Source organism: Protopterus annectens, chromosome 1.part0 (genome assembly GCF_019279795.1).
Source record: "Protopterus annectens isolate FY-2018-M chromosome 1.part0, PAN1.0, whole genome shotgun sequence".
NCBI classification, from domain to species: Eukaryota; Metazoa; Chordata; order Ceratodontiformes; family Protopteridae; genus Protopterus; species Protopterus annectens.
In genome coordinates, this window is record NC_056725.1 from 34,157,782 (window position 1) to 34,229,870 (window position 72,089).

General features: G+C 41.7%; 1 protein-coding gene across 2 annotated transcripts; it reads left to right on the top strand.

Moving 5' to 3' along the window:
• Nucleotides 1–24,187: 24,187 nt before the first annotated feature.
• Nucleotides 24,188–49,027, top strand: MYCL (MYCL proto-oncogene, bHLH transcription factor). 2 transcript variants are annotated; one of them, XM_044080914.1, is made up of 3 exons: nt 24,188–24,392; nt 24,808–25,352; nt 44,413–49,027. In XM_044080914.1, exons 2-3 carry the CDS (start codon nt 24,863–24,865, stop codon nt 45,033–45,035), a joined length of 1,113 nt encoding a protein of 370 aa, XP_043936849.1. In that variant the 5' UTR covers nt 24,188–24,392; nt 24,808–24,862; the 3' UTR covers nt 45,036–49,027. The 2 variants fall into 2 exon arrangements, with proteins under 2 accessions (XP_043936849.1, XP_043936931.1); XM_044080996.1 differs by having other exon boundaries at nt 24,188–24,388.
• The last annotated feature ends 23,062 nt before the right edge of the window (nt 49,028–72,089 follow it).

Genomic DNA, 72,089 nt, shown 5'->3' on the forward strand with positions numbered 1-72,089 from the left:
TTATAGTCACAGGCACAAAAGTTCCTGGACTTTATTAACACAAATACGCTTGACCAGATAGTGTGCCCATCCACCTGAGGTTCAAATATAGTAGACCTGGTACTCACCAGTATGGAACAGAGCTTCATCCCCACCCCCACCCCCACAGTATCACATCCAGACTGGGGAGGTTGAATCATAAAGCTGTTGCCTTTTAAAAAAATCAACTCTGTAACCCCAGCAAAACTTGAAAAGGTTGTGAACTCTTCCAAAGCAAACTACACCCTATTAAGTAATAGTTTATCAAAATTCATCTCCCAACTCTCCCACCCTTGAGTTCACATCAACCTATATGAAATTGTTCACAGAGTCTCTGTACAATCACGTAAAATGGCTATATAGAGGCTGCTGTATCTACTAGAAGTAAGCACAGGACAAACTCTAAAAACAATCTACACTGGTGAAATTCTAACCTTAATAAGGTATATAACAAAAGGAAAAAAGTAATGACTAAAACAAGGGAAAGCAACTCCCTCAATGATAGGATCTCTCTAATAAAACTAAACAGGAAACTAAGAGGACTAATTAAGTCTAACAAAGCCAGTTATGAGGTCAAGCTAGCCTTACAGACTAAAGACAACCACAAGACCTTCTACAGCTATGTCCGAAACCACAAAGGCAGCAAACAACAGTGTGTTGAGCTGGCAGTCAGTGATGCCACCTTCACAGAGCAGAGCAACATAGCAAATTTGCTGGCTGAAATATTCAGCTCAAACTTCACCCCCACCCCCCTTCTCCAGCCTTGCTCCATGAAATACATGCTAGCATAACTCCCCCAACTATTAACAGGGAACACATCCTGGCAGTGCTTGCTAAGGCCAAAAACACAGACACAGTGGGCCCAGACAATAACTTGAGATGCCTCCTAAATTGGTGGAAAGATGACTTATCAGAACCTTTGAGTCACTTTTCAACTATAGCCTCAAAACAGGCTTTATACCATGAAAACAGAGGACTATAATGGTTATCCCACTACACAAGGATGGAATATCAACCAACCCTGGAAACTACAAACCTATTAGTTGGACTAATCTAATATGCAAAACCATGGAACGAATTATCATGGAAATGTTCAACAAAAATATAGGTAACTTTCAGACACTGGACTCAACACAGTTTGGCTTTGTCAGAAGAAGATCATGCTTACTAAGTCTGGTGGATTTCTTTGAGTAGATCACCACGGCAATGGATGAGGAGAAAACTGTGCATATCATCTGCCTGTACCTGTCTTAGGCATTCAATGCAATACACCACTTGGGTATAGTTGACAAACTCACTGAACTGGGTATAAACCCCTACATAACTTGCTGGATTGCCATCTGGCTCACAAACAGGACACGGGAAGTGAGAATTAGTGATACCACTTCCACTAAGAGACCAGTCACCAGTGGGGTATCTCAGGGCCGTGCTGAGACCGCTCTAATTTGGCATATACCTCTCAAAGGTAAAAGCTAATATCAATGGCCTTGGGCTGACCATGTTCACAGATGACTGCAAATTAGGAGCTATCATTGATTCCCCCCATGACACAAACATTTTACAAGAGGATATAATACAGATAAATGGCTATTGTCCAAGTCATCGACTAAAACTCAACGCTAAAAAATACATTATAGTACCTTTTGAAAAAACTGCCATCCAGGCTAATTATAGCATTGATAAGACAACCCTAACAGGTGACCCAGTAGTCAAGGAATTTGGGAACATATGTAGACAGTAATCTGACCTTTGAACAACATGTGGCCCAGGAAGTAGGAAAATCATTTTTTTATAACTAAGGGCATGGCATTAAGGTCCAAGGAAGTCACAGTGCCACATTATTTGGCTCTTATCAGACCCATCATTGAATATAATTCCACCTTTGGCATGTACATAACCAGACATATGCAACAGTTGGAATACTCACAAAGGTCCCTCACCAGAGAATCCAGGATATAAACACATTGTCCTATATGGATTGCCTTAAATTCCTATCTCTATACTCTGTCTCTTACAGGTTACTGAGAGGCATACAAGGCATCCTCAAATCCAGCATTTATAGGTTCATAGGTAGGTACTAGGCTATCTTCCCGAAGGCATTTATAAGCCTAGCCAGAATGTGTTGGCTTTCGCCGCCCCCTTAGATTAGTTCCCTGTGCCTCTGTCCAGCAGAGCCACTGAAGTGATCCTGGGGTAAACTTTCTGTTTCCCATCCACTCATCAAGGTTTCTCTTCAAGAGTGTTAGCAAGGAGCTCTGCCTAATGTAGATTGGAATCTTGTTCCAAAGCATGGTAAGTCTCTGGGACAGGAATCTATCACTCCAGCATGTCCTATTTATTATTGTGGTGAGGTTTAGATCCCTAGAGCATGTGGCTCGAGGGGATATGGTTTTCTTTAGGTGGAGCATGTCCATCAATTCTGGGTTGGACATGACCTTGTATGTCAGGCAGAGATCACCTCTGAGTAGGCGATCTGCAGCATTTATATCACATTATCGAAATTTTACTACATCGAATCACTAAAGGTCGGCCTCTAGTGATCAATGTAGTAAAACATCGAATAACATTAAAAAAAAAAAAAAAACAAAAATACAAACTAACTAGTGTAGGCAGGGGGGGGGCATGCCCCTCTGCACCCCCCACACCTCCCCTACTTAAATATTCCAACTCCGTGACCATACTACATTGAAGTAAATGGAAATCTCCCCCTACGGAGATTTCCATTTACCTGCACAATGTTCTGCACTTTCTATGTTGTGCTGCCGACAATATCAGCTTCGATATTGTCGGCTTTCGACATTGTGAAATAGACCCGATATGCAACCAATTACAGCTGGAGTTTCTTCAGTCGAGCTGCATAGGGCATCTGTTTGAGGCCAGTGATCCTCTTGGTGAGGTACTTCTGTGGTATTTCCAGCAGTTGCAGGTGTCTTGTAAGGTAAATCCCAAATGGGACGTTGTACTCTATAATGGGTCTGATGAGTGATGAGTAGAGGGGCACAATGACCTCTTTTCATCTAGATGCGAACCCTTTTGTGTTAGGTGGGCCACACAGAAGGATTTTCTAACCATTTTGGCAATGTGATTATCAAAGGCGAGATTACTGTTTACTTGGGTCCCCAGATCACTTATTATGTCTTCCGCATTTAGGTGACTACCACCTATGTGGTAGTTTGTGGGTACTTTGTTTTTTCCAGAGGGGATGACTATGCACTTTTTGGCATTTAGCTTGAGGCCATGATTTTGACACCAGGTATCCGTCTCAATGAGACCCTTTTGGAAGATGTCTGTGTCAGATGAAGAGTCAAGTATAGCCCCTAGTTTGCAGTCATCGGTGAACTTGGTCAGCCATAGTCCTCCTGTGCTTGCCTGTACCTCTGAGAAGTATATGCCAAACAGGAGGGGTCCTAGGACTGAACCCTGGGGAATGCCACTTGTAACCGGTTTAGAGTTGAACCTAGCTCCCACAACTCTCACCATGTGGGTTTTGTCTGTGAGCCAGTTGGCAACCCATCTTGTGATGTAGGGGTTTATGTTCAGGCTGGCGAGCTTGTCTATAATACCAGAATGGGGAATGATATCGAAGGCCTTTGTGAGGTCTAAGTAGGCTGTGTGTACCACCTTTCCCCTCATCTATAGCCTTGGTAACTGTCTCAAAGAAGTCCACCAGGTTTAGGAGGCATGATCTGCTCTTAACTAAGCCGAACTGGGTAAGGTCCAGTGTTTGGAGGTTCCCAATTTCTCTGTTAATGAGTTCCATGATGATGCACTCCATAGCCTTGCAGACCAAGCTAGTCAGGCTTATAGGGCGATAGTTCCTGGGGTCTGTTGTGGCTCCACCTTTGTGGAGTGGAATAACCGTTGCTGTGCAGCACTCTATGGGTACGTAGCCTGTGGGGAGGCTGAGTTTGAACAATGTGTTTAGGTGAGGGGTTAGTTCGTCTTTGAGCTTGTGTAGGACGCAGCCTGGGACACCGTCCGGTCCCATTGATGCTGTGTTTCTGGCTTTGGAGAGGGTTGTTTTAACCTGAGTGCCTGTGATTTCAGGGGCTCTACATTCTTCTGGTATGGTTATGGGCCCTTTTGGGGGTGAGAGGGGGGTGACGTTTGCACTGAACCTGTCAGCCAGGATGTTAGCGATAGCAGTCGGTTCAGTGTATTTTGTACCATTCTGCACTACCTCTGGGCAGATCTGAACATCGCCACTTAGATTCTTAACATAGCTAAAGAATACCTTGTGATTATCTTTGGAGTGCTTGGCAATTTTTCTTTCGAAGCTAGCCTTGGATGATTTTATGAGAGATCATAGTTTCTTGCTGATACTGATCAGGGATGTCTTCCCTTCTTGGGATTTTACTCTTTTCTGTACTAGTTTCCTCCTTCTATTGTATAGCTTGTTTATGGCAGGGGTCCACCAGACTGGTTTCCTTTTCTTGGAGGAGTGAGTCTTGGTTTTGCTTGGGATAGCATGATCCATGCATTCTGGTAGGTGCCCGTAGAATGCATTAGTAAAGGATTTTGCAGCTTGGACAGCATTATCCTTTAGCATGGGGGCTTTGAAACTTTCCACCTCGGTCTTAAGTAATGTAAAGTTTGCTTTTGAAAAGTTTTTCATGGTGGTTTCCCTGACTAGGAGTGGGGGCGGAATGTGGATATCCAGAGTGATTTGTTTATGGTCAGATCTAACCAGTGAGGGGTTGACCTCCAGTGTGGAACACTGGTCGCCCATGCTGGTGATCACCAGGTCCAATATGTTGTCACCTCTGGTGGGAGTGTTGACCAGTTTATCCAGGGCATTTGAGTTTATAAATTCTAGGAAATGTTGGGCAAGGGAGTTAGTACTTGAGTAGTTCTCCCAGTTATTGTTTGGGTAATTTAAATCACCCAATATTAGGGCGTTTGGTAGGACCTTTATGTTTCCCAGTGTTTCTAGAAATGCAGAATGGGGGTCTTGGGACATGGTGGGTGATCTGAAGTAAGCTACAATTTGAATTGCAGTTTTGCCCATTACTAGTTGCATGTGGATGATCTCTGATGCATTGTGCTGTGCCACTAACTTGGAGGTGTGGGTATCCTTGATGAATATGGATACGCCCCCGCCTTTTGTATTTCGGTCCGGGTTCTGTGGCCGAAATGTATGGTATGGGTTGTAGCCTGGTAGTGCTGGGGTGGTCTCAGGAGCCTTCTGTTACTGCACATATATTGATTTTCTCCATACTGAGGAGTGGCTCGAGTGCATTCATTTTGAGGTTTAGACTTCTGGCATTGAGTAGCATTACCCTCAGTTTTTTGTTATTTGTGCTATTTACAGCAGTGGGTTTGTCTTTTGAGCCTTGCCTAAAAAAGGCACTATGGGGGTGGCAAGAGCCTTGGCCAGTATTCGAAAGCCTAAGGGTGACAGGTGCAAGCCATCTCTAGCGAAGCAACGTGGCTTGTCAAGCATGTCATCCCAGGAGGACAGACACTGAATCCCCTAGCTTTTCCACAACCACAAAATGGACAGCATTAGAACCAGTAGATCCAAGGATTTAAATTTTGCTTGTGACATAAATAAGACATGTTGGTGAGACAGATATGTATCTCAGAGGAACCCCATGCTCTGAAACAGCCTCTGCTTCCATGTGAAGCAGAGTCCATTCTTAACCCTATTTAAGTGTAACCTTGACCAATGAATGGGAAATTGGAAATTTACCTCGGGTCTGGTCCCCATGTTCCTGATAGACAAAGGCAGACAGTAATGCCCAAACTAACACACCCTCCACATAACTTCTAGAAACTTCCTAACTAACATACCCCCTCCTAATAAACACCCATGAGACATAGGGACACAATTGGGTTGGATTGCACGGCTAGGCTTATAAAGGCCCTGGTGGTCATTAGCCTAGTATATAACTATGACCCTATGAACTATGAACTTATGTACCATATTAATAAACTTGCCACACATGCATTTTATCAGACCAGCTACAGCATAAGCTTACAAAGTATGTGATAGTTTGATGTGCGCTGCAGGATTAACGATGGATACTCTTAACTATAAATTATACTGTGCACAAATGTTTGTACTGAAAGTACTGCAATGGACGATACTCTCACACAGCACACCTACTAAACTGTCAAAAAGCATTGAGAGTCATCCTACAGACACCATACTTCAGTGTCGATCTCACCACCTTTCTATTCAGAAATGCTGAAACCTGGTCTGCAGTCAGAACCTGTCCATCTGATCATCTTAAATCAGATAGCTGCAGCAAATGCAGCATAGCATAGCCCCCTTTCTGTTTTGACCCTGCAAACTATTCTATTTTTTACTTATCTGATAACTTTATTACTCTTTGCTACCTACTGTGCCCATAACTAGACATATCCTAACAAAGTTTGTATGCTGATTCTGCACAGCTCACTGATAGCAACACAGCTACTCATACTGTTATAAATCATTTAAGTCTTCTCTGGAAAATGAATGCATTATACTGTTCCTGATGGCAACAAGCACTATCAGTTTTTAAACGCAGAGATTTCAGTTCAGGAAAGAACTAACAGTATACCTAAAATATGCATGTAAGTGTGCCTACTTCATAGACAAAATATAATCTACACCTCCCAGTTGTACTCCTCCATCTTGTTCCTGTATTCACATATAAGCCACAACTGCTAAAGATTTTTATTACATAACAGAGAGACCTTCCTCTATCGTAAATATGTTGATTTTAAGTTATAATTTGCTTCCTTACATTAATAGTTGTACACTAACACTTTCTGCTGTAGTCAGTTAAGTGGTTTTAGACTGTTGGACAACAGAAAATTGTAGCTAATGCAGAAATTGTATAACCAAGCTTTGTGTACTTGTGTAATCTTTGAAATATTGTATTTGCATCTTTTGCTTGTACCTTTGTACCTTTTGCACACGGGTTATGGCTGAAAAAGAACCCAAGGACCCAGCCACCCACCAGTCAGCAAAAAAACACACTAATTATTTTGCTACCAGTCAGTAGCTGTCTTTGAGAAAGTAGATTTGCACTATTTTTCTGTTTGACCAACCAGATTAACAATGTAGGGGATTGTGATTAGCTGGCCAGTCACAGCATTTATTTTTATTAAAATGACATAATAAGCATATGTAAGCTTAAGAATGAAGCTTAAGAGGGAGCAAAAACACTAACTATTATAGGATTAACCATCAAATTGTAATATTTCCAGTATATACTATACAGAAAGAATGAATAACTTTCTCTTACATCATCAGAAGATTTAAGGAGATCCAATGAGAAACTGTTACAATGTGATTTAACCATGTATTTTTCCATCCATCAGCGGTATTACTTCATATAAGATCCAAGTTAAGTATGAGTTATATTAAAAGACAGTCAAAGTAGTTTTCATTTGGTTTCAGCACTGACTCATCGGTCCCCTGTACTTTTCTCTTCATATAAGGGCTTTAAACATTTTCGTCTAGCATTCTATGCTGCTAGACTATGTTGCAATTTTTTCAAGTGCTGCTAAGTGTTTTTTTTTTTATTTTTTTAATATTATCATGCACATTTTTAACTACCATCATGCACATTGAGAAAAAAAAACCTTAACAACCTTGGGAGGCCTTAATATGGATTGATTAGGTCTCCATGAATTACATTGGAATAAAATTATGTATCAATATAACTTAAAATAAGCGACTCGAATAACAGTTAAGCATCACCCTGTTGTACATTTTAATTGCTAACATAATAAACACATTTTTATTTGTTAAAGTTTTTCCTGAGGTACTCCGTGATCACTCCTAATTCTTCCTACCTGCTCTTTTAAAACCTGATAAATTACATCCACTTTTAAAACCAACATGATACCTATCTGTGCCAGTGGAATCAGTCCTCTTACCTAAATTAATAGCTATAAACTGCAGCCCTATATATTCTGAGCAAAGCCCAGTCTCAGCCTTATCCTGTTTGTACAATGTAAGTTGATTTAATGCAATACACCTCTCAACTGTTTGTGTAAGAAATCTGGGCAGAGCCAAACATAATGAGGGGGGGGGGGGTGACAAAGGCCTAAAAATAAGGACAGATCTAAAACATTGTTCCTATAAACAGAGAGTTGCTAGAATAACATGTCTTGCAATAACATGCATTTTTTTGAAGGATATTCAATCTGAAACTCAAATGTATGCCATTGTTACTGACTTCAATTCTCAATGATTTGCAAGAAAACCACAGATTTTATGAGGAAGAGACCAAAATTATGAGTTAAAAATCTGGACATTCTATGAAAATATGGACAGTTAACAGGTATAAAAATATCCTGTTAAAGTTTATAAGGTTTAACACCAGTACCAACATCTGGACAACCCTAGCAATTACAGAACAACTCAAGTAATAGCAAAGTGTGGTAAAATATTATCTTGTGATATGAATTATGTTTTTAGATGTGGATTTTCTGATAATGTAGTTGCTTATTATAGGTTTTTTTACATAATGTATTGGTTATTTGGAGTGAGTCTACTGACATGCTGCAGGATTTTTTTTTAAGTATTTAAATAACATTGTGGAATTTTTAAATTAAAACTTACAATGAATTTTGAGTATAATAGGATCAATTTTTTATTTTAATTTATCTAATGATGTAGTTAATGGAAGAGCTGTGTCTAATATTTTTAGGAAGGAGACATGGTGTAACTGTTATTTGCATTTTGAAAGTGCCCATCCCCTTTGGCAAAAATGTAATCTTGTTAAAGGTCAATCTGTCCATATTTCTGGAATGGTTTCTGATGATGATGAATTGTTGACGGAGGTTAAGAAGTTGAGGGGAATGTTTCTGGATAGGGCTTATCCAGTGTAGCTAGTTGATGAAGTTATAGGTCAAGTGTTTAAAAAAAGGCAAGGCTGATTTAAACCCATTTTAAATAGAGGTTTAGGTACAGTGGGAGGAATAGATAAAGAGAGGAAAAAAGAGGTTATCATTTAAGTTTGGCTATGGTTTGACCCTATAATGGTATGAATTCACAGTTGCAGGATATTATTAGTAAGAATTAGAATGCAGTGTTTGGTTGTACTGGTTTGTTAAATATGTTTTGTGATCAAAAAAGGTTTATATGTAAAAGAGGAAGAAATTTGAAAAATGTATTTGAAATGAAGAATGTTGTAGTTAGTGGAGAGGCAATGATGTCTAGGTGTGGAACATTTGCACAATACCATTATATTTATGAACGTACTAACATCACAGTTGCTTCTTATCCTAGAGGGTTGATGGGTAATGGTAAGTTTAACTGTGATACCGAGGGGGTGGTTTACTTAGCCCAAACCCAGACATGTGATGCATTTTACACAGGAAAAACTGAAAGGGCTTTAAAACAAAGGATTTATAAGCATGTGTATGCCATGAAGAAAAAAGACATTAGAAATGCTCTGTATAAGCATAATGTTTATTGCATAGGTTTTACAAGCATTTTATTTTTTCTGCAGGAAAGGATCCCACAGGATTTTAGAGATGGGGACTAGGAATCATTCCTGGAAAAAAGGGAGCTTTTATGGCAATTTAGGTTGAATGTCACTCACTTTCCTGTTATTAATGATAAAGTTTTAGTCAACAGCATTTTACAACTGAGAACACAGAAGTTGTGATTATAATAATGTAACTTGGTAGGCTATTTTATAATTATTTTATAACCATTACTTAACTGAGCCATATGCAGTACTGGTCTTAAGCCCTTTTAGTGATCAATTTTATTCAATGTTATTCAACAGAAGTTAAAAAGTTTTTGGGGTAGGGGTTTTCTGTATATATTACATGTATTTATATTATTATTATGTTATATGTGTGTTGATTCTTATTGAATATTGGCTAAAAATGAGTTGTATGCTTTTAATTTGTTTAAAAAAAACTTTACACACACTAGGTGATTAGATAATTTTTTCATTGATACGTTATATGAGTATATTTAAATGGAATAATGCGGAGGTGTTGGTATTCTGAAGAAGTTCTGTAACAAAATAAACAAAAGCACTAAACTAATTTAAAACAGTTATTTTATAGGTTCATAGCTTGGTACTAGACTATTGGCCCTAGGGCCTATACAAGCCTAGCCATAACAATTTCCTGGCTATTTCTTCCCAGAATATTTACTTCCTTTGCCCCCTCTCTAGCAGGGTGACTGACGTAATCCCCGGGGTGAATTTCCTATCTCCCATCCAGTCGTCAAGGTTCCATTTGAAGTGGGCCAAAGAGGCGCTCAGCTTCACATGTATGGGCAGTCTATTCCAGAGTATGGGGAGTCTCTGGGTCAGGAACCTATCCTTCCAGCATGTTTTGTTTATTGTGATTACCAGGTTTAGATCCCTGGAGTGTGTGGCTCTGAAGGATTGGGATTTCTTTAAGTGTAGCATGTCCAACAGCTCTGGGTTTGACATGGCCTTGTATGTTAAGCAGAGATCACCTCTGAGTAGGTGATATGCGACAGAGTATTGCTGGAGTTTTTTTAGATGGTCAGCACAGGGCATCTGCTTTAGGCTTGTGATTTTTTTAGTGAGGTATTTCTGTGGCCTTTCCAGTTGTTGCAGATGTCTTGTGAGATACATACCAAACAGGGCATTGTACTCTATAATGGGTCTAATGAGGTATGAGTACAGTGGGACAATGACCTCTTTTTTTCTGGATGAAAAGTCCTTAGTGATGAGGTGTGCCACATAGAAGGATTTCCTGACTGTTGTAGCAATGTGGTTATCGAATGCTAGACCACTGTCCACCTGTGTCCCTAAGCCCTTATCACACTTTCGGTGTTTAGTGTACTGCCACTTATGTGGTAATTCATGGGTACATGTTTTTTTCCAATGGGGATAACTATACATTTTCTGGCATTGAGCTTGAGCACATGGCTCTGGCACCAAGCATCTGTTTCTGTAAGGTCCTTTTGTAGAATATCCACATAATTTTGGGATTCAGTTATGGCTCTCAGTTTGCAGTCATCTGCAAAATTTGTTAGCCAGAGTCCCTTAGTGCTGGCCTGTACTTCAGAGAAGTAGATGCCAAAAAAGAGCAGTCCCAAGACTGAACCCTGAGGTACTCCACTTGTCACTTGTCTGGAGCTGGATTTTGAGTCAGCTACTTTTACAGTGTGGGTTCTGTCAGTAAGCCAGTTGGCAACCCATCGAGTGATGTGGGGATTAATGCCCAGCTTAGTAAGTTTATCTATGATTCCAGAGTGGGGGATGGTGTTGAAGGCCTTGGCGAGGTCCAGATAGGCTGTGTGGACCACCTTGCCCTCATCCATGGCTCTGGAGACTGATTCGAAGAAGTCAATCAGGTTGAGGAGACAAGATTGGCCCTTTATAAAACCAAACTGGGTGGGGTCCAGTGTTTGAAGGTTGCCAATGTCTTTGTTTATAAGTTCCATGATAATACATTCCATGGCTTTGCAGATCAGGCTCATCAGACTGATGGAACAATGGACTGATGGACTGTGGAGTGGGATAACTGCAGCTGTGTGCCACTCATTGGGCATGAAGCCTGAGGTGAGGCTGTGATTAAACATGACACTTAGGTCAGGTGCCAGTTCATTTTGTAGTTCATGTAGTACACAGCCCAAGATGTCGTTTAGTCCCATGGATGCTGTATTCTTAGCTTTGGAGAGTGCATTTTTTACCTGTGTGGCCGGGATAACTGGAATTTGGCAATCTTTTGGTATTGAGATGGGCCCTTTAGGGAGTGAGAGGGGAGTGAAGTTTGCACTGAATCGATCTGCCAGGATATTGGCAATATCCTTGGGATCAGTATATTTAATGCCATGCTGTTGTAGCTCAGAGCAGATTTGAGCATTGCCATTCAGATTCTTGACATAACTATAGAATGCCTTGGGTTGTCCTTGGAATCTTTGGCAATTTTATTTTCATAACTAGCTTTGTAGGATTTTATGAGGGATCTCATCTTCTTACTGAGGCTGGTAAGGGAGTATTTTGCATCCTGGGATTTTTCCTCTTTTCTGCAACAGTTTCTTCCTTCTGTTGTATAGTTTTTTTTATGACAGGACCACCAGATTGGCTTCTTTTTTTTGGAGAGCTTCTTGGTTCTATTTGGAATTGCACGATTCATGCACGAGTGGATGTGCTCATACAGTGGCTTAGTGTAGGATTCAGTAGTCGAACTTTCAGTTCCCATCTGCATGGGTGTCATGAAGTTTGTCACCTCTGACTTGAGTAGCATGAAGTTAGCTTTGGAGAAGTTTGTTATAGAGGTTTCCCAACTGAGAGGTGGGATGTGGGCGTCAAGGATGATTAGCTTATGGTCAGACCTGACCAAAAAGGGGGTGACCACTGGTGTGGAGCATCGATCTCCCATGTTGGTAATGACCAGGTCTAGGATATTTGAGCCCCTGGTGGGACTATGGATTAGTTGATCCAGGGCATTGGAATTTGTGAATTCCAAGAACCGTTGGGCCAAGGTGTTGGTACCCGAGTAGTTGTCCCAGTTAATGGCAGGGTAGTTGAAATCACCCAGTATTGGGGTGTTTGGTTGTATCTTAATATTTTCCAGTATGTTTAGAAAGGTAAAGTGAGAATCTTGGGCCATGGTTGGGGATCTGAGCAAGCTACAATTTGGATTGCAGTCTTACTTAGTGTTAGTTGCACCTGTAGAATTTCAGATGCATTGTGTTGGGCAACTAGCCTGGAGGTGTGAATATCCTTGGTGAATATGGACACTCCTCCGCCTTTAGTGTTTCGGTCCTGGTTCGTTGGCCGAAAAGTGGGGTAAGAGTTGTAGCCTGGTATTGCAGGGGTGCTCTCTGGTGCCTTGAACCAGGTCTCAGTTACTGCACAGATATCAATGTTCTCCATTTTTAGGAGTGCCTCGAGAGAGTGCATTTTGAGATTTAGACTTCTAGCATTGAGCAGCATTACCTTCAGATTTTGCATGCTTATATCTGTTATGCTGGTGGTTTTGTCCTTTGAGCATTGCCTAAAAAAGATACTATAGGGGTGGCAAGAGCCTTAGCCAGTAACCTGAATCCCAGGGGCAAAAGGTGAAGACCATCTCTAAACACTACGAAAAGCAACACGAACTCAAGAACCCAAAAATGCTGAATCCACGGACTCCAAAAATATTTTAGCCACTCAGTCCAAGGCAATTGAAAAGCGCGTTTATTCAAACCAAAGCAGCAAGTAAAAATCCACTTTAAGCAGCAAGTAAAAATCCACTTTTCATTCTGTAGACGACAGAACTTCTTCAGACTCACATTAACATGCAACAAACATGAAGACCATCTCTGGCAAAGCATTGTGGTTTGTCGATCATGTCGTCCCAGGCAGACAGATACTGGATACCCTTTGAATGACACCAGAAACCTAGCCAATTGTTGAAGTCAGTCATTTTATTCTTATACTGTGGTATCATTCTGGGTGAAGGCAGGATGCTACTCAGGGCTAGGGTCATACCTGCCTGGGCCACATGATCTGAGAGCTCTTCCATGTCTCTTTTCATGTAATCCAAGGAGGTATGTCTCAAGTCATTCACTCCAACATGGACAATGACAAAGTCATATTTGTACTTGTTGTGGAGTGACTTGAGTGCATGCGTGATGTGGCAGATCCTGGCACCTGACAGGCAGCTGACTGTAATTTTCTCCTTGTTCAGCCTGGTGAGTGGGACATCAGTGTGCCTGACTATAGAGTCACCTATGACTAAAGTTTTGAGTACGTTGTCTTGCCTTAGGGGCTGTTGTTGGGTGGCACACTGGTGTTGTGAGTTATGTGAAACTTTGGTTGTGATCGGTGCTTTGCGTTTCAGCTTTGGAGGTCCTTGTCACTTGGGCAGGTTCATGTTAAGGGCCTCTGCATAAGTGGGTTTAGTGTTAATATGTGTGGATGTTGGTGGCATGAGTTTTGAAGGGCTATGTGTTGCTTGAGGTGTAGTACAGGTGTTAACCTTCTCCTCTTGACTGTCTAGCACAATCTTGGGTGGAGAGAGCTTTGCTTCCAATTTGGCTATGTAAGAGCATTTCTCGCAGATTATATATTTTTATTTCCTATCATGACCTAGCAGCATTTTGGGGTCTTTAATTTAGTATGGCAATGTGTTTCCACACACTGCCAAGATAAATAAACTAGAAGAAAATCTCATTTAATACTACCTCACTCTTCCTACAGGCAAGCTACTATTGCTGGTAAATGTAGATTTTGAAAATATACACATCTAATCTAGGTCAGCCAAATATATTCTGTAAATCTACACAAGGTCTTCCACTACTAAGCACCTAGTCACAATCACCTGAAAATTAATTAAAGACCTAATAACAACACACCCAACATAGATTTCAAATTCTAGCACAAAAATCTGGACAAAGCTAAAAATAATGGGGGGACAAAGCCCCAAAAATAGGGACAAATTTTAAATATTGCTCTTATAAAATTAGAAAGTTGCTAGGATAAACTGATTGTGTTACCATGTATTTTCTGAAGGATATGAAAGTCTGAAACTGAAATGCCTGTCATTATTTAGTGAATTCAATCCTCAATGATTTGCCACAAAAATCCAGAAAATTACAAATTTTAAGAGGAACAGACCAGAAATATGAGGCAAAAATGTGGACATTCTGTGAAAATCTGGACAGATGAGAGGTATGCCACCCAATCTTAACTTCATTCTTTCAGCTGCTAAAACTCCACGTGAAACACTTATACAAAAATCCCCCTTTCATTTTAAATCAATTAACCAAAAATGTATACAATATCTACTAAGGGAAAAAATAACCATAAATGTATACAATATCTACAGAGGGAGAAAATAACCATAACTGTACCAAAATCTGTGAATGACGCCGCATTTTTTGGTATAAAGCTTAAGGCCATGGTTTTGACAACAGTCATTGGTCTCAGTGAGGCCTTTCTGTAGGATGTCTACATCACTTGGGGAGTTAATAATGGCTACCAGCTTGCAATCGTCAGCGAACTTGGTCAGCCAGAGTCTCTCTGTGTTGGCCTGGACTTCTGAGAAGTAGATGCCAAACAGGAGGGCCCAGGACCGATCCCTGTGGGACTCCATTCGTGACTGGTCGGCAGTCTGACTTGGAGTCTGCTACTTTCACACTGTGGGTTCTATTTGTGAGCCAGTTTGCAACCCACCAAGTGATATAAGGGATGATGCCTAGTTTAGTGAGTCTATCAATAATTCCTGAGTGGGGAATGGTATCAAAGGCCTTGGTCAGATCCAGGTAGGCTGTATGAACTGCCTTGCTCTCATCCACAGCTCTGGTGACTGACTCTGGTGACTGACTCAAAGAAGTCAACCAGGTTGAATAGGCATGATCTACCCTTCAGAAAACCAAATTATGTGGGATCCAGAGTTTGGAGATTCCCTATATCCTTGTTAATTAGGTCCATGATATTAATAATATTATTTTAAAACTGTGTACATATACTGGTCTACCTGTACTTATTGCAATTGATTGTTGATTATTAAATGCACTGAACTTTTCTCAATAATCACCAGGCAAGTATTTAAAAATAAGCAAATAAAAGCATCACACAAAATGTACAAAACAGAAATAAATGTAAATATGTCATGGTGCAAAATAAGGTCATCATCATCATCCCCTTTTTCCCATTTACATGGGGTCGGGGTATCGTATTAACTGTCGCCAACTCTCTCGATTCAGTGCCACTCTCCTGCCTTCTTCAACACTCATGCCTGATTGTCGCAGATCTTCTTTCACACAATCCATCCACCTCTTTGCTGGATGCCCTCATTTCCTCTTACCTTCTTCCTATCTGTCGGAAATCTCCCTCACCAGAATGTCTTCTGCTTTTCTACACATGTGCCCATACCATTGTAATCTGTTTTCTTTGATCTTTTCTGCAATTGGAGCTACTTTGGCTTCTGCTCTTATGTCCTCATTTCTTCGCCTGTCCCGCAGTGTGCATCCTACCACCTTTCTCAGGCACTTCATTTCCATCACCTCTAGCTTCTTCAACTGTTCTGCCTTTACTGCCCCTGTTTCTGTACCATACAGTAGTACTGGTCGCACCACTGTCTTGTACACCTTACTTTTCAGCTTCTTTGGCATTCTTCTGTCATATACTACACCTGATACTCTATGCCAGTTGGCTGCAGCCCCTCTGATTCTAGCTTTGACCCCTTCTCCTCAACCACCCCTCCCAGATACTTGAAGCTGTTTACCTGTTCCACTATCTTCCCATCTATCTCTATTCTCAGCTTCTTCTGATTTCCCCAATCTGCTGCCATTACCACTGTCTTATCTGTGTTTAGTTTCATCCCATGTGCCTTCAGATTTGCATTCCATTCTCCTATCCTTTGCTGAAGTTCTGGATCAGAGTCTGCCTGTACTGCCACATCATCTGCATACCACACTCACTACAATTCCAGTCTCACACAGACCTACCACGACAGCAAACCAAACACATAAACACTCAAAAACATACTCGGAGGGTCTAAATAAAAATCTGCCTAAGCAGCAGAGACCTCCAAAGCATACACCCAAGCAACCGCTACCCCAAAACAAAACACATGCAACACATCGCTCACAAAGCCAGTGTGCTGAACAGTCACAGCCCTTAAGGCTAAACAACACACCTGATACACTTGTAATAGGTGACTATCGTCAGGCACACTGATGTCCCACTCACTAGGCTGAACAAGGAGAAGGTCACGGTGAGCTGCCTGTCGGGCGCTAGGATCCGCCACATAACACAAGCGCTCAGGTCACTCCAAGGCAAGTACAAATATGACTCAGTCATTGTCCATGCTGGTGTGAATGACCTGAGACGTACCTCCCTGGACTACATGAAAAGAGACATATTGGAGCTCTCTGAGCATGTAGCCCAGGCTGGTATGACCCTGACCTTGAGTAGCATCTTACCCTCACCAAGAATGATGCCACAATATGAAGACAAGATGACCAATTTCAACAATTGGCTTAAGTATTGGTGTCATTCAAAGGGGATCCAATGCCTGTCAGCCTGGGATGACATGCTTGACAAGCCACGATGCTTCGCTACAGACGGCTTGCACCTGTCACCCCTGGGCTTTCAGATATTGGCAAAGGCTCTTGCTACCCCCATAGTGCCTTTTTTAGGCAAGGCTCAAAAGACAAACCCACCTCCATAGGTATACAAGGGATAAGAAACTAAGAGTAATGCTACTCAACGCCAGAAGTCTAAACCTCAAGATGCACTCGAAACTCTCCTTAGCATGGAGAACATCGATATCTGTGCAGTAACAGAAACCTGGTTCAAGGCTCCCAAGAGCACCCCAGCACCACCAGGTTATACCTCATACCATGCTTTTCGGACCCAAAACTTGAACAGAACCACAAAAGGAGGGGGAGTATCAATATTCTTCAAAGATACCCACACCTCCAGGTTGGTGGCACAGCATGAAGCATCAGAGACTATCCATGTGCAACTAACAGTGGGTAAAACTGCCTTCCAGTTTATAGCCTGCTACAGACCACCCACCCAAACCCAGGAACCCCACTCGGCCTTCCTGAGAACACTGGAAAATATAAATGTCTCTCCAAACACCATTATATTGGGCAACTTTAACTAGCCAAACATAGACTGGGAGCATTACTCTAGCTCCAACACCCTAGCCCAAAGTTTCCTAGAATTTATAAACTCAAATGCTATGGAACAACTTGTTACCACTCCCACAAGAGGGGAAAACATACTGGACCTGATCATCACCAACATGGGGACTCTATGCTCCAGACCAGAAGTGTATCCCTCACTGGTAAGATCAGACCATAAACTAATCTCACTGGATATTCCCATCCCGACTCTACCCCCTGCCCTGAAAACCACAATGAAAAACTTCTCTAAAGCAAATTTCACACTCCTCAAAACCAAGGTGGAATCCTTCAAAGCCCCCAGGCCTGTGGAAAATACGGCCCAGACCGCAGAATCCTTTATAAATGCATTCTATGAACACCTTCAGGAATGCATGGATCATGCGATCCCAAATAAAACCAAGACCCAATCCTCCAAAGGCAGACGTCCTGTCTGGTGGACCCCAGCCATAAGCAAACTATACAATAGAAGGAGAAAGATACTAAATGATAGAGCAAAATCCCAAAAAGGGAAGGCATCACTGATCAGTATTAGCAAAAAACTACGGGCACTCATAAAATTGTCTAAGGCCAGCTTCGAGAGAAAAATTGCACAGGACACTAAGGATAATCACAAGGCTTTCTTTAGTTATGTTAGGAACCTGGGTGGTAATTCCCAGATATGCTCAGAATTAGTCCAAAATTACAAAAAATACACCGAACCCACAGACATTGCCAACATCCTAGCTGACAGGTTCAGCGCAAACTCCCCCCCACAAAAGGGCAAATATCTATCCCAGCAGAGTGCTGTCCCCCTGACATCTCAGATGCTCAGGTAAGAGCTGCCCTCTCCAAAGCAAAAAACACAGCATCAATGGGACCAGACGGTATCCCGGGCTGCGTCCTACATGAACTCCAAGAAGAGCTAAACCCAAACATAAAACTACTGTTCAGTCTCAGCGTTACTACAGGATATGTACCCAAAGAGTGGCGTACAGCAACAGTGGTCCCTCTCCACAAAGGTGGTGCCTCAACGGATCCTGGAAACTATTGCCCCATAAGCCTGACTAGCTTGGTCTGCAAAGCTATGGAAAGGATTATTATGGACCTCATAAATAAAGATATTGGGGACCTACAGACACTGGATCCTACCCAGTTCGGCTTTGTTAAGGGCAGATCCTGCCTCTTAAACCTGATTGATTTCTTTGAAACAGTCACCAAGGCCATTGACGAGGGGAAGGTGGTCCACACAGCCTACCTGGACCTCACAAAAGCCTTTGATACAATACCCCACTCGGGCATTATAGATAAGCTCACCAGCTTAAATATAAACCCCTATGTCACTAGATGGGTTGCAAACTGGCTCAAGGACGGAACCCACATGGTTAGAATTGCTGGAGCCATGTCAGACTCCAAACCAGTTACAAGTGGAGTCCCACAAGGCTCAGTCCTGGGACCTCTCTTGTTCGGTATATATTTCTCGGTGGTACAGGCCAACACGGAAGGACTGTGGCTGACCAAGTTCACAGATGACTGCAAACTGGGCGCCATAATCGACTCTCCAGCTGACACCAGCATCCTCCAAAAGGGCCTCATAGAAACAGACAACTGGTGCCAGAGCCATGGCCTCAAGCTAAACGCCAAAAAGTGTATAGTCATCCCCTTTGGCAAAAACAAAGTGCCCACAACTAACCACATAGGTGGTAATCCATTAAGTACAGAAGACATAATTAGGGACTTGGGGACCCGAGTTGATAGCAATCTCTCATTTGACAACCACGTGGCCAAAGTGGTTAGAAAAACATTTTATATAGCCCACCTAATCATGAAGGGATTCACATCTAGATCAGGGGAGGTCATGGTGCCTCTTTACTCATCCCTCATCAGGCCCATAATTGAGTACAATGCCCCTTTTGGGATGTACCTTACCAGACACCTGCAGCAACTGGAAAGACCCCAAAAGTACCTCACCAAGAGGATCAAAGGGCTCAAACAGATGCCATATGCTGCCCAGTTAAAGAAACTCCAGCTCTACTCAGTGGCATATCGCCTGCTCAGAGGCAATCTGTGCCTGATGTATAAAGCCATGTCCAACCCGGAATTAATGGACATGCTGCACCTCAGAAAATCCAAATCCCATCGAGCTCACGCTCGAGAGACTTGAACCTCAGCACTGAAATAAATAGGACATGCTGGAGGGACAGATTCATAACTCAGAGGCTCCCTTCACTCTGGAATAAAATCCCAGTCCAGGTTAGGCAGACTCCCTCATTGACTCTCTTCAAGAGGAATCTTGATGAGTGGATGGGAGATCATAGGTTTACCCCGGGTATCACTTCTGTGTTACTGTTAGACAGAGGCACAGTATACTAACCTCGAAAAAGGGCATAGCAAAATTAATTTAAAATGGGTGGCGAAAACCAAACACACTCTGGCTAGGCTTATAAATGCCCTGAGGCAGATAGCCTAGTATGAACCTATGAACCTATACAGCAGTTTTGTTGCTCTGACCCCTCCAACCTGTTTGCTGATGTAGTCCATTACCAGTATGAACAGCAGTGGGCTCAGAGCTGAACCCTGGTGTACACCCACTCCCACTGGGAACCCCTCAGTGAGGCCAAACACTGTTCGTACTTGAGTCACTGGGTCCTTGTACATAGCCAGTACTAACTCTACCAATGTTTCTGGGACTTCAAACCACTGCAGTACTGCCCAGATCAACTTTCTTGGGACCTTGTCATATGCTTTCTCCAAGTCTAGGAAAGCCCAGTTTGGCTCTCTCCTCTTCTCTAGTTTCTTCTCAAGTATCTGTCTCAATGCAAATATCGGGTCAATTGTGCTGCATCCTGATCTGAATCTGAACTGTTCATCTCCCATCTTACATTCTACTATTCTGCGTATCCGTTTATCAATCACCCGCATCCATGATTGCAAAGTCATCCCCAGTGAAACAGTCGGTTCACAGCATAAACCAGTAGTTGCCACAATCAGCTGCAAGCAGTGGTCAGAGAAGGCTCTAAGGTCAACAAAGACCAGACTGAAGACCTGGAAGTTGACTGGAGAGAAAGTACAGCAGTTCAAGGAATTACTCAGGGTTCTAGCACCCCAAGAAGAGGAGGAAATAGGTGGAGTTGAAGAAGAGTGGCAGCGCCTAAAAACAGCATGTGTTAGGACTACAGAAAAGATATGTGGCCGAACCAGGTATGGAAATAGGTACATAAGGAAAGCTGGTGGTGGAATGCAGAAGTACAGGAAGTAATCAAAAGAAAGAAGGAGTGCAGGAAGAAGTGGGAGATTGAAAAGACTGACCAAGCTAGGAAGGACTACTGGTTGGCTAACAAAGAAACTAAGAAAGAAGTTGCAATAGCAAAGAATAGGGCATCAGAGGCACTCTATCAGCTTCTGGAAAGTGACTCAGTAAGGGGCACAAAGAAACTATACCAGGTTGCAAGGCAAAGACAGAAAGATAAAGAAGATAGTCAGACACCCTTCATAAGGGATTCCAGCAACAACCTGCTTACCAGCCCACAGGACATCAAAGGCAGATGGAAGGAGTATTTCCAGCAGCTTCTGAATGAAGAAAACCCCACAGAAGCGGTACTGCCCCAGAGACAGCCTACAATGAGAGTAGAAGAGGAGCCCAGCTTAGAAGAAGTAAGAGCAGCACTAAGGAAAATGAAGTCAGGGAAAGCAGCAGGCTCAGATGAGGTCACAGCAGATATGATAAAGATGCTGGGTGAGCTAGGGGAGAAATGGCTCCTGAGGGTACTAATTGCAGTGTGGAGAGAAAGGTGTATTCCAGATGACTGGAGAATAAGCATACTTGTGCCAGTGTACAAGAACAAAGGGGACATCCACAACTGTGGACAGTACAGAGGCATCAAACTCCTACCACATTGCATGGTGCAAAATAAGGTGAGTATCAGCATCCCAAACTCTTTAACTTAATACAACACACAGATGACTCTGCCATTATCTGTACAGCCAAGGTGTTTTCTCAGTTTCAAATGACAACACAACAACCCCTGCAGAACACTGAAGAAATATCTCTCTGAACCCCATTGTCTTCTAAAGTCAAAAAAACTAAACTAATTGTATTTGCCAAAGACATTCAATAATATATGTTCCACCTAGACCGTTACATTCTCTACAAAACTGTCTCCTATATAATATAAGTAAATCACTCACTGGTGATTCACTATAAACAGTCTCTGAAACTAATCTATGGAATTGGGTACCTAATGATATTAGATAAGAAACCAATACTCAATAACTTATATCACTTAAAAAACTACTTAGTATGCAATAATAATCACTTCTGTAAACAGCACAATACATATCATACAGTTACTACTTTTAGCTCTAGTTCACTATAAAATCAGGAATACACTCAAAATGATTTTATACAAGCCTCTGATTTCTTTTCGATATAACCTCTCTCTTTTACTTTTCAGATTTAAATTATTTTGCTTTAACCTTGATCTGCCTGATTTCTAACTTTCACTTCCTTTTTCTCAACTGCCTACTACTCTCTTCCTTCTGCCCAAGCTACACTACTCAGTTGTATTATATTTTATTTATTTACTTGACGTGTTTACTAGGAAAGTCTGAATGCGATGTGCCCATTTTCAGCACAAGCCTGGGGTGAAAAGCTCCAGAAACACCTTGGTAAAGTTACAATTTTACATTGAAATTCAGATACTATCACTACAGCCAGCAAGTAAAAAATAAATTTGGCATAAACGAAAAGTAAGTAAAATGATATTTACAAAACCTATATTAACTCTAGCACAACTATTTTCAATAGAATGCAGCTCTAGTTACATGAAGGGGAAAGAGTAGGGAATGGAAAAGAAGGCAGCAGTTAGCAGGTATGGTTTACAGATGGAAGGACAGAAAAAGGGATAAGGTATGAGGGCTCATAGGATGGGTCATGAGAGATTACTACTGTGTTTCTGCTAGGAGGGTTGAACAGAGAACTAAAGTGGCATAGGGCACTGGCAGGTCCAGTTGTTGGACAGAACTTCTTTCAGGTGAGATTTGAAGGAAGAGTAATGGAGTATAACTCTGATAGATTCAGGAATATTAGTTCGGTTACATTATTTAATTTGCTTCAAAGGCAGTTCTGATGTTATCTGCACGTATACATAATAATAATATTATCATTTGTTCTTGATATTACGTGTATATTGCATTCTTTGGAGATTTTCACTCAGCTAGCCTACTGGTATTAACACATGGCATATACAATTAATCAATTCTGTCTTAAATTTGCGTTTGTCTGGTGATGTCCTACAAACTATATTACTGAAGATCTCCTTCTGTAAAATATCTACTCCGTTCCAAGACTCTCGTGTTAAATATGGGTATCCCCTTCCTCATCATGCTGCAATTCCTGAAAACTTGCACCTAGTGTGATTGCTGCTTCCAAAATGAGCATTTCGGTGAAGTAAAAGGCTCCAACATCAAGACTTAATGAGACAGACTACAGAACGGAAAAAGCCTCAGCCACCTTGTTGTTGGGAATTGTTTAACCTCCACCCCCGCTTATTACTTACTATCATAACTGTTGTGTATTTGTTTCGGGCATGCACTGTGTTTAAGTATGTGTGAGTATACAGTTAATAACACCAACCAGGAAGTTTCTGAACCAGGAGATAGAGCTCTAGTCCAAACGGTGTTTATTTGGGTATATGTGAGGACCCACTAAATAAAAATCGTGCTGGGAGTCACTGCATTCATCTCATAACTAAGCATGACAGCAAGCAATAGTCCGAACTTGCACCAAAATTACCAAGATTTTTAGGGATACACTGTTGTAAACAACTGGCGTTCGATCAATACTTTAAATTGTACACGATATTGCGCGCTTCTAGCTACCAGTGCCTAACAAAATGCATACACAATTAAAAACGGCAAGATTTAAAGTCACTGAAAGTGCAATTGCTTTTTCCGATGTCTTCTAATAACCCGGTTCTTATTACTACATTGTTTACATCAGTTTTATATTCAGGTAAAGTCTCGGGTGCTTTGCTTATATTCCTCGTTATAAAGACGCAGAGCCGTCCTTGCATTCTAATCTTTAACGGCCACTGCAGCTCTGCAGTAGTTAAATCACTCCACCTATGCAGTTCTAGCTACACAGCCCTGCCTGGCATGCAAATCAAATGCCGGCCTCGGCGTAATTCTTTTTTTTTTCACTACATTTTATAGTCACTTATAACAAGTGTATCCACAAATTTAAGTGTTTCACTGTTTTGCCAGGTTGTAAATTAAATTGTGTGCACAAAAGAAAGAACAAAATGCATTATGAAATGAAGATGTTGGAGTCACATGTAAGTCTACTGATCAAGACTGCAGTTATTGATCCCCTAGCAAATAATACATAAAGAGTTGTAGGCGGTTTCAATTAGACAGTATTTACAACACCAGCACCAGTTTAGTCTAGTTCACAGTTAGACAAGGATCCAGTGAATGCTCCCGTGCGGCACAGCAAGAGCAACTCTGTATTGTAAGCAGAGAGACCTAGGGCGAGCGCCGCTTCCAGTGCTCTCCCGCCTCTCGCTATACTCACTAGTCCCGCCCACAATAGGTGGGTTTCCAGGCAAGCTGTAAAAAAGCCGTTTGGGAGGTGGTTAGGCTCAGTCTACCCGTTGGAGGTGTTCCGAGGCTGTTGTTATAGTTGGACATGGGCATCAATTTTATCTAGGTTACAACAAAGGCGTCAGCAAATCTGTAGTTAGGGAGGGGGTTGTAAGATCGTGGACTACTACGGGACTGCAAGAGTCAGCGGGTTGCTTTCCCAACTGCTTGTACGGAGCCGCTGTAGGTAATGGGTGCAGATAGTGTTTTTAATTGTTGACATTTTAAGATGCAGGTTTGCCGCCTTTATCACAAGTGGAGTATGTTTTTGGCGCTTAAGTGGTCTTAGTGATACTGAAATTTTGTGATCCTAAAATAGTTGTAGTGTTATTGAAAGTGCATAATCCTGGTTTGGAGGCTCAGGATGTATCAACTGTCATCCCTCTTTATTCATCTGCCCTATCCTATTGGTGTTATATATAGCCGGTTTGTCTACTCTTATTTCTTTGTTGGCCGTCACTGATCACTAGGTGGCCTCACTTGCCTGTGTCGTGCTGCAACATTATTATATAGAAACTATTAGTTTTTCTGTTCTACAGTTGTGCTGCAGTTTTCTGTGCAGTATTTAACACTAATACTCGCTTGTTTTATTTTTATTATAGGCTCGCGCTTTGCTAGAAATCAGCAGGATTTTACCTCCTGCACATTCTCTACGACATGGCTTGCGACCCCTATGATCACCATTACTTCTTTGACCATGACAAAGAGGAGGACTTCTATCGTTCGATAGCTCCTAGTGAGGATATCTGGAAAAAATTTGAACTGGTGACCACACCACCTGCATCACCTATGTGGATTCGCAGTGACAGGTTGGATTTTATGCCAGATTTCCTAGAACCAGATGAGGGTGATCCTTGCAAATTGGACACTACGGAGTTGTTTAGCAACTGGAGCCCTATTATTTTGCGGGACTGTATGTGGAGTTCTGGTTCGTCTACTGTCGTTTGTAATGAGCGACTGGAGAAGATGGTGTCCCCAAATTGTGGAGTACAAAGAGTTAACCCTCACAGACCGACTTTGACTACAGACTCTGGTATGGGGTGCCACTCCGCTGTAGAGTGCGTGGACCCCGGGGCTGTATTTCCATACCCAGTAGCGGACAACAAAATTGCAGCCTCTTCTGGGTCTGAAAGCCAAAGTGATTCTGGTAAGTTCAGCTGAAACCGTATTGCTGCAGTTAAGGCATGCCTCACAAAGTTAGGTTTCCTACTACTAATAACCCCATTCAAGGAATGCAAGGTTTGGGTACGTTTTTTTTAGTAGTAGCAGTGGGAAGAGCGTTGGAGTAAGAAGTCACATTAAGAATTCAAACAAGGCTGACTGGAAGGACTTGCTTCAGTTTTGACCATCTGTCTTTCAGTTGACTAATCTGCATATCTGCAGACACTACAGGGTGTGGTCTGAATGGGTTGGTTAACAGTATTTTTTCTATTTATTGGTGAAAACGTGTATCTTATTGTGCAAACTGGATTTTAGTTCTGTATGCGACATTTGCTCTTTACCTGGAAATGAACTGCTTGACTACAGCTCTTTTCATTTTAAAGAATTTGCATTTCCTGCATGAAATACATAGACAACATTGAGAAAATAAATCCAGGGAACTGCATATGGTACTTGAACTTCTTGTAATTTAAAATGCAGTTTTTATACTGGTGGGATAATCTTTCTCTCCTTTCTCTTTGAGCACTGTGTTGTGTCTCTTTCAGTGGGCAGGTGAGCATTATGGATTTTGTGTTCTTTTTCACAGATCTTTTAATGCTTTCCTTGGGACATGCCTGGCCAATGTTAGTTCCCGGGATACAGCTGCCCTGCCTGGCACCAGTGAATTTCCTTTGTTCTGTTTGCCAAGAAGTTACACCATCAGGTGGATGAGAGAAGTTCTTAAATGCCTTGCCATATGTCCTTAAAGTGATAGTTCCTCAATAGAACTTACTTGAGGAGTTGTGTACAAACGTCAGCAGGGTTTGTGAGAAAGTGTTCCTGTACCATGCCACTGAAATGTCTTTAGTGTTACCAGTTTGTTTATTTGTTCTTAAAATGGACTGATTTTAACAGAGGCAATCTAAAAAAAAAATTGTTTGGAGGATGCATCACTGATCATCCATCCAAAAGTAAATGATGAAGCTATGTTAACCATCTCCCCCCACTTCCAGTTACCGTGCAGTAAAACTGATGCAGCATTTAAGGGGATGATGAACCAACTCTCCTCTGCTTGATCAACTTTGATGTATTCAACCGAAAGAGTGATTGGTCAGGTTTCCCAGTGGGAACACTGCATAGGAATGCACGGTCTATCCCCCTTTTGCCACCACTATGTGCTAGACTATCTTTCTGATAAAGTAACCAAAGTCCACATGTATTGCAGGGTTTATATTGAAGCACAGGATGGAGGGTTCATATTTAAAACTAAACAGTACTGTGGAAAGTTGTTTGATTTCACTTTGAGTCTAGAGTTTATCAGTTTTCCTGTTGCAGACTTTCTGGCATCTTAAGGATACATTACAAAGGATAAGTGACATTCACCCTATTAGAACAAAAAAGCTATTTCAATTCTTTTTTGACACCTGCATCAGTGTTCCACTAGTTTGATGTACATTAAAAGAACAAAAGAAAGTAGTACCAGCATTCAAAAGGTTTAACCACTCCCTTATAGTGGCTTGTGTTATTGGTAATTTGCTCATCCTACACAATGACTAGCTAATGAACACCAGAGCCTTTATAAGCATAGCCGGGCATTCCAACCCAGTCATGTCCCTGTACATCATTATGGGCATTTAAGAGGATGATATGTTCGGACGTTTAAGTTTCTGTGGGGGTATGTTTGTTTGGGCAGTACTATCTTGTACTGCAGTCATGGATGTTTGGAACTTTGGCTTCAATAAGAGAAGGGTGCTATTAGTTCTGCATTTGCACGTGTGAGAACAAAGCAGTGTGTGAGACAATGAATAAAAGATAAATGCCATAGACCGGCCCCTTCATGGTTAGTGTAGCTAGCGTTTGTTGCAGCATTTGAAGCGGTGTTCATTCAGCCAATAGGCATATAGAGGGTGGGAGGTAGGGCTGGGAGTGGCCTGCTTTCAAGACAAGAAATTTGAGTACTTGCATTGCTTTCAGTAAAACAGGTGATCCTGGTTTTAGTATTATACCCACTAGCAGGTGCACCCGTTGAGCACATTTGTAGATATGAGAAAAATGTATAAAAGGGTGCACCTTAGTTGGCCTAAAGCGATGTGAGCCAATTTGGTGTTTTTCACCAATTCTCATCTTTGGGATGTACGTGGTTCTTGTTTCTGCTGTGATTCTTTTAGTGTCTCTGAGACTGGTGGATGTGTGTACTATGTTTTATATAAACAATGAATTGGTATAATGTAATGTGGAAGTTGTTAGGATGTGAATCTAATGGTCCTTATTTAAGTTATTGATTCCTACTTGTGCACCACATGACACTGAGTGGGTCACACTTTGTGTACTCATGTGCATACTTTTGTGCAGTACAGTAGTTCAGATATCTGCAAAAATTCACCTTTGCTAATAGTTTCTCCTGCTGTGAACAACATATTTTTATAATTTATTTACTTGACATTAGTTTGAATGCTCCCACTATGTATTATGAAAGCCTGCCTTTGTGGAATATTGTATACTGATACTATGTTTAACTTGAGCGTAACACCATACCAGTGTCCGAAATATTATATTTTTCCAGTAAACAAATTCTGTACGTTTGAAGTAATAAGTCACATCGTTCCAATTTATGTATTAAAATAAACCACTAAAATTGTGAAGGTTAAAAAAAAAACTGAATATCCATTTAGTCATTTTTGTCAAAGCAGTGCAGTAACGTAATCTTGTACACCACACAACCACCCCTTGAAAGTACACTTTCTATCCATCACACTTGTATGGCAGTTGGCACTCTGCAATTTCCTTCTCTGTTCATTGAGATCTCCACCCAATTATTCCCTCTTGCCAATTTCTCTTGTCTCCCTCAGTGATTCTGTTTATTTACACATTGCTGTTTGTAAAACCTTTCTATGACTGGTGGAAATGTTGCATGTTCAGCTTCATGGTCACGAGAGGCGCTGCAGTTAATTGAGAGGAACCACTCTTTGTGTGGTGGAGGGTGTAGGCAGCAGTAGTACTGAGCTATGAAGGGTCAGATTTGTCTTTCAGCTCTACTGGTATTCTTGGAACTACAGCTTAACCAAGAAAGCACACATTTTTCTTCCTGCAAGCCGTTCTGGAATTGAGAAGCAGCTGACAGTGGGGGAGGGGCTAATGGTTTTATCAGAGGTTGAGGAGAAAGGAAACTGCAGCTGCCAGAATGACTGCTGTGGCTCATTTGGCCCTTTGATGCAGTGATATCTAACTTAAAATCTTGCTAATGGGGGAAGGGGCTGGATCAAGGGAAGCTAACTAATTGCCACTAGCTTGCTGTAAAGCTGTGGGCATAGCCAAACAGTAAAAGCACAGTCCTTGTTTCGTTATGTACTCTCCAAAAAGGATATATTTTTTTAAACTGTAGCATGTAGAAACAATGTTTATGTATTTTCCTCTTTCAGGGATTGTGTAGGTCATGTCATATAAGCTAATTGTTTATTAAAAAAAAAAAAAAAAACTTAACTTGGGGGAAATGATTCAGTTTTCTATTTCCTACATGTTTCAGCTCATCCGTACTTTGTGGTTGTGATGTCTAGTTTCTCAATTACCCTGGTGATGGCTGAAACCTGTTCCATCGATTTTAACCTCCTAGCCTACATACTTACCTCATGTCCTTCCCAGTTGTTGTACAGGCCTTAGTTGGTACCACTTTCAAATTTTAGTCTTGCAGTTTGCATACTGCATCATATTATGCAGTTATGCTGTCCAGAAAATGTTAGTTGTGCTGCAGTAACCCATGCACAGAGCATTAGTATGGAGGCAGCAACATTGGAAAGCTAGTCCACTCCAGTCAGACTTTTGCTGAAGTCTTTCATATAATAAAATTTAATACTTGTCTGTGTTTGGGCAGTTATGTTATTGACAAACCAGCCATAGCATGAATGTGCTATAGCAAGCACCACTCACTCGGTGAGGGAAGCTCTAGCATGGTTAATGCCTGTTTTACAGGGTGTCTACATGTAACTACTACTAAATCAGGGGATTAGGGTGTGTTTAGTGTTTAAAACATTTTGTTTTAGTAGTGACTGCTATCAAGTACTCTAACGTCCTACATTAACTCCAAGAAGAGCTAAACCCAAACATAAAACTACTGTTCAATCTCAGCCTTACTACAGGATATGCACCCAAAGAGTGGCGTACAGTAACAGTGGTCCCTCTCCACAAAGGTGGTGCCTCAACGGATCCTGGAAACTATCGCCCCATAAGCCTGACTAGCTTGGTCTGCAAAGCTATGGGAAGGATCATCATGGACCTCATAAATAAAGATATTGGGGACCTACCGACACTGGATCCTACCCAGTTCGGCTTTAAGGGCAGATCCTGCCTCTTAAACCTGGTCGATTTCTTTGAAACAGTCACCAAGGCCATTGACGAGGGGAAGGTGGTCCACACAGCCTACCTGGACCTGTCCTGGGGCCTCTCTTGGCCTGTACCTCCGAGAAATATATACTAAACAACACGGAAGGACTGTGGCTGACCAAGTTTGCAGATGACTGCAAACTGGGTGCCATAATTGACTCTCCAGCTGACACGAGCATCCTCCAAAAGGGCCTCATAGAAACGGACAACTGGTGCCAGAGCCATGGCCTCAAGCTAAACGCCAAAAAGTGTATAGTCATAGTCTGTGGCAAAAACAAAAGTGCCCACAAATTACTACATAGGTGGTAATCCATTAAGTACAGAAGAAGTAATTAGGGACCTGGGGACCCAAGTTGATGGCAATCTGACAACCACGTGGCCAACGTGGTTAGAAAAACATTTTATATAGCCCACCTAATCATGAAGGGATTCACATCTAGATCAGGGGAGGTCATTGTGCCTCTACTCATCCCTCATCAGGCCCATAATTGAGTACAATGCCCCTTTTGGGATGTACCTTTACCAGACACCTGCAGCAACTGGAAAGACCCCAAAAGTACCTCACCAAGAGGATCAAAGAGCTCAAACAGATGACATATGCTGCCCGGTTAAAGAAACTCCAGCTCTACTCGTGGCATACCGCCTGGTCAGAGGCGATCTGTGCCTGACTTTTATAAAGCCAGGTCCAACCTGGAATTAATGGACATGCTGCACCTCAGGAAATCCAAATCCCATTGAGCTACGCGCTCGAGAGACTTGAAACCTCAGCACTGAAATAAATAGGACATGCTGGAGGGACAGATTCATAACCCAGAGGCTCCCTTCACTCTGGAATAAAATCCCAGTCCAGGTTAGGCAGAGTCCCTCATTTCCTCTCCAAGAGGAATCTTGATGAGTGGATGGGAGATAGTAGGTTTACCCCGGGTATCACTTCTGTGTCACTGTTAGACAGAGGCACAGTATACTAACCTCGAAAAAGGGCATAGCAAAATTAATTTAATGGGTGGCGAAAGCTAAACACACTCTGGCTAGGCTTATAAATGCCCTAGGGCAGATAGCCTAGTATGAACCTATAACTTAAAATAAGGCATGTTACGTTTTTGGCTAGCATTTTGAAGTATATGGATGGCTACTGCCCTCTTAACCCCCACATATATATATATATATATATATATATATATATATATATATATATATATATATATGAGTTCTACATTACTTCGCCAAAACCGACAACCACTTAACCGACACCAAAACATCGACAAGCTAGATTAACAAAAACTGAAATATTCGACTTTGAAAACTTCGACACCGATATGCCCGACAAACAAAAAAGAACTTTTACAAAAGAAGGTGCCATCCATCGACCAAATACTAGCTGTACTTAAATCAGTAAGATTTTGGACTGTGCTAAACACAACCACACTTGTCTCCAACACAGTGTCACACATCCGTTTACTTGTAAACGCACCATAAATGAACTAAAATCTATCGTATCCACAGTTAAGTTTCTGCTGTTAAGCACTCCAAACTTGACTCTCCTAACCCGATGCACCTGTTGCAGCAGAGCTCTACGTTGTGGTAGCTGGTGAACCGTAGACAACTGAGTGGACGATAAGGCATTGTCCACTATACGTGCTGGTGTAACTCCCCTGGTTCTGCAGAATGATTGACCAACAGACTTTTCTAATCTATCACCATCAGTTACCAGTACAGTCACTGCTCTTCCCGGCAGTTCTCATTAATCTTGTATTTGCAAGCCCAGTAGTGTCTCTCGCCCTTAGCACGTTCCATGTAGTATAGATAACTATCTACTATCAACATGGGTTTACATTTCTGTGACTGAACTGTGGTATACGACTTGCCAATCACTCCTGGTGCAACTTCTTCACTACAAGCCATTTCCCTGCGATGCCTAGCACAGCGGAGAATAACTGCCTGACGTATTTCAACTATGAGATCCAATTAGTATGTAATGACTAACCTGTGAACTGTTAATTAGCATCATTTGTACTTCAAACCATATATATTACGACATTTGTATTCTAGTATAAGTACATTATCTTTGCTATTAACTTACAATTACTTTCGCTAGCTGTACTCTCAAAACATTTCATTCAAAAACGCACCATTTTTTAATTGAAATGGACTAAAATCTATCGTATCCACAGTTAAGTTTCTGCTGTTAAGCACTCCAAACTTGACTCCTACACTGAAGTGATTCCTGGGGTAAACTTTCTGTTTCCCATCCACTCGTCAAAGTTTGTTAACAAGGGGCTTTGCCTAATGTAGATTTGGAATCTTGTTCCAAAGCATGGGAAGTCTCTGGGACAGGAATCTATCCCTCCAGCATGTCCTGTTATTGTTGTGGTGAGATTTAGATCCCTAGAGCGTGTGACTCGAGGGGGTAAGGTTTTTTTTAGGTGGAGCATGTCGTTCTACTAAGCTGTCGATTTTTAGTACTTTCGGCGTTTTAAACTTTCGCGCTTCTCAGGCTACAGAATTTCCTGTCGATGTTGTCAGTTGTCGATTAACTAAGGTAGAACCATATATAATCTAATGGGCGTACCTTCGTTGAAGGTTGTGCATCACAATCACCGGAGTTCTGCTGTGGTGACCCCTAACCAGGAAAAAGTCGAAAGACGCAACAACAACATATATAAAGTGTTATAAGCAGTGGGGAGGCTGGGGGGGGGGGGGCACTAGACCCCCTTTATATATTGACAGCCATTTACCATCATGGTAAGGTTTTGTTAATACAAGTCCTGCAGTAATCCCATTATTTTTTTTTTATTGTTTTTTTTTTCATCCAGGCCCTGCCCACCATTTGCACAATGGGAAATTGTGAGTCCCAAAATTAACAATTGTCAGTTTTTCTGTGCAACGTATTGTACCCAAAATAAAAATTGACACAATCTAGGTAGTGTGTACAAAGCATGATGTGTGTGTTGTGTAAATGATGCTCCTATAATTTTATTATTAATGCAAAAATGAATTATATGGCAAAATGAAAATAATGGGTATTGGGTAATATTGGGTAATTTTTTTAGTGTGTTTTGTTAGTAGTTGGAAACATGCCCTCAGAATAATTAATGCCAGTTAAGACCATGTTTATATATAAAAAAAATTCTGAGAACGGTCTTCCCCATAAATAACAAAACAAGTATTTATTTGCATGTTGTACAAGGAGTCATTATGTGAAACTTTTTGCAGATTTATAGAGGAGTCTTGGGTACTGTTTATGGTTATGCTGTCCAGTGTTTGTAGTATGATTTGCACAGTAGGTGAAGCAGCTTTACTGTAATCTGTATTGAAATCCTTATGTGGAGGTTTTAGTAATTTTGGAAGATTGTAACCTGTGCGTGATGTCAAGCATTTGCTAACTACTGCTGTCTTTATGTTTTGGGCCCAGTGACACTCTTGGTAATCCTGTACAAGAATCGTACTGTATTTAGCAGCTCTTCTATTCCATACAGATGTGGTCTGACACAGGACTGTAATATGAAAAGAATCCAGTATCCTGTGGTCCTATTACTGCTGTCCCTGTATCTTTTGCCATCTGTGTTAATGTATGCCTTCCCCCTTCAGTGTGAGAATTCATTAACCACACACTAGTTCTTTTTTTGTGGAGCAGTTTGCACAGCACTACCATGTTTTTCATCTCTGCAGGTCTGTGGTTCTTTTGCCATTTTTTGTTTCATAATGTTGCAGTGATAGTAATGATGTAGATTTTAGGTTAGGGTCTGGATCTAGGGAAGCAGAAAAAAATAAGGTCAATGTCTTTCCCCCAGATTTGGGGATAAAGGTCCCAAATTAAAGTTGCATGTAACTTCAATAACGATCATTTAACAACTCTAGTCTTTAAGGATCATCAATTTTAGGAGGGGAGGAGCAAAACAGACAAAAATCTGGAGGTATTCAGGTGGTTCGTACTAGGCTATCTGCCCGAAGGCATTTTATAAGCCTAGCCAGAATGTGTTTGCTTTTGCCGCCCCCTTAGATTAGTTCTCTGTGCCTCTGTCCACAGAGCCACTGAAGTGATTCCTGGGGTAAACTTTCTGTTTCCCATCCACTCGTCAAAGTTTGTTAACAAGGGGCTTTGCCTAATGTAGATTTGGAATCTTGTTCCAAAGCATGGGAAGTCTCTGGGACAGGAATCTATCCCTCCAGCATGTCATGTTATTGTTGTGGTGAGATTTAGATCCCTAGAGCGTGTGACTCGAGGGGGTAAGGTTTTTTTTTTAGGTGGAGCATGTCCATCAATTCTGGGTTGGACATGGCCTTGTATGTTGGGCAGAGGTCACCTTTGAGTAGGTGGTATGCAACAGAGTACAGCTGGAGTTTCTTCAGTCGAGTTGCATAGGGCATGTGTTTGAGGCCAGTGATCTCTTGGTGAGGTACTTCTGTGGTGCAGGTGTCTTGTAAGGTATCTGGTGCCACGTGGCTGTGGAGAGATGTGAATCTGGATGGTTTCTAGCCTTCCTGATGCACTAGACACCACATGCAGTGGGCATTTCTATTAGCATCATTATTGCTCTGTCTATTACATTTACCTTGTATTGTTGGCCAGAATGTCCGAGAGCTGGGAAAGATTTCTGTCCCTGTAGTAGAGCTATGACCCAAGGTAGTCTGCTGAAGCTATAGGGCCACCATTTGCTACTGTAAGTTTATTGTTGTACATTTAGTAATGACCTTCCACTTGCACCCTTTCCCCCTTCTGAATTGGCAGTGCTGGGAAGAACAGTGTGGCATTGCTCTCAGGTGTGCTTTACTCCTAGAGAATGGCATTCATGTGCCTGTAGGAACCCTCACACTTGGGCCCATGACCCAGCCATAAATAAGAGACATTATGCACCTTTATTATTTTCCAGGTTTCTGTTTATTCATTATTGAACTCTGCTACATCAAATGGTATTTTTGTACTGCAGACTGCAGTAGCTCTGCCTCCTGTCTAAAGTTGATTCAATTAAGTTACCTTAGATTGAGTTAAGTTGCCTTAGAGACTTGCACACTAGAGATTAATGCATCATGTTTCTAAAAAGTACCAAAAACTGGATGACGTACAGTGGCTTAGCAGTCTTGTAGAGTTGCTTGTTGATTTTTGAGAGGACAAAACTCTTGTGGTTTGTATAACTAAAGGTACAAACTTATTTAAAGTTCAGCTCTCTGCGGCCTGTAAGTGCATTTTCTTTTTGTGTATAGGTTTATAGGTAAATACTAAGCTATCAGTCTGCAGAGTGTTACAAGGCTAGCCAATAGCCAGAGGTCAGAATTAAATCTTGTACCTTGTATTTCTGAAGTATGTCTACCTCCTGCCCAGTATTTCTACCGAGTAGAAGTACCTGAGCTTTTGAATAAGCTAGTCCTGCTTAGCACTGCAGTCACATGCACTCGTACTAGTTACTCGTTGTTGGATTCAAGCTCACTGTTGCATGTAATAAGCAATGTGTTTCTTTGCAGTCGTGTTCTTTGTTCGTGCACAAAAGAAAGTTGACACCATTTTGTCATTTGTTTACCATTAGGTTGAAACGGTGCAGCATTCTGTTTTTGTCAAAGTTTGCTATTCAGGGTTATGTATTAGTCCAGGCGCTTTCTCATTGTGCACTTGTGCTTTGTTTATGGTTTTGTTTTACTGTGTTGCTGTCTTAAAGCATACTTATGGAGCCATTTGTGAAGAGCATTGGATAGTATGAAGTCGAAATTGTACTGTGAGCATGTCTGCAACAAATAGTGCAGTGAATTTAAACCAGTTGGTTATGGGGCTGTCCTGTACTGTACCTTTTTGCTAATTATATTTCATTTAAGCTCCTGTTTATTGTAACTGTGCTTAAATTCATCAGTATTCAGTCTGTAGATCATTATTTTTTTTTTTTTTTTTTTTTTTTTACTGTATCCCTTTTATGCTTTTTCAGTGCATTTCATAGGCACCCATCTGCCAGTGTTGGGCTTTAATGATTTTTCGGCACTGCTGTCCATTGTATTGTTTTTGTAGCTGTTATGATAATTTTTTTCCCTACCAAAGGCTCCTAGCAGTGACAGGTGACCACTCACCTCGCCCTTCTCGTCATCCGATCAACTCCTTTACCAACATCAGTTATCAAAGTCCTCTCTTCCTACAGAAATCCTGATTCATTAAATAAATCCCTCTATGCTTGACAAATGATTCCTACAGTTCAGACTTCACTCAAGCTTCCTACACTTCCACTTTTCCTTCCTTCATGCTTTCCACCTCGAGTGCATAACTGCAAATTTAGTAGTAGTATTCTTATTTTTCTTCTAGACTCTAAACTATTTTATGTAATTTTGCATTTGTGTGTATGTTGTGTTATTCTATGGTATGTAATCATTTTCAACGTATTTTTAGTTTCTTTGTAATAGAGCTTTCCTTCCAGGCCTCTGCTGAAAATGGGCCATCTGGCCCAGTTGGACATTCTCTGTAAACAAATGTAAAATGCTGAAAATGGGCCATCTGGCCCAGTTGGACATTCTCTGTAAACAAATGTAAAATAAAAAAATAAATGAATATATTCTATTTGTCACTTTAAACCTTTTGTCCTGATGAGGGTTGCTGTGGTAGCAATTTGAGCGGTATCAATATGAGCAGAGCAGGCAAGATTATCGGATTGCCCTGTGGGATCCACAGGCATTGCCAGGGAAGCAGAGAGCTGCATGTCCTTTATTTTGCCCGGGGGGGGGGGTGACTATTTATGATGGCAGTTTTAATTGTCAGAAATTTTAGCCAGTTTATTGACCAGATAAGTTAAACAGGAATTGCAAAACAAAGTGAGAGAAACACAGGCTTATGGAGATGTAAGGTATGAATAGGTATTTAGGGTTCTAATTTATCCTGGTGTTGAGCGAGAACAGAGACTGTTTTTGGCTAGGAAGTTTTTTTATAATGGTTTTGAAGGATGGGAGAGAATTGACTGCTGGCTAGGCATGAGAGTTCTAGGCCCTTATCACCATGGTACTGACAATGCCCAGCAGATTTGATAGGTTTGTGGACAGGCAGGAGTTTTTAGTTGTGTAAAATGTTTGTTTTATTTAGTGCTGGACAAGCAGATTCTGACAGTGGACTGTGCCTGGTATACTTCATATGGAAGGTACCCAAGTGGCACCCTCCCAAAGTTCTTGGACCACCTTCGTTGGCTGCTTTCAGCAACATGTAGATCTACTTTTATTCTCTTAGCCTCTGCCTGAATACTGTGCCACTTCTAACCAAAACATTTGATAAAACTTACTTTATAGATCTTCTGAAAAAATGAGCCTGAGGTTGCACAATTGATAAAAGGATAACTGATGTAAGATTTCACCTCAAAAAAGGCACCACTCTTATGTCAAAATATATTAGTGCTTTCATCTTCATAAATCCATATTCTCAAACACATTTAAAAAAAACACAGTACAAATCACATTTTACATTTAAATAACAAATATGACTAGCTGATCTCTCCTTTTAGCGTACTAGCAATAGAAACCACATAATTTAAACCTAAACTGCATTGTTTAGATTTGATAGAGTGGCGAAGAGGCCAGTTGTAAGACTTTAAATAGTTTTACTCACTCTTATGGTCAAAACTACTACTGTTATTTTTTTGTAAACAAAACATTTGCTGTGTATAGATTGCTACAGGCATGATTTTCAAAAGGAGGAGTGGGGGTATTTTACTTCATGGGAGCTTGATATTTCTAACTTCTTGTTTTCTCAAATGTTTTGAAACTTTTGTTTATGGATTTAAGTCTTTTCTATCCTGTACCAGATGAATCAACAACTTTTTGTCAGGACTGAAAGCATGATTAGAAAACAAAAGTCTTGGGAAAACAACACCAGCACAGTGCAAGCAGCTTTTTCCTCCTTTATGAATTTTGGGGTTTCATAGGGAAAGTAGCTGATTCTCAAGCTTGACACTTTACTGTACGTATCAACAAGGGATCGTGACGGTGAGCTAAAATTCATGTCCTGTATTCCTGGAGGAATATGCTTTGCACACTGTTGCACCTTGTAATAGAAAAAATGTATTCAGACCACACCATAATAGTATATAGAGCTATTTTAAGCCTAACAACTTGGGAAGTTGGGCCTCAGATGTCTGCTGAACTGATTTTTAGCATTAGTTTGTCCCGGGTCATGGTGCTTTTATTCCAAGTGTAGCTAGGGAGGTTATATGAAGTGGTGACTAATAAGCTGCATATAGAATATCTGTAATTTTAAAGCTTTGGCTTCACTTGGTGCTACTGCCCATAGGTGTGTACTAGGCTAATGGCCCTGGAGCCATTACAAGGCTAGCCACTGGAATTGTGCATCGTGCCACCCGACCTTAGTTCCCAGTGCCTCTGTCAAATAGAGCCACTGGAATTATCTCTGGGGTGAATTTTCTATTTCCCATCCACTCATCAAGATTTCTCTTGAAGATGGTCGGCTAAGTGCTCTGCTTGACATATATGTGAAGTTATTCCATAGCAAGGGCAGTCTCTGGGTTATGAACCTGTCCTCCAGTAATTCTGCTGATTGTGGTAATGAGGTCGAGGTCTCTGGAGCATGTGGTGCGGAGGGAGTGGGATTTCTTTAGATGTAGCATTTCTAACCGAGCTGGGTCAGACATGGCTTTAAGTCGAGAAGAGATTGCCTCCAAGTAGGCAATATGACACAGAGAATAGTTTGGAGTCTGTCCATATAGGACAAGTGTTTAAGGCCTAGGATCCTCTTTGTGAGGCACTTTGCGGCCTCTCCTGTTGCAGGTGTGTAGTGAGGTATATGCCAAATGGAACATTGTACTTGTACTCGATGATTGGCCTAATGAGGAAAGAGTGATCTCTTTCTTCCTCTATGCAAAACCCTTAGTAATGAGATGTGCCACATAGGACTTTGACCACAGTGGCAATGTGGTGATCAAAAGAGGTTGCTGTCAACCTGTGTTCCCAGATATTTTACAACTCCTGTGTTCAGTGGACTACCATGGATGTGATAATTCATGGGAACCAGGTTTTTCCCTAAAGGGATGACTGTTTGGAGATTCCTTGTATCCTTGTTTATTAGGTCCATGATGTGTTCCATAGCTTTGCATGTCAGGCTAATGGGGCGATCATTCCCAGGGTCTGTAGTCGCTCCTCCTTTGTGGCGAGGGATGATTGTAGCAGTGCGCCATTTGGTAGGGACAAAGCCTGAGGCGAGGTTGTGACTGAACAGCGCACACGGGTGAGGTGCCAGTTCACTCTAGTTCATGTAGAACACAACCAGGGACATTGTCAGGTCCCATAGAAGCTGTATTCTTGGCCTTCTACAGTGCTGTTTTAACCTGTGCAGCAGTAATACTGTGCCTGGCAATCTACTGGTATTGTGATTGGTTGTTTGGGGGGAGGGGGGTAAAGTTGGCACTGGATCTGTTGGTCAGTATATTAACAAGATCTGTTTGCTCGGTATACATAGAAGATACCATTGTGCAGTAGCTCAGAGCAAATCTGGGTATTGCCGTGGAGATTCTTTACATAACTATAGAAGGTCTTGTAGATGTCTTTACTATCTGCTGCAATTCTGTTTTCATAGCAAGCTTTTAGAGGATTTGAAATCACCCAGTATGAATGTTGGGTTGGACCCTAATATTCTCCAGGGTGCTTAGGAACTTGGAGTGTGAGTCTTGGGACATGGTTGGGGACCTATAGCATGCTATGACCTGAATCGCTGTCTTACCCAATGTTAGCTGCACCTGACCTATCTCTGATGCGTTATGTTGGGCTACCACTCTGGAGGTGTGTGTATTCTTTATGAATATGGAAACACCACTGCCTTTGGATCATCTGTCCAAGTTCTGGGGCCAAAAGGTGTGGAATGAGTTATAGCCTGTTAGTGCAGGGTTGCTGTCTGCTGCCTTGAACCAGGTCTCTTAAAGCACAAATGTTTATGTTCTGCATTTTAAGGAGTGCTTTGAGTGCATTTTGAGATTTAGACTTCTAGCTCTGAGCAGCATGACCCTCAGATTGCATTTGTTTGTAGCTGTTGCGGTGGTAATTTCGTCTTTGGAGCACTGCCTAAAAAGGCACTATAGTGGTGGCAAGAGCTCTGCCCCATATCCGGAAGCCCAGGGGGTGACAGATGCAGGCAGTCTCTGGCAAAACATTGACGTCTGACAATCATGTCATCCCAGCCAGACAGATACTGGATCCCCTTAAATGATATCGGAAACCTAGCCAATTGTTGAAATCAATCATTTTCTGCTTGTACTATGGCATCATTCTGGGTGATGTTAGGATGCTGCTCCGAGCTAGGGTCATACCTGCCTGGGCTACATAATCTGAGAGCTCCTCCATGTCTCTTCATGTAGTCCAAGGAGGTACATCTCGGGTCCTTCACACCCACATGTACAGTGACAGTCATATTTGTACCTGTTGCTGAGAGACCCTGGCACCTGATGGGCAGCTGAATGTTACTTTCTCCTTATTCAACCTAGTGAGTGGGACATCAGTGTGCCTCACTATTTAGTCAACTAGTGTGTTGGGTGTGCTGTTTTACCCTAGAGGCTTTGGTTGAGTAGCAGACTGTTTAGGAGAGTTGTGTGTCTCGTGATTAGTGTTGTATTGTGGTGGGAGTGCGTTTCTGCCTTGGATGTCTCTACTGTTTCAGTAGATTTTTATTGAGAGCCTCTGCGAAGGTGGGTGCGTGGTTTATGTGAAGGCAGTGTTGGTGTGGGTTCTGGAGGGCTGGTGTTTTCCATGTGGTGTGGTGCAAGTGTCTACCTTCTCTTGACCAGCTATTCCAGTCTTGGCTGGAGAGTGCGTGGCTTCCAATTTGGATATAAAAGTGCATCTCTCGCAAGTCTTGAGTGTTGGGAGGTAAGAGGAGAAGGTTGTCTGTGTACATGAGGCAGTTGCTACATTGCCTCAGAATGCCCAAGTTCACCAGGTTAATAGGAGAAAGCATAGGAAACTGACCTTTAGACATGCCTGTAGGGGAGGGAATTAATAAGTACTGGAGCTATTTCTTTGTAGAATGTTAGTGCTGGTAGCACTTTTGTGTGCTACAATAATTGCTACAAGAAGTCTGGTAAAGTGCTGGACTAATCTAGTAAAAGTGCAGGAGAGGAGAGAACTAGCAGATCTAAGGGAAAAATTGAAGAGCAGACTTTGGCACCGTTCAGAAGCTTACAAACAGTCCTGGATACAGAAAGTCTGTATCTGACTAGACTAGTTTAAAGGCAGGGAAAAACGCAAACACTGTCTTTTAAACCAGAAAGTTGAAAGAGATGGGAAAAACTGCCCAAATGGCCAATAAGCTACCATTTCTGGGCCAGAAACCACTCCTCTTGTGGTAGATAGTCTGCCTAGTGCTAAACACTCCCACTGATGAGCTAGAAGTATTTCCTCCAACACAATATATATCTACAGAAAAGCAGCTAAAACAGCACTGAAAACCAATTCAAGTGCAGTAAAAATCTGATACCTCTTTTTCTACATGGTATTCCAACTTGGCCTTAAACAATGACTCTTGGGTTCATAGGAGATTATTAGGGTAACAGAGCAACAGCCCAGACAGTATTGCCAAGTATATGGCCCCTGGTCAGGAGGATAGCATGATATGACTTGCTGGTGAAATTTATATTATTGGGTCAGCCCTTTATTTATTTTATTGATTGATTTGACTGACTGAGGGGGGGGGGACCACTGATCTCCATGGACCATTTTTGGGACTCCGTCCGGGCTATCCATCTTTTTGACCCATTTGAAGCTCTAGTTCCTACCACATGCACTACCTGATCCTAACATAGCCAGTTGTGGGTTCTAATATGAATTGTGAATGCTTCTGTGCCCTATAATATGGCTATGACAATTGTCCTAGGTGTTTTTGCCTGTTTGTGTAAATTTCCGGTCTGTTGCAAGCCATGGTTTTGGCATGAGCTATGTGGGATTCCAGGAATGGATTGGTGGTTGGAGCTTAAATGGCTAAGGAAAGGAGTGCTCAATGACTAGCTTAGTTTGGCTTCTTCTAGTTCAACATACGAAACAAAAATGTTATGTAATATGGCATTTTATCTGCCCATTGAGATCTGTGCTGCATCTAGCCATTTGGAAGCACTTGTTTGCACAGCTTATCTTACATCTCCCAATTTTTTTCTGTTTAGTCAGTGTGAGCAAACAGTTTGCTTTTGTTTGTAAGGTTACCAGAATGGAGGCAGTCCTTCCAAAGTGCACCCATGTTGCTTTCCAGTGGGTCTTCTACTAATGTTTCAGTGCTCTGCTTGGCTGAGTTTGGTTATGTCAGCTATGGCTTGTTGAGTCGCATTGGCTTTAACCCCCCCCCACACACACACACACCCTATAGCTCTGTCCTCCCATAGGTACCCACTGCCACCCTCGGGTAAGTCTTGATGTTATCCCTTGCTTGGAGAGGGCCCCACCTCTGGCAAGTACACTTTTTTGCTTATAGCTGGGATATGAGCAACTTCTGGCTATCTCAACTGGAAGTGTGCTTAAGTGATGGGTCTACCTCCTTAGATGTACCTTTCTTTCTGTGGGCCACTGTATGCCACTAGAAGTGGACTGCAGATGTTTCTATCCCCCTCCCATGCAGTAACTTTACAATTCTGGCTTCATGTATAGCCCAGCTGTACTCCTAACCTGATCCCTGGTCTTCACTGGAAAGCAGACTTGGCCAGCCTTAAGCAAAGTCGTTCTCTCCTCAGCAATGCCATCTGTCAAAGCTGTAAATCCAACTTAGATTGCCTGGGGTGTACGCAGAGCTTTATATATGCTAATGGAGCTGGCATCCTTACTTGTATAGGTAAGGCTCGGGGAGGGGCTGCATGTTGGGTGTACTACACCATTCCTAGTCTGGTTTCATAGCCAATCACAGCAGTGAGACAGCCCTTATTAGATGTGTATTCTGATGTGGTCCTGTGTTTCTGCTTCTTTTGACACACTGGATCATGGTGTACCAAACAACCCCGATGGATCTTGCTGTGTTTTGTCTGGAACATTTCTTGATTTGTTTCCTCCTTAGGCTGAACAAAGCACATGGTCTTGAGGGTTAGATGCTGCTTGCCTCTCTCTGTCCATTGCATCATTCCTCTTCCTCCTTTTCATTATCGACAAAATATTGCAATTTGCAACTTGGGTTCAGGATACGACAAACTCGCACTATAAAGAGCTACAACACTGTATCTTTATAGGGCAACATTTTTTAACAAAAGAATATTGTACATGTCTAGAACTTTATTCTAACTTTGGGCTTTTTGATTGTATTTCTGCATTGGTATTTTCTCATGTTTACATACTGAAACTCTCATATTGGGCATGGGAGGCCTCAGTAGGTACAAGTTTCTTTGGCTACATTAATGTCCCTCGCCTCCTGTTTTTTGTCATGTAATTCATCTGCTGCAGGGTTTGCATTGGCTGCCAGTCGTCCTGTGCAATACACTGGTAGGGTCCTGTGGTCATACCAGGTCTCTCTGGTTATCTGGAGAGGTGTTGGTAGCTGTTCCCAGGACATGTTTGCAAATTCCTGGCACAGTGAGGCAAAACAAAAAATCCTTTTGGAAACTGTTACTTTCCCTGATTTGGGCTCATGAGTCTGGGGACTCTTTCAGCAGGTTCTTGTAGCCTCCAAATTTAGAAGAGGTTTTTAGATTAAATAACCTATTTAATATTTATTATTTGATCTTCCTTTTAATGGCACTTTTTTCCCCATTTGGGTGCAGTGCTAGAGTACTGAGCGTTTTACTATTTTTGTAAAGCAGATGTCTGTCATAGAAGACCGCATCCATTCTGTGGATGTTCTCAAGCTTACTACAAAGCATTTGCAGATTTATAATGATCCTTGCTAGAACAACGAATCCTGTTGGTGTCAGACTAGCTTTGAGAACTTCAATGGGCAGATGATGCAATCCATAGATGATGCAATCCATAAATTCCTTTTTGTATTTGTTTTTTTTTTTGTATTTGTTTTTTTTCTGCCTTAAGGCCTGCTTGGGAATGGTAGATTTTTTTTTTCTATTTACTCTTCTGCATGATTGAGAAATGATGGGATCCTACTTTTTGTATCCTTTCTGTGCATTAAGAATGCCTTTTGCATCTTTTCTGTTCTTTCTGGGCTTTGTGGTATTGGGGGTCAGAACTCTTTGACTCCCTCATTGTGAAAAAACAGATGCCATTAAGACCTCCAAGTACGAGAACTCTTAATTTATGCAGGTCATCATAGCTGATTTAACCTGTTGCTATTGAGAGAGAGCTTTATTTCAAGTGGGGGAGGATGAATATTTTATACAAGGCTTCTCTTTTTGACTGTGTGTGGGGGGGAGGTAGGAATTGATGCAAAGGGGTATGCTGTGAAAACTAGCAAGTTTTTCATGTGAAATATTTGAACTTTTCAGCAGAAGCAAAATAAACCTCTTGGAGGGTTTTATTTCACATTGATCTTGGAAAGTAACACTTAAAACTTCTGTTTTTGCAGTTCTGAGCAAGTTCAGTTCTGCTCAGTAAAAAAATCTTTTTTACATCTGAAATGCTAATTGGTAAAACAAAGTTTTGAATTTTAGAATTTATCTGTTTTGCTTTATCAGTGTATAGTTTCTGGGTATTTGTTATGCTTTTGTCACTGGTTGCATTGCTGAGCTCTAGTAGATCATTCTATTCACCGTCTTTAAAGTTTGGTGATTTTCTGTTAAAATATGTATAATTGTATTTTCTTTTATTCTTAACAGAAGATGATGGGGAAGAGGAAGAAGAAATTGATGTTGTGACTGTAGAAAAGAGGCAGTCAGCTGGGATGAGAAAACCAGTCACCATTACAGTGCGAGCTGACCCCATGGATCCTTGCATGAAATTGTTCCATATATCTATTCATCAGCAGCAACATAACTATGCTGCCCCATCTCCAGACAGCTGTCCTGGTGAAGAGCCACCTCCTAAAAAAGTAAAACCTGAACCCACCTGCAAACCACCACTCACTCTGAAACCAGAGCCTATATGTCTTCTGGTGAAGCCAGTCTCTAAGCCAGCATCCCCTCCGGAGAACCCCAAGCCCACTAGTCCTCAGAGCTCAGACAGTGAAGATTTAGCAAAGAGGAAAAATCACAATTTCATGGAGCGGAAAAGGAGGCATGATCTAAGGTCGAGGTTTTTGGCACTGAGGGATGAAGTCCCTGACCTGATGGATGGTGCTAAAACTCCAAAGGTAGTTATCTTGAGCAAAGCCACAGAGTACCTGCAGTTCCTTATTGTTAATGAAAGAAACCTGGTAGTAGAAAAGAAACAGCTGAAAACCAAACGGCAGCAGCTCCTAAAGAGGATTCAAGACCTGAAGAGACATTTCAATACAGTCTAGGTATTTAAAACAACAGAAAAAAAAACTTTCTGGTAAGGATTTGCACATGAACTTCTTGAGTGGATCAGCATTTACAGTGTTGTAGTTTGCCAATGAAACAAAAGGAACTATAGGACCCATGATGCTTTGCAGCAACATGTAATGAGATTCTGCTTGCAGTCTGTGTCCACTGCATCCAGATATCTAAAGGTTGGGGCAAACACCTTGACAAAGGCAAAAGATTGTTTTTTCTACATGTTCTGGACTCTGGAAATGTTTATTTTTGCATCATAATAAGCCAGTTCAGGGGTTATTGTGGGTAGAAGATGGGTGCACTGTACACTTTTTTATGTCATTTTATTTAGACAGCCCAGCTACAGTTACAGCTACTTGCAGCACAGTATTTGGAATTGCTGCATCATTGTTTTGTACTGGTGGATGGGTTTTACTTTAGCTGTGCGACTTTGGGCTGGCAGAGGTCTACTTCTGGACATTGTGCAGAAGCATGGGCACGTATTTGTAATTTCTGTGAAATGTTTTGGTTTTTTTAGGTTGTAAAAGCAGAGGTCATTCAGAGGCATAACTCTGCTGTTACTGCATTTCAGTGGGAAAGAGTTATAACCTCCTGTTTGAAACAGGAGGTTGACTTTTGAATGCAGTGCTTTAGATCTTGTTAATTTAGCCACATGTACCACTGTAATGAAAGAAGAGTGTGAACTTGGAATTTTGACCTTATTTGTAGACTGTGTGAAGTGGGCACCATGGACTTTTTCTTCATTAACATTTCTGCCCATGTATGTTGGTTTCACTACCTTGTCTGCACAACCTGAGAACTGGACAGCTGAGGTGCAAACCTCAGAACTTTCTTTTGCTGTCTATATTATTTGTGTTTCACATTGTAATATATATACACTTGTGTTGTATGTAGTAGTAAAACTGGTTTTGTTCTATAACATGTTTTATAGGTTCTCCAAGTAATGGCTGTTTATAGTCAGGAACACTGCTTTACGGTGAATTTATACATGTATAAATCTATACAGTATGTAAATTTGTTTAAGAAGAATTGCAATATTGCACCAATGATTAATTTTTTGCATATATGATTTTTGACATTATCAGGGCTTTCTTTACTAATTGTATAGTATTTGTGTGATTTATCTTTAATATAGCGTATACACCTGTCCGTGTATGTATTAGCATTAATGAATGTGATCCCTCCCTTTTGTGTGTGTATGTATCTATATATCTGTGCATCTAAAGAGGGATGCACTTGTATTTTTTTTTATATAATGTACATGCATACACACACGTGTATGGGGGAACACAGTGTTAATATTTGAATGTGCATACAGTAATGTTAACATATGAAGGTGTACTTCTGTGGCTTAGTGCATCAGTTTCTGTGAAATTGTTTTGTTTAAGTAGTGTACAAGCTGCCACAGCTTACTACCCCCCCCCCTTTTTTATTTAAACACCGTAAAACTGTTGTCCTGATAATTAACACCATAAAAGAGGGCTGAAGACTTATCTTTTGGTGGCTGGGGTGACCCTTATTTTGCTGTGACAATACCTCACAATTTTTTTTTTTTTTTAAGACACTACTTTCTCTTCCTCCAGACAATTTTGTATGGCTTGTACCACTGCCTGACGTCTTAATTTTTCTTGTCTTTTTTTTTTTTTTTTTTTTTTTTTTGGCATTAACTTGTATACGTTTTTTTATACTATATTTTCGTACGATAATGAATGTTTGACATGGCATTTGCTATAACTGCGTCTGAACATAGCTTTCTTTTAGCAATAGATCTATATGTGGTCCAAGGAAAACTGCTGCTTCTAGGTTTTGAATCAAGACTTCTTTTGTGGAGGAATTCACAGTGTAGCTTGTTGCATAAATGCATCCCGTTTCTGATCAAACTGGGGTTGGGAGACCGGTGTCTAATTTTGGTAAAGCAGTAGTGGTGTTGAGCATGTTCTACAGCTTTATCATGATTCAGTAAAACTGAACCCCCCCCCCCATATACACGCACTCTTCTTACTTGTACCAACTTCAAAGAGGCACAACTGCAGAGAAAAGGAAATTCATAAAAAGTGAGTGCTGGTACTTTAATAAAAATGGCCACTGATGAAGGCTAGCAAGTATTTGAGCCAAAACCCCTTGTTGTGCTTTAAAATAAGCTAATAAAGGAGTACAGCTTGCCATTGTCTGCTGGCTGAGTTTTTTGTTTCATTGATTTTGGTTTGAGCCGTGCAGTTGCCATACAGCCAGGAAGCTACTTTGCTTTGTACAACTAATAAGTTCCCATGACAAGCAACAGCTGTCAAGTTGCAACTCCTCCCTTTGAGTGATGGGTTGTAATGGTGACTATTGCTTACCCAACTACTAATAGAACAACCATTGTTTCAGGTGTACCACAGGATGGAAATGATAGCTGTAGTGCCAGTCTGTACCATTTCTTCACTGCTGCATCCATTGTTGAATATGACTTGGTAAGTCGTATCTGATGGTGAGCAGCTTTTACTGTACTGTTCTGTGTGTAAGTTGTACACTGTTTTGTAATGTAGTCTGCATCCACTTCCCTATATGTACGCGAATCCTTCCACATTCATTATCAAAGACTGATATCGAGCCACCAAGTGCATTTAACCAGTCTTGATATAATTTATACAATTTCTTTCCTGTTATGTGATAAAAGTGCTTTAATTCTGGAGATTGATAGGCGTATTAAAGGGATAATCAAGAGCTTTCTGGCACTATATGGAGTATTTTGTGCTGTTGAAAAACTATTGGTATGCATACACTTTCAGGCTAAACAAGTTCTGCTAAGCATGTAACTGGATAATTATACATAGAGCAGGTCTTTTAATTTTTAACTGAACATACTTTTCTGAGTGCTTAATAACTACAGCCTGTCTGCCCACTTTCATTCTCCATTACTCCAAGCTTCATGACCAAATATTAAAAAAAAAACGCAAGGATTGCTTTAGAAATTGTTTAAAACAATAACAGTGCAATATCATTTATCAAACCTCCGTTCTCATTGGCTCATTGAATTTTTTGGGGCCCATCCCTTAGCATTGTCAGACTAGAATCTGTGTTCCTTTTTCATGATCACTTCTGTCACATGCACTGGCCTGACCTTAGAAATGGGATTGTTCAGGTTATACATGGCATTAACAGGTAATATATTTTGTTTGCATAGAATCTCAGTAAACCATCTGATCATGCTCAGGAAATTAACTTGCTAAAATTGGATTGCACGCTTGACCCTAATGTTGCTGTCAGTTTGGTAACAGAGGACATGTAAGGCTGTTCAAAGCCTAGGTATGGCACAGAAATACAACCATTCGTGTCCATTGACTCTGTGAAGCAGGTATGTCAGGTTAGCAATATATTACAAATGCTTCTTCACTTACAAGAACAGCTTTCCTGTCTTTCAGTATGTATGTTTTCTATCAGACTGCTGAGTAGGTGGGAAAACTAGCTTATATCTGGTTCCATAATGTGTACTGTACGACCTGGCCACTTGGTACTCTGTCCATTTCTCCAGTGGACACTTTATTTGATTACTGAGTACCATCTAACTGTGTTTTTACTCTTCTGTTCCTTTTTCTGGCTTTCTCTTGGTTCTGTTTGGACACTAATGCTCCTTCACTGGTAAAGCTGTTACACTGAGCCAGTAACCAGATAGTGACCAAAGGTGAGAATTCAACTCTGCACCTTGTGTCTGTGAGGTAACATATTAACCATTATCCCAACCCCCTAATTCAAGAGTATGGACCTCTGCTGTGAATTCTGTCATGTGCATAGGCTCGGAAAGATTCTTGATCCACAGAGCACAACCTTGAAAGCAGCAGTTTGACAAGTCTGGACCTCTCCTCCGCACTACTTGTTTTGGTTGGGGGATGGAAAAGATGAGCTGGCAGTTGAGTTGTATTGTAGCAGTGCCAGGACCCAAATTAGCACTTTGACTGACCTCAAAAGGGCAAAAAATAAACATCTTTTGCAAAATTAACTGTCTCGTCAATTATTTTGTCACACATTTGAGAATCTTTTATTACTTTTACTGGACCTTGTGTGTGTGTGTGTGTGTGTGGGGGGGGGGGTGCACATGCTAGTATATGTAATGTATTGTACGGTATGTAATTCTGTGTGTATTGTGCCTTTTTGAATGAGATGCATCTGACCTGTTTCTAGTGAAGTTTTGTTTCAGGGGAGGTGAGATCTCACCACATGCATCAGCCATGTAGAATTTTACTATGAGTATTATCCTTTTACATTTTTTAACCAAGAAATGATATAACGCAGCTGGAAGCTTTAAAAGTATAAAAACATTTTATGGAGCACTTTCGTCCCCATCGTAGGAAACTTCATCAGAATAGAATTGTTGAAAACAATACACTATATATAATGCATTCTGTTAGGTAATTGTTTTGATTTAATTATAAAATAGCTGCATCTAGACTAATTTGGTTAAGTTAATGGGTATGCTTTGAACTAATTATAAAAATGTCACCTTCCACTTCTTTAAAAGACTGCAAATCAGTGTACATAGTATGATGCTGGATGATTCAAGCAGTCTCTTACAGTTTTTACTTGACTATGAACTGTGTGGAACCTGAGGGTACATGCATCTGGTTTGTTAATCTGCAGACTGTGGTGAATGTACTTTTGTGAAGTTTTATCTGTTGCTGTGACATAAGATGTGCACAGAAAGAGGCCGTTGGCAACCATTCCATAAAAAAAATGTGAAATACATTATGTACATTGTAGTAATGACAGAGGAATTGTTATATAGCCAAGTCGCCATACAGTTTAAGGAAAAACGCAAGGGATCTAATTGCAGAATGGGTAAGGTTAGAGGTGGCGTACATGGTAAAAGATCATGAGACTTGTGCAAATTATTACCATAGTCTTTTTCTGTAGTGTCCATTAGAAGCTGTGATGTGAAACAAAAAGGGGTGTGGAACCCAGTTTGGAGAAATTTGTGAAGGAACCCACTGAATGGTTAACAGGATAAAGACAGCAATGTTTTCTACTTGTGTCCATAGTGAAGATTCACAAGCAAAAGAGAAGACTGTATGCATTTATTTACTTCCAAGTAAAGTGTGTGTGTGTGTGTGTGTGTGTGTGTGTGTGTGTGTGTGTGTGTGTGAAGCCTGGAAGCCTGGTTAATGAGTTTGGGAGCTTAATTGCAGCTACAATGGGTCCCAGTGCCAATTTGGACAGTGCTATTTATTACCAGATGATCTGCATGGCTGGAGAAGCATAGTTTGCCGTAATTTAATAGGAATGGATTAAGATACCATGTTAATAAAAATGGAGTGGCGGAAGTTGTCTGATATTTGATTTCAATAATGTAGCACTGGTGATTCAATGCACAGATTCCAGGAATAACACTTTGTCCTCAGCAGTATATTGTCCCTGTTTGTAGTGATGCTTGTAAGGCAGAAAACAGAGAGAGGATACATTTAATTTTCTTTGCCTTTACACACCATGTGATTTTGTACAGATCAGTGCTCTTTAGCTGATGGAAACACTGCAAAGGTGAAGCATCATGTGATATTCTGAGCCTGGAAGATGATGTTATCTCATTTGTATCCTGAGAGTCACAATTTTTTGAGTTGGGTTTACTTTGCCTAATGCAAAGTCTGTTAAGCTACTTTCAGGTATACCCTTTGCCACACTGTGTGTGTGTGTGTGTGTGTGTGTGTGTGTGTGTGTATGTTCAAGTCTAAACTTAATAGTGTATGAAAGTGTGTGTATGTAATATGTATTTGTTTCATTACCTATGTCATGCAGAACCATTTAAGGTTTTGCTAATTCTCCCTTTGGACTTTCAATTTCCTTTCTTATATATGGACTCCAGAACTGTGTATGCAGCTCGCTAGGGTTTGTCCTTGTGCATCTGTGTAATCTGGCCCTGCACTGTGTATCCCAGTATGTTGTTGACCCATGTTGCATCTTTTTCACACTGTAAGGCATGAATTCGTTTTTTAAGCTATTCCAGTGCATGTTTTCACCCTCCTCCCTAGTTGTAGTCACTATGCTTGGTCTGTCTATTTTCAAAGTGCATATCTGTGTACTTTTCCACCCGATGCTTGTCAGCATATGATGGCCTATGTGGGTCTTTCTGTTGAATGTTCCTTCATGCATATTACATGAATCCTTTTACGCTCCATATAAAAGCTAATTTTTGTTCTCTGAGCCCTCTGACACTGGGCACAAGCTAGTAAATCAGTGGTCTTAACACTGAACTGTGGGAAACTTAACCACTCATTGGCTTTTGTCCTCACATCTACTATCCTATGTTTTCTAGTCTTCAAACATCCAAGTTCCTAACACACCCTAGTGTTTTGAGCCCCAATCTCATGCCCTTTAATTTTTATGCAAAACTGCCGGAGGACATTATGTCAAAGCCATTTTCAAAGTGTTGACACTTCAGATAGGAACCCACATGTTTGTTTCAGTGCTGACATTGTCATAAACGTGAAGTAAGTTGGGTTGGCAAGACTTCTTTCCATGTTTTTCACACTGACCAGAAGATTACATTTCAGGAACTTTAAACCCTGATTTGTCTTCATGGAAAATTACTTTCATCAGAATTGACATGAGAATAAGGTATGCATTATTGCCCCTCCCCCCAGCCCTTCCTTCCTAACCTCATTTTTTTCACTTGTGATAAGTGAAAGGGCCTACCAGAATGGCATCATTTTTTTCTGTCTGCAGGTCTTTTGAGAATATCCTGCAGATCAGAGTTGTCCTGATTGTACCTGCATTCTCAGAACAGCATGTTTGTCTTCCCTTTTGTCCATCCTCTTTGTGAATGCCCTCCACGTTGCTGTTATCCCATTAGAGATGTATTTTGTCACCTCACTACCACCTTGGTGCTTCTTGCTCTTTCTGAACATTCCAAACCCAGGTATAATGATATTGTTCATCTGAAGATAAGGCAATAAAATAACAAATCCACTCTTGTCAGTTAAATTCAACAGCTAATGCTTAATAAATCTTTGCAGTTAATACAAAGCTTTGCAGACTGTTTTCAGTGGTGGTTCACGGGATATATTCAGCAATTTAACAGCAAAACCAAAAAAAAAAAATACAGTTGTCGCAGTACAAGTTAATTCTGCAGGTATATGAAATAAATATAAGGATAGCTGATTCTCTATATTAATATGATGGGTGAGTTGACTGGTTGAAGAAAAAAATATCCAAAATTGTAAATGCTGTTCACACGAATGTTTTTCAGTGAGTGGTTGTCAATCTATACAAGAACCGAATTCTTGACATGTAATTGAAGTCACCTGTACATTATTCTGAAAGTCTATTTGAAAGACAAAGGTGGAGAACTTGAGTTAATGAAGAGGAGACCGAAAACAATTGCAGGCAGAAGGGGAGGGAGAAGAGGGGAATAGGCGTTTGGATCACTTAAACAAATGGATTACTGAAGTGAAGGCCAGTTCAATAGGACAGTGCAAAGGAAGAAGTAGGAAGCTGTAAAGAGACTTGATTACATGTCTTTGTGGTTTAGCTACATTCTTGCTTGCTAAGTAAGGATCTTATATTGGCAGGATGAGCAATCCAAACTTGGGCTAAGTGTAGGTACTAAAGAAACCCTCTGAGTGTCCTTGCTAACTCTTTGAGGACTGGCTTGTGGCATGCAAGCAAGAGTTGCATAGGAGTGGCTGGTTATTTAATAGTTTAAAGTCAAATGTTAAATTAATTGCCTTTTAGTTTCTAGTGAGTTCAAGCTGTCCAAGGGATATGAGTGCAAAGCAAGTTTGGCACAAGAACCAGTAGCAGAGACAAATGTTGCTGTCCCATGATAAGCTGACAATGAGAAAATAAGTCTTGGCAGCAGTGACTTGACCACCTTTCATCACGGGTCTAGGCGTTGCAGGATTCAAGACCATATAAACACACAAGTTTAATTTTTTGCAGCCTGAAATGTGCTGAGCTGTCCATGTGAGCCCTTAATTGTATGACTGTGTCAAGATAATCGGATCCCTGTAGTAATTTTGAATTCCATGTATTCTTGGACAGATGGAGTGTTGCTGTTAAGATAAAAAAAAAATCCTGTCAAGTCACTGTGACAGATTTAAAAAGCAGATTGCATGCAGAGCAGAAAAAAAAACGCAATTAGGTTTCTTAAACACTGAACAGTACAATTGCACAGGATAGTCTCCCTGTTATCAGGGTTATTAAAAAGTGGCATATAAGGCAATCCCAGGAAAACTGCAGTAAAACTAGCACTGAGGTAAAGTGACAACTTCAGCTTGTTATATTAGTTAGAAGGGGTGCCAGTAATGAAAGCACAAGACCAGTAAGAAGTGATGCAGAGGGAAAGTCTTTCTTGTGTTACATGGGGAAGTCACTGTATTTGTATCTATCTCAAGTAATAGTGTGGTTTGCAGGTTTGGTGAGTCATCTTTGGTTCAAGATGGAGACCTTCCCAGGTGAATGAGCCTAGGATTCCTGGCGGAAAGGTATTGAAGGTTAGCATCAGCACTCCTTTTGGAATTGGAGCACCGGTTTGAGTTTGTGCACCAATTTTTTCTTTGTTTTATTGTGCCAATCCCTTTTTTGCTGGCTTGGCTAATTAAGACCTTGCGTAGCAGATTTGGACTCCAGCAGCATTATGACAGAGGTGAACAGTTTGTGTGTTTTTTATTGGTAATTTGGTTTGCGATAAGTATGACTGTATGGACTTTAATAGTTGTGTAGTTAATGAGGCTGGAAATTAAGATCATCAAATTGTTACCATGGCCAACATATGACAGAGACCAGCAAAAAGGTAAGAGCTACCATATGCCATATTAAGCTGTTGCGTGCATACATTAATGCAGAAGTAGCTCCAAGGGGCTCAAGTGTTTGTTGAACTGGGACAAGAAAATCGGAAGTTTATGGGCAAGTGGAGAGCTATACAAAAATAGCTTCTAAATTATTTTTAGAGACCTTAATAGAATTTTATGATGAGCAACTGCTATCTTTAACTGAAAAGTTAAATCCTAACTTGGAGAATTTACAGTAGTTTGAAAAACAGAACTGCTAAGGGGAAATTACACTCGGTTTCTGTAAAAGATGAGTCAATCTTCTTTCGGCTTTTCCTGGTTAGGGGTTGCCACAGCGGATCACCTGTCCACTCATGATTGACAGGGTTTTACAGTGTCTAGTTGCCGGCCTGGCGCCCAACCTTCCACAGAAGACACACACATGCCTAGGGCCAATTAGTATCCAATCCACCTACAGCATGTCTCTGGGATGTGGGAGGAAACGGGAGCACCCGGAGGAAACCCACGACCACAGGGAGGACATGCAGACTCTGCCCAGAAGGCACCCCAGCTGAGGATCGAACTGGAGAATCTCTTGCTGTGAGGCAACAACTCTAACCGCTGCACCACCGTGGCTGCTCAAAGATGAGTCGGTATGAGACTGAATTACGGGGTTATAAGGTGAAGGAAACATGATTGAGATTTGAATGACTACCATAAAGACAATACTTATTCTTGGAAAATTTTGAAACAGATGGTGCAGTTTTCGGGAGATAATGGAACAGGACACCAAAAAGGAAACTTGGTCGCTCCATCCTTAAGGGGTTGGCAGTTACTACTAATTATGAATCTAGTGCTTCTGATTTTTTGTCTAATGTCTCTAATACAGACACAAACTGATGGAGATGTCTTTGATGGTAATTCCTCTTCGAGTAAGAGAAGTCAAGGCCCTTTAGACGTGCTGGTCGAAAACACAGGAAGAGGAGGAGTGCAGCAAGATTCCAGGAATCAAATGACGATGGAATTACAAAATTGATGGAACAAGACCAGGATGAAAATATCCTCATAGTAAATTTAACTTCTGTTTCTATTTCTAATCAAGAAATTGATGTTGTCAATAAAGGTCTGGGATTTGTACCATCTTGTTGTATTTCTGAGTTTGTAAGAGCTACTGATGTAAAAATTCTGTCATGGTTTTAAATGTAGACTTTTTCTACAGTCAGGGAAATGAGGGACCACCAGTTACTAAGGTTCCTCTTACTTTTAGGAAGTTCAGCCCCCATATCACCCTGTCATCAAATAGTATTACAGGATTTACATGCAAGTAGAGCGAGAATTTTTAGAAACTTCAGCAGTTTGATGAGAATGAATGAATGGTTTTAAGACTACTTATGGATAATGACCAGATAGTGGTGTTGAATGCCGACAAGGGGCTATTCTGTGGGAATCCAGAGGTATTATCCCACCTGTTACCTGTGGACCCCAACAGAGTCTTTATAGCTGAAAGTAAAGAACTTTGCATGATCACTGAGAATTTGGTATGTCTGCTTACAGTGGGTGACTCTCTACCACAATATTTTTATGTACTCCCCAAGATTCATAAATCTGCTAAAAATCCCCTAGGAAGACCTATTATGTCAGGACAGGGCTCCCTTACCAAACCTTTATCTCAATATTTAGAAAATCAGTTTAAACCTCTTTTTTTCGGGCAAGATTTAAGGATACCACTGAAGTTTTAATATTGAGGAATGACTTAAACACCTAATGATGCATTTTTAGGTACAATGGATTTGCATTCTCTCTATACCAGCATACCCCATGGAGGGGATATAATGGCCATTAAGTATTGGTTACATTATTCTGTTTTTTATTCAGAGGTTCACATTGAGTTTTTACTCCAGTTATTGGGTCTGGTTTTGGAGCACAACTTGTTCAACTATCAGGGGGAATGGTATTTACAAATTACAGGTACTGCTATGGGTGCAACTTTTGCACGAATATATTCAGATTTATTTATGGGGTATTTGGAACTCATGACAATAATCCTTCTAAGAAACATTTGATCACGTGGCACAAATAGGTTTATAGGTTCATAGGTAGGTACTAGGCTATATGCCAGAGGGCATTTATAAGCCTAGCCAGAGTGTGTCAGCTTTCGCCGCCCCATTGATTAACTGAGCCTCTGTCAAGAAGAGCCAATGAAGTGATCCCAGGGGTGTATTTTACCCATCCACTCAAGGTTTCTCTTGAAGAGCGTTAGTGAGGGGCTCTGCCTAATGTAGTTAGGAATTTTGTTCCAAAGCATGGGGAGTCTCTGACAGGAATCTATCCCTCCAGCATGTTCTATTTATTGTTGCGGGGAGGTTTAGGTCACTAGAGCGAGTGGCTCGCAGTGACTTGGATTTTTTTTTTAGGTGGAGCATGTCCATCAATTCTGAGTTGGACATGGCTTTGTAAGTCGGGCAGAAATCACCGTAAGCAATATGCGACTGAGTACAGCTGGAGATTTTCCAGTTGGGCTACATAGGACATATGCTTGAGGCCAGTAATCCTCTCGGTGAGGTACGTTTGTGGTCTTTCCAGCTGTTGTAAGTGTCTTGTGAGGTACATCCCAAATGGGGCATTGTAATCTATGATGGATCTGATGAATGATGAGTAGAGGGGCACTATAACCTCTTTATTTCTAAATGCGAACCCTTTAGTTATTAGATGGGTTACATAGAAGGATTTCCTAACTACTTTGGTGATATGATTGTCAAAGGAGAGATTACGATCTACCTGGGTCCCCAGATCTCTTATTACCTCTTCTGTATTAAGGGGGCTGCCACCTATGTGGTAATTCATGGGTGTTTTTTTCCAAATGGGATAACTATGCATTTTTGGCATTTAACTTGAGACCATGACTTTTGACACCAGGTGTCGGTCTCAGTAAGGCCCTTTTGGAGAATGTCCATGTCAGCCGGAGAGTCAGTTATGGCTGCTAGTTTGCAGTCATTGCCAAACTTGGTTAGCCATAGTCCTCCTGTGTTTTGCCTGTACTTCTGAGAAGTATATGCTGAACAGTAAGGGTCCCAGGACCGTGCCTTGTGGGACACCACTTGTGACTGGTTTAGAGTCTGACCTGGAGCCCGCTATTCTTACCGTGTGAGTTCTGTCTGTAAGCCAGTTGGCAACCCATCCTGTGATGTAGAGGTTTATGTTCAGGCTGGTGAGTTCTATAATTCCCAAGTGGGATGTCAAAAGCCTTGACGAGATCAAGGTAGGCTGTGTGAACTACCTTCCCCTCATCTATGGCCTTGGTGACTGTCTTGAAGTCAACCAGGTTTAGTAGGCATGATCTGCCCTTAAAGCCGAACTGGGTCGGGTCAAGTTTCCAATGTCTTTGTTAATAAGTTCCATGATTATGCGCTCCATAGCCTTGCAGACCAGGCTAGTCAGGCTTATGGGGCGATAGTTACCAGGGTCAGTTGTGGCCCCTCCTTTGTGGAGTGGAATAACTGTTGCTGTGCGCCATTCTATGGGCACATAGCCTGTGGAGAGGCTGAGGTTGAACAGTGTGTTTAGGTGGGGGGTTAGTTCGTTCTTTAGTTCATGAAAAACGCAGCTTGGGACACCATCTGGCCCCATTGACTCTGCTTTTGAAAGGGCTGTTTTCACCTGTGCGTCTGATTTCTGGGATACTACACTTTTCCGGTATTGTTGTGGGCCCTTTTGGGGGTGAGAGATTCAGTGCAAGCTTCACCCCCCTATCTGCCAGGATGTTGGCAAAATCAGTGGGTTCAGTATATTTTGTGCTATTTTGCACTATATCTTTCGAATCCTTGGCTATTTTTCTTTTGAAGTTAGCCTGGGAAGATTTTATGAGGGACCTTAGTTTCTTACTGATGCGGGATGTCTTTCCTTCTTGGGATTTGCTTTTTTTCTGAACTAGTTTCCTCCTCCTCCTATTGTATAGCCTGTTTATGGCAGGGGTCCACCAAACTGGTTTCCTTCTCTTAGAGGAGTGAATCTTGGTTTTGCTAGGGATGGCATGATCCATGCATCCTTGTAAGTGCTCATAGAGTGCATTTGTAAAGGTTCCTGCATCTTGGACACTTATCCTTTAGCGTGGGGGCTTGACCACCTCTGTCTTAAGTAGGATGAAGTTTGCTATAGAAAAGTTTTTCACTGTGGTTACCTTGGTTGGAGGTGGTGATATGGTGTGGCCATCCAGAGTGATTAGTTTATGGTCTGGTCTAACCAGTGATGGATTGACCTCGCCCATGTTGGTGATGACCAGGTCCAGTATGTTTTTACCTCTGGTAGGGGAGTTTACCAGCTGATCCAGGGCATTTTGAGTTGATAAATTCCTGGAAGCACTGGACCTGGGAGTTTGTACTTGAGTAGTTTTCCCAGTTAACGGTAGGGTAATTGAAATCACCCAATATCAGGGTGTTCGGTAGGACCTTCATGTTTTCCAGTGTCTCCAGAAAGGCGGAGTGGTGGTCCTGGGTCATGGAGGGTGATCTGTAGCAGGCCACAATTTACATTGCAGATTTGCCTGATGTTAGTTGCACATAGGTTCATAGGTTGATACTAGGCTATCTGCCCTAGGGCATTTATAAGCCTAGCCAGAGTGTGTTAGGCTTTCGCCACCCTTTTAGATTTGTAGACTGTGCCTTTGAATAGTAGGTCACAGAATATAGCCCCTTTACGGTTAGTTTATTGTGCCTCTGTCTAGCAGGGACCTAGAAGAGATCCCGGGGGTATACTTACGATCTCCCATCCACTTGTCAAGATCTCTCTTGAAGAGGGTCAGTGAGGGGCTCTGCCTAACCTGGACTGGGATTTTGTTCCAGAGTGAGGGGAGTCTCTGGGATATGAATCTGTCCCTCCAGCATGTCCTATTTATTTCTGTGCTGTCTCTAAAACGTATAGCTCTAAGGGATTTGGATTTCTTGAGGTGGAGCATGTCCATTAATTCTGGGTTGGACATGGCTTTATATGTCAGGCACAGATCGCCTCTGAGTAGGCGGTAAGCAACTGAGTAGAGCTGGAGTTTCTTTAGCCTAACTGCATAGGGCATCTGTTTGAGTCCCTTTATCCTCTTGGTGAGGTACTTTTGGGGTCTTTCCAGTTGCTGCAGGTGTTGGGTAAGGTACATCCCAAATGGGGCATTGTATTCAATTATGGGCCTGATGAGTGATGAATAGAGTGGCTCAAAGACCTCTCTTGATCTAGATGTGAAACCTTTTGTGATGAGGTGGGTTATATAGAAGGTCTTTCTAACCACTTTGGCAACGTGATTGTCAAAGGAGAGATTACTATCTACTTAGAGTCCCCAATTCCCTAATTACTTCCACTGTACTTAATGTGTTACCTCCTATGTGGTAGTCTGTGGGCACTTTTGTTTTTCCCAGAGGGGATGACTGCATTTTTTAGCATTTAGCTTCAGGCCATGGCACCAGTTATCTGTCTCTCTGAGACCCTTTTGGAGGATGCTTGTGTCAGCCGGAGAGTCTATTATGGCACCCAGTTTGCTGTCATCTGCGAACTTGGTCAGCCATAGTCCTCCCGTGTTTGCCTGTACCTCAGAGAAATAAATACCGAACAAGAGAGGTCCCAGGACTGAACCTTGTGGGACTCTACTTGTAACTGGTTTAGTCTGACAAGGCACCTGCAATTCTGACCATGTGGGTTCTATCCCTGAGCCAGTTAGCAACCCATCTTGTGACATAGGAGTTGATATTTAAGCTAGTAAGCTTATTTATGATACCTGAGTTGGGTATTGTGTTGAAGGCTTTTGCGAGGTCCAGGTAGGCCGTGTGGACTACTTTCCCTTTGTCTATGGCCCTGGTGACTGTTTCAAAGAAGTCGACCAGGTTCAAGAGGCAAGATCTGCCTTTGACTAAGCCGAACTGGGTAGGATCCAGTGTCTGAAGGTTTCCGATATTGTTTGAGTTCCATGATGATGCGCTCCATAGCTTTGCAGACCAGGCTAGTCCGGCTTATGGGGCGATAGTTTCTGGGGTCCGTTGTGGCACCTCCCTTGTGGAGCGGGACCACCGTTGCTGTATGCCATTTCTTGGGTACATATCTTGTGGTAAGGCTGAGCTTCAGTGACTTAATGTGAGGGTTAAGTTCATTTTGTAACTCGTGTAAGACGCATCCCGGGACACCGTCCGGTCCCATTGATGCTGTTTTTTGCTTTGGAAGAGGGCAGCTCTCACCTGGTCATCTGTGATGTCTGGGAGGTTACACTCTGTTGGGATGGAGATTTGCTCTTTTGGGGATGGGGATGGGGGAGGAATTTGCACTGAATCTGTCAGCCAGGATGTTAGCAATGTCTGTGGGTTCAGTGTATTTTTTGTCATTTTGCACTAACTCTGAGCATATCTGGGAGTTTCCGCCCAGGTTCCTGACATAACTAAAGAAGGCCTTGTGATTGTCCTTAGTATCTTGTGCAATTTTTCTTTCGAAGCTGGCCTTAGATGATTTTATGAGGGATCGTAGCTTCTTGCTAGTACTGATCAGAGATGCCTTCCCTTTTTGGGATTTTGCTTTATCATGTAGTAGCTTCCTCCTTTTGTTGTATAGCTTATTTATGGCCGGTGTCCACCAGACAGGCCTCCTGCCTTTGGAAGAGTGAGTCTTTGTTTTATTTGGGATGGCACGATCCATACATTCCTGTAGGTGTCCATAGAATGCGTTTGTGAAGGATTCAGAGGTTTGAGCCGTGTTTTCCCCTGGCCCAGGGGCTCTGATGAATACCACCTCAGTTTTGAGAAGTGTAAAGTTTGCTTTTGAGAAGTTCTTCACAGTGGTTACCTTGGCTGGGGGTAGGGACGGGATATGGATGTCCAGTGATATTAATTTCTGGTCTGACCTTACCAGTGAGGGGTATACCTCCGGTGTGGAACATAGAGTCCCTATGTTTGTGATGACCAGATCCAATATGTTTTCCCCTCTTGTGGGGGTGGTGACCAGTTGTTCCATTGCATTTGAGTTTATAAATTCTAGAAACCATTGGGCGAGGGTGCGTGGGCTAGTTTACCCAGTCAATGTTTGGGTAGTTGAAGTCACCCAATATGATGGTGTTTGGAGAGACCTTTGTTCTCCATAGTTTTCAGGAAGGCCGAGTGAGATTCCTGAGTTAGGGAGGGTGGTCTGTAGAAGGCTATAAACTGAAAGGCAGTTTTGCCCACTGTTAGTTGCATGTGGATGGTTTCTGTCGCTTCGTGCAGTGCTCCTAACCTGGAGGTGTGGGTATTTTTGATGTATATGGATACTCCCCCTCCTTTTGTGGTTCGGTCCGAGTTTTGTGGCCGAAAAGCATGGTATGAGTTATAACCTGGTAGTGCCGGGGTACTTTCGGGTGCCTTGAAACCAGGTCTCTGTTACTGCACAGACGTCTATGTTCTCCATACTGAGGAGAGTCTCGAGTGCATGCATTTTGAGGTTTAGACTTCTGGCGTTGAGCAGCATTACCCTTGGTTTCTTTTTCCCTGTATTGTTTATGGAGGTGGGTCTGTCTTTTGAGCCTTTCCTAAAGGCACTATGGGGTGGCAAGAGCCTTAGCCAGTATTCAAAAGCCCAGGGGTGATAGGTGCAAGCCGTCCCTAGCGAAGCAACGTGGCTTGTCTAGCATGTCATCCCAGGCTGACAGACATTGGATCCCCTTTGAATGACACCAATACTTTTAACCAGTTGTTAAAACTTATCATTTTGTCTTTATACTGTGGCAACATTCTTGGTGAGGGTAAGATGCTACTCAAGGTCAGGGTCATACCAGCCTGGGCTACATGATCAGAGAGCTCCTCTGTCTCTTCATGTATTCCAGGGAGGTACGTCTCAGGTCATTCACACCAGCATGGACAATGACAGAGTCATATTTGTACTTGATTTGGAGTGACCTGAGTGCGTGTGTTATGTGGTGGATCCTGGCACCCGACAGACACCTTACAGTGACCTCTTTGTTCAGCCTGGTGAGTGGGACATCAGTGTGTCTGACTATAGAGTCACCTATTACAAGTGTATTTGGTGTGTTTGGCCTTAAGGGCTGTGACTGTGTGGCACACTGACTTTGTGGACTATGTGATATGTGGGTATTGTTGTGGGGTAGCAGTTGTTTGGGTGTCTGCTTTGGATGTCTCTGCTGCTTAGGCAGATTTTTATTTGGAGCCTCCGAGTATGTTTTTGTGCATTTGTGTTTGGATTGTTGTTATAGGTCTATGTGAGACTGGATTTGTGATGTGTGCGGTTACCTTCTTCTCCTGATTGACTGTGCCAGTCATGGGTCGAGAGAGCTCAGCCTCCAGTTTGGCAATATAGTTGCATCTCTCACATATATTTGAGCTTTTTAGAAGGAGGAGAGGGTTGTCTGTGTACATAAGGCAGTTGTAACATTGCCTTACGATTCCCATATTTACCAGCTGGACTGGAGTACACATGAAACTGACCTTTGGACATGTCAGGATATTTATGATTTCTACTTTTGACTGATCTAGGAGGATCAGTTTAGAAGAGTATAAGAGAGGATTTAGTGCTGTAAATTTCTTCTAAGTGCAAGTGAGAGGCTATAAAGTGAAAATAGAGTGCTTCTTTTGAGATACAGATCAGTTCCAAGGGAGAGCAGACTTTGTGGAGCCGGTAATAGTTTAAACCTGTTTAGGCGGCGCTGCCCTGCAGAATCGTGCAAAGCCATGCCAAACTGGGTTTTTAAACAGAGGACTTGAAAGAGCTAGGAATTGGCCCAAAACGGCCAATAAACAACAATATCTTGTGCTGAGATCACTCCAGGGACGGATAGGCTGCTCAAAGCTCCCCACTTTCACTGGTGAACAAAGAAGCTTCCTTCTATCCAAGTAAGGAAATGGGCAACACAGGAACTATTTTAAAGTCCAGAATACAGCAATACCTGTATTAGGGACTATTCTAGCTCTGGAAAGATGGGAAAACAAGGATTTTTTTGTTTGTTTTTTTTTTCTTTTTTTTAAGCAAGCAAAAGAAAATGCTTTACACAGGCTAGCGCGCTTGAGTGAGTAGCCTCAACAGTTAAATCAACAAAAAGACAAACTTTAAAGTGCAAGTATTAAATAAATGCAAAAACAAGCTTAAATCTAACAAAAGAGCAGTTTTTACATGCTTTTCGGCGAGAATAGACAGTCGCAAAGGTAAAGGCAGTAAAAGATACTTAAATCTGGTAGCAGTCGCTCTTTTTTGTCTCTCTGCTGCTAGCACCACTCTGCAGGACCATGAGGAGCTTTGCTGAGTCGGAACAATGGCAAAAACCACGCCAAAGTGGGTTTTTAAACAGGGGACTTGAAAGAGCAAGGAATTAGCCCAAAACGGCCAATAAACAACAAGATCTTGTGCTGAGATCACTCCTCCAGGGACAGATAGGCTGCTCAAAGCTCCCCACTCCTACTGGAGAACAAAGAAGCTTCCTTCTATCCAAGTAAGGAAATAGGCGACACGGGAACTATTCTAAAGTCCAGAATACAGCAATACCTGTATTAGGGACTATTCTAGCTCAGGAAAGGCGGGAAAACAAGGATTTTTTTTGTTTTGTTTTTAAACAGGCAACAGAAAATGCTTTACACAGGCTAGCGCAGTTGAGTGAGCAGCCTCAACAGTTAAATCAACAAAAAGACAAACTTTAAAGTGCAGGTATTAAATAAATGCAAAAACAAGCTTAAATCTAACAAAAGAGCAGTTTTTAATCGCTTTTCGGCGAGAATAGACCGTCGCAAAGGTAAAGGCAGTAAAAGGTACTTAAATCTGGTAGCAGCCAATGCCATTTTCCTCAGTCTTTCTTGCCTCGTGGTGCCCGAAGCAGAAGCAATTCGCAAGTGCCGGTCGGTCAGATCCTGTGATAAGAAGAAATTCAGCTACCGAAGACTTTGAAAAAGCTAAGTACCCCGTTGGGGACTCTTTCTTACCTCAGCCGATGTCAGATAAAGTAAATAATTGTTTAAATTGTGGGAAACAAATACCTCATAAGGATTTCCACTCTTACTGCCTTCCTTGCTTAGGCCCAGACCATGACGTCTCGGCCTGTTCAGCCTGTGCTTCCTTCAACCGACAAACTCTTAGACGTCTGTCGGAGTTTGCAGAGGAATTCTTTGGGGTTAATTTTGCATATAAGATGCTGTCGGAGACTCCGACATCGCATTTGGTGAAAAAACGGAAGGACAAGGACCGACACTCGCGGCCCATGGTTTTGGCTGAAACCATGGTAAGGCCTACCGCGAGTGTCTCTGTTTCGGCCAAAACCGAGTCCTCGGAGCTTCCTTTAACCGAATCCACTCAACCGACCACCGCGGCCCTGGAGGCCCCGGCTGAGTCTGCTACTGAGCTACCTACCGAAACCAGTGTCCAGGAAATGTCCGACACCATACCTTTGGACAAATCTACTCCTGCACGTGGGGCAGCTAGACCCCCTGCTTCCATGTCCATTAAGGCTTTTTCCAGGGCTAAAGCTGCCAAACTTACTAAAGCTTTGCCTCCCAAAACTACCTCCCAGAGGCCTTCTTCTTCTAGTTCTCAGATCCTCAGCCTTGCAGAGGATCTTATCTCTTTAATTAGAGGTTCTCAGCCTCACCCGGACAGGGGCTCTCGCCCACCACCAGACAAAAGGCCCAGGACTGAGCCCTCTGACCAACACTCTTCAGATGAGTCCATGGATGGATCTGAGTTAGCAGACCACCAGGAGGTGGCTTATTCGCCCTATGAGGATTCTGATGCTGAAGAATCTATTCCTTCGGCCACCCCTCCTGAAGAGTTTTCTTTTGGTGAGACTCTACATTCCATGAGAGAGCATTTTCAATGGCAGGGTCAGGAATTCTCTGATTCTAGAAAAAGATTAAGGACCTTTTTGCATTTGCCTCAACATAGGCCCTTAGCTATACCTCTGGTTTTGCATGTTATTGATAATGTGTACAATGTTAGTACAGCCCCTGATACTCTTCCCCCCGGCACCTGCCAAACCTGATAGATACAACAGGGTCCCGGATTCTCATTTTCATCTGTATAAGGCCCATTCCGCAGACCCAGATACTATTTCTCAGGGCCCTAAAGGGGTTGCAGCTGCCACTGCCAAAAATCCTCTACCTTCTGAAAGGGAGTCTAGAGCTTTAGAGAGATGGGGAAAGAAGGTATATACTTCTGCAACTCTTTCTGTGAGGGCATTAAATTGTCAGTTTTATATGATACAGTACCAAGAGTATTTGTTAGATGAACTGAATAAGAAACTTTCTTCTTCTGAACCCCTTGACCGTAAATCCCTTCAGGACCTGGTACATAACTCACAGCAGGTTAGTAATCATTTCTTAGTGTGGTTATGATGCACTGGAGGCTTCATGTAGGTCAGCTATTCGTAGGCATGCCTGGCTGAAGGAACAATCCCTGCCAGACCATTTTAAAGCTAAACTCCTGGATGCTCCAATGGAAAAACAAAAATTATTTGGCTCCTCGGCTCAGGAGGTCTTAAAGAAGTTTGAAGAAAAGGCTAAATCTGTGCAAACAGTTAAGGATTTTCTGCAAGTACAACCACTGAGATTCAGCAGAAACTGGCCTACTAAGAATTGGTCCTTTCCAGACTCGGACAGAGCCCAGAGAGACAGGAACAGGCGTCCCAGAGGTAGAGGGCAAGCTAGGGGCTCCTACAGAGGCCTTCAGTGGCAGCCTACTAACCAGAGAGGTAGTGCAGCAACAACAACTACTACACCAGGACAGACACAATGACTTCACTTTGATTCCACCTACCAGGGCTCAATTGGAAGCACCCTTGGGCAGAAAGCTTTCTTTATTCCCAAAAAACTGGCATTATATTACAAGGGACACATGGACACTGCAAATAATAGACAAAGGATACAGGTTCCACTTCCACACTTTGCCAAGAAGAAACGAATGCCAAACCTGCCACCAAATCAGAGGGCAGAGGCTTTAAAGCAGATCAACAACTTACTTCAAATGAAAGCCATAGAAAAGGTACCTCTTTCAGAACAAGGTCAAGGATTCTACTCCAGATTATTCCTTGTTCCAAGAAAAGAAAATCAATGGAGGCCTATTCTCAACCTGTCCGCACTGAATACTTTCCTCATTGTGCCAAAATTCAAGATGCTGACCCTACAGCAACTTCTTCCCATGCTGGGCAAGGAGTCTTGGCTGGTGACTCTAGATCTCAAGGAGGCATACCTGCATGTCCCTATTCGACCAAGTTGCAGAAGACCCCTCAGATTTCTTGCAGGATCAGAGCATTATCAATTCTCAGCATTGCCCTTTGGCTTATCTACTGCGCCCAGAGTATTCACGAAATGCCTGGCATCAGTAATTGCACACTGCAGACTTCAGGGGATTCAAATCTACCCATATCTGGACGACTGCCTTATACAAGCGGACAACAAGGAAAATTTGATAAAGGGCTTGGCATATGCCATCCACCTACTACAGGCCTTGGGATACACAGTCAACATCCAAAAATCAAGACTTGTTCCATCCCAAAGGATAACCTTTTTGGGTGCAGATCTAGACACAACCACCCAAATGGCCTTTCTCACAGAAGAAAAACAAAAACAACTTCCGGATTACTTCATGAATCTGACAAGACAAACTCAGCTAACTGCAAGGAAAATCCTGCAGGCCCTGGGTTACATGGCATCCTGCATAATTCTGATTCCACAGGCCAGGCTGCATATGAGAAAATTACAATGGTACCTAAGGAGTGTATGATCTCAGCACAGTCACAGTTTAAAAACTTTGATACCAATTATTCCTTGCCTTCAAAAGGAATTCCTGTGGTGGGCTCATGCCTGCCAGTCCAACAGAGGGTTGCCTTTCAACAAACCAAGAACAAAGCAAACCATCACCACGGACGCATCGGACCGAGGATGGGGAGCACACATGGAAGGAAAATGTATCCAAGGCCTATGGTCTCAAGGACAGCTGCTCATGCACATAAACCAAAAGGAAATGCTGGCAGTGATGCACGCAATCGAGGCCTTCAAACCTTTCCTCCATCAAGGTCACCTGTTAATAAGGACAGACAACACCACAGTCATGTGGTACATAAACAAGCAGGGAGGCACACACTCCTACCCTCTATGCAGGCTGACTATGAATCTATGGGAGCTGTGCCTGAAACTCAATATCCAACTGCAGTCCCAGTTCGTGCCAGGGAAAGAAAATGTACTGGCAGACAGCTTAAGCAGAACTACCATGGATGCACACAAATGGATGCTGCACCCAAATATCTTCCTACTCTTAACAAAAGCATGGGGAAAGCCGGAGATAGATCTGTTCGCCTCCCCCCACAACCATCAACTGAAGACATTCTGCTCAAGGACATATCACCCAAAAGCTTGGAGGGTGGACTCCCTCTCTTTCAGCTGGAAAGCTCTAAAAGTATATGCCTTCCCACCTCTCCCATTAATGTCCAAGGTTTTACTGAAGATCAGAGCAGAACAGCCAAGAGTGATTCTGATAGCTCCAGACTGGCCAAGGCAGCACTGGTACCCACTATTGAGGAGCATGTCACAGGCGAAACTATGGCCTCTCCCCCTATGGCCTCTTCTTCTGACGCAGAACAACTTCAAGATCATGCATCCCAACTTGAAAACATTGCAACTAACTGCCTGGAAAATTCCATAAATCCCCCTCACAATAACTTATCACAGACAGTAAAGGACATTATTATGGAAGCTCGACGGCCTTCTACAAGGAAGACCTACTCGGCAAAATGGAAAAGATTTCTCATTTGGAAAGGCTTAGATGTGACAGTGGCGAGTATGACACATATTCTGGAATACTTAGCAGAATTGTTCCACAACGGCCTGTCCTATTCTTCCATTAAGATTCATGCCTCAGCAATTTCAGCAGAATACAATGTGGATCCACCTATCTTCTCGCACCCTCTCCTCAGGCAATTTCTGAGAGGGATCAAAAACATCAATCCTCCAAGAAAACCCCCTTTACCTACTTGGGATCTCAAACTTTGTACTGGAGAAACTAACACTTCCTCCCTTTGAACCAGCAGCATCGGCAGATCTACAGTTTCTGTCTTGGAAAACTGCATTCCTTCTGGCCATAACTTCAGCAAGAAGAGTATCTGAGTTACAAGCTTTAATGGCAGTACAGCCATTTCTGATCTTCCATCAGGACAGAGTTTCACTAAGAACCAATCCTACTTTTATGCCAAAGGTGGTATCTAGGGTATCCCTGAACCAAGCTATTCACTTGCCTACATTCTTCCCAAATCCACAAAACAGAGGGGAAAAACTTCTACACACTCTGGATATACGCAGACAACTACGCTACTACTTGGACAGAATTAAAAGTTTCAGAAAAACTGACCAACTCTTTGTAGCATATGCTGCTGGGGGTACAAGGAAAAGCAATTTCCAAACAGACAATTTCAAAGTGGATAGGAAATTGCATTCGATTTTGTTACTCCTTTCATGGAAAGACAGTTCCTGCAAACATCAGGCCTCATTCAACAAGGGCCACAGCCACCACTACAGTCTTCCTAAGAGGGTTGGCTACCAAGGACATTTTAGAAGCTGCTACATGGAGCTCCGTGCATACATTTGCCAAACATTACAATTTACCTTTATACTCCAGATCCAGAGCGGGTTTTGCTACAGCAGTCCTGCAGGGGATCTTAACTACACCATCCTTTTCTTAGTACCTCCTCCCCCAGATTGGCTATGGTATTCTACCCATATGTTATGACTGCAGATGCATCCTTGAAGGACATAGTACAGTTTTGTACCTACCATAAATGTAATAAATGTAGATGTCCGATAGGTATGCATCTGCAGTCAGGGTTACTCACCCTCCTTCCCCTCTGTGGTATTCCTAGGGTACTTACCCCTCCATTAGCTAGCTGGGGGATCTATTATGGTGTATTTGTTTGTATATATATATATATATATATATATATATATTTTTTTTTTTTTGGAAAATGTTTGGAATTTTACTGCATTCCTCCAAATTTGGCCTTCCTAGAGGGCACCTGGCATCTGGGTCAAGAAACACTGAGGAAAATGGCGTCGGCTGATGCTTTTATACCCCAGACGCTCTGACATCGGGGAAAGTGCAACATCAGCCAAGGCCAGACCCAGACTTTTGAATCCGGCCGACCGAAGGGCTGCCTGAGGCAGGACAACCCCATATGTTATGACTGCAGATGCATACCTATCGGACATCTACATTTATGGTAGGTACAAAACTGTACTGTCATTCACTCCAACATGAACAATGACAGAGTCATATTTGTACTTGTTCTGGAGTTACCTGAGTGCTTGTGTTATGTGGTGGATTCTGGCTCCCGCCAGGCAGCTAACAGTAACCTTCTCCTTGTCCAGCCTAGTGAGTGGGACGTCAGTGTGCCTGACTATAGAGTCGCGCCTATTCCTAGTGTGTTAGGTATGTTATTTCGCCTTAAGAGCTGTGATTGTGCGGCACACTGATTTTGTGTTTTATGTGTTGTCTGGTTTGTGACGGGAGGTGCAGGTTTTTAGGGTGTCTGCTTTGGAGGTTTGTGATGCTTTTGCAGGTTTTTATTTAGAGCCTCAGAGTATGATTTTGTGTATTTTTTGCCAGTGCTGGTTTAGTATGTTTGTGTGAGGCTGGAGGTGTGGTTCAAGTGTTAACTTTCTCCTCATGACTGCCTGTTCCAGTCTTGGGTGGAGAGAGCTTAGCCTCCAATTTAGCTATATAACTGCATCTCTCGCATATGTTAATGTTTTGTGATAGGAGGAGAGGGTTGTCTGTGTACATGAGGCAGTTGTAACATTGCATTGGGATACCCAGGTTCACTAGCTGGACTGGAGAGTATACCTGAAATTGCCCTTTGGTTATACTTGAATAGTAGGCTGAGCTGCTTAGTCTCTTGGTTGGTGAGGGGTGAATAATGAGCCTTGCCCTGCTGGGCAATCAAGTGTCGGGGTATATTAGTGCTTGCTATTAGGTCTGAGCAAGTGCTGGACTGTAGGATGCTTTTTAAGTGCTTAGGTTGAGGGTTAGTCTACTTTCAAGGGAAAAACTGAAGAGGAGACTTGGTGGAGCCGGGATAAATTTAGCCCTAGCTGACCGGTGCTGCCTGGACGTGCAAAACCATGCAAATGTGGTTTTTACAGCAGGGAAATGAAAGAGGTAGAAAGTAGCCCAAATTGGCCTATAAACTACTAACTTCTGGGCTGGAACCACTCCTCCAGGGACAGATGGCTGCTCAAATCTCCCTCTCTCACAGGAACAGAGAAACCTCCCTCTAGTCAAGTAAGGTATGGGCAACTCAGAAATTGTAACACAGCCCTGAATTCTGCACTAGCCTGAAAACTGGACTATATTAGCTTAGAAAGGTGGGAAACAAGGATTTTTTTTTTTGAAAAGATAAGGCAAAAGCAGTTAAAAATATATACTTAAAACAGCTTTAGATGACTACAAGCAATCAGAAAAGGCTTTTAAACAAATTATCCAATTAACCAGTAAAAAAAAATCTCAAAACTGAGCCCTGTTCCTGTAGTCTTCAATCAGACAAGTTCTAACTGGACACTCCTGCCACTGGGGTGCAGGGGAACTTTCTCCAAAAAAAGAAGGCCTAGATTAGTGCTCAAGTTATACAAGCAAGGCTAGATTTGGCAGGTCTGGGTCTAGTCTATGCTACAGCAAACAAGGCACACCAATTTCAGTAATAAAGTTCAAATACGCAGGCACTATAAGCCTTTAACCAGAAATTCCCAGCTCAGAAGGGCAGAGTCCAGCCTCTCCTTCCACAGGAGTGCAGACCATGAACCTTGATTGCTGGTGTGTAAGGAGTGGTCCTAAAGATGTCTGTCTGGAATGAGTTTATGGTTTATATTAGTGATTTTTAGGTAAATTGGATTTATTTACTATTCATTTTTTGGATGTTAATATAACCAAACTGGTGGATGGCTGTATGGCGCAACTACTTCCTATAGAAAGTCGTTTACTAAAAATCCTTTATTAAAGGCTGATAGTTGCCATCCTAATCATGTGACTAGAAATATTCCTACAGCACAATTTTTATAGCTGAAGAGAATGATGCAGTAGCACCAAGGTTTTTGAGGAGGCGGCAAAATGAAAAATAATTTTTTGCGAAGAGGCTATTGGACATCTGATATTACTCATGCATATACAGTAGCAGCCAATACTTCTAGAGAAAAATTATGTTCCTTAATCAATCCAGACTTGTTCAGGGCTCTCAAACATCAAGATTAATAACTACTTATGGAAGTAATACCTCTTAAGATACATGAGGTTATTAACTTACATTGGCACATTTTAAAAAGTGATCCATTTTTTGAATAAATGTTGGATGATTGTTGTCACTTTCTCCATAGAAGAGGTAAAAAAATTGGGGAATATCTGTCCTCTTAAGTTTTTGGTAATAAGAATTTTGATGTTAAGCCAAATGGGTGCGAATTTTGTGGCAACTGTGTATATCGCAAGATTGTTTCAAAAACATTTACTTCTACCAACACCTCTAAGGTGTTTGAAATCAGTTGATTACAAGTAACACAGACTGGGTTGTTTATATGGCAATATGCCAATGTGGTGCATTCTATGGTGGCCAAATGTCCCATCCATTCAAACCCAGAAGAGCTACTCACTTAAGTGACATTAATTGTGATAGAACAAACAGTGTTTTATATAAACATCATCTAGAGTACTCTTCAGCCCACTTTATTTTTGTGGGCTTGGATGTAGTAATGGGTAATAATTTGTCTAAATTAACTAAACATAGATTGCGGGGTAGGAAGGAAAGATTTTGGATCTTAAATTTGGGTGCAATTATAAGTCTGGCATCAATGAATACTGGTAAATGGGTATTGTAGATTGTGCTAAATAAATTTTAATGTTTGTATAATTTTTTTTTTGGATTAGCTTAGTTTAAGTTTTTTTGTGTAATATTTCATCGAGATTAACTGGGTGAGATGTATTTAATTTAATATGTTATTAATCTTATTTTCAAGAGTGGTGGCCCCTTTAAATAGTTTATTTAATTCCACTGTTTCAAACATGTGTAGTACTGCACTGATGACGCCAGTAGGCAAAACCAGTATGCGATTAATGGCCTAGTGCTGTGAGCCTGTTGTATATTGCTGATGATGGTTATACATTAAAGTTACTGTCCATTTCTTGGAATATTCCTTGGATTATTTGGCCAGTATTGTCATAATTTGTTATCTGTTATTGAATACTTTTATGTATTTCCAGTGGAAACATTTTTTCAAGTGCTGATTCAGTGTTGGGGAAGCAATATATGTATATAAAATGTGTATGTGAGTATATATATATAAA

Excerpts from the sequence above, each read along its gene's own strand:
- MYCL (XM_044080914.1), top strand. The coding sequence starts at position 24,863 with ATGGCTTGCGACCCCTATGATCACCATTACTTCTTTGACCATGACAAA. Across the intron at positions 25,353-44,412 it reads TGAAAGCCAAAGTGATTCTG|AAGATGATGGGGAAGAGGAA; the intron begins GTAAGTTCAGCT and ends TATTCTTAACAG.